Source organism: Berghia stephanieae, chromosome 1 (genome assembly GCF_034508935.2).
Source record: "Berghia stephanieae isolate SIO BIC M18660-M18661 chromosome 1, UCSD_Bste_1.3, whole genome shotgun sequence".
Lineage (NCBI taxonomy): Eukaryota > Metazoa > Mollusca > Gastropoda > Nudibranchia > Aeolidiidae > Berghia > Berghia stephanieae.
In genome coordinates, this window is record NC_088360.1 from 69,109,317 (window position 1) to 69,166,816 (window position 57,500).

General features: G+C 34.5%; 2 protein-coding genes across 3 annotated transcripts; both read right to left on the reverse strand.

The window, feature by feature from the left end:
* Positions 1 to 12,956: 12,956 nt before the first annotated feature.
* Positions 12,957 to 29,553, reverse strand: LOC144980378 (protein-cysteine N-palmitoyltransferase HHAT-like). 2 transcript variants are annotated; one of them, XM_078928082.1, is made up of 7 exons: positions 29,388 to 29,553; positions 27,164 to 27,219; positions 25,323 to 25,439; positions 21,866 to 21,953; positions 19,804 to 20,682; positions 17,838 to 17,982; positions 12,957 to 16,021 (listed from the first exon to the last, which is right to left on the reverse strand). In XM_078928082.1, exons 5-7 carry the CDS (start codon positions 20,620 to 20,622, stop codon positions 15,918 to 15,920), a joined length of 1,068 nt encoding a protein of 355 aa, XP_078784208.1. In that variant the 5' UTR covers positions 20,623 to 20,682; positions 21,866 to 21,953; positions 25,323 to 25,439; positions 27,164 to 27,219; positions 29,388 to 29,553; the 3' UTR covers positions 12,957 to 15,917. The 2 variants fall into 2 exon arrangements, with proteins under 2 accessions (XP_078784208.1, XP_078784209.1); XM_078928083.1 differs by lacking the exon at positions 25,323 to 25,439.
* A 1,939-nt stretch (positions 29,554 to 31,492) lies between these two features.
* Positions 31,493 to 41,754, reverse strand: LOC144980402 (protein-cysteine N-palmitoyltransferase HHAT-like). The gene is made up of 3 exons (XM_078928084.1): positions 40,885 to 41,754; positions 35,464 to 35,608; positions 31,493 to 33,653 (listed from the first exon to the last, which is right to left on the reverse strand). The coding sequence occupies exons 1-3, from the start codon at positions 41,701 to 41,703 to the stop codon at positions 33,550 to 33,552; spliced, it is 1,068 nt and encodes a 355-aa protein (XP_078784210.1). The 5' UTR covers positions 41,704 to 41,754; the 3' UTR covers positions 31,493 to 33,549.
* Between the last annotated feature and the right edge of the window lie 15,746 nt (positions 41,755 to 57,500).

Genomic DNA, 57,500 nt, shown 5'->3' on the forward strand with positions numbered 1-57,500 from the left:
ATATTTTCACAACCTGGTATGTGAGAGATACTGAAAGTGTAATTTTGCAAAAATAGACTCCACCTTAGTACTCTACTATTATTCATTTTGTTATTTCTTATGTACGTGAGTGGTTTATGGTCCGTTTCGACCACAAACTCTTTTAGCAGTAGATATCTGCTGAATGTCTTTAAAGCAAAGACGATGGCTAGTCCTTCACGCTCTATTACAGAGTATCTTGATTCTCTGTCCAATAATTTTCTGCTTGCATATAAGCAAGGCATTAGAGTTCCCTCATGCTCCTGTAATAGTACACCTGCGATGCCCTTATCAGACGCGTCAGTTCTTACAACAAATTCTTTTGATATGTCGGGTAATTTAAGAATTGGTTCTGAACAGAGTAATGCCTTTAATTGGTTAAAGCTATTCTGACACACTTCTGTCCAAACAATTTGGTTCGGTGACCCATTCTTTGTCAGATTTGTTAGCGGTGTCGCGATGTGCGCGAAGTTGTAAATGTATTTCCTGTAAAAATTTAGGAGCCCAAGTACTTTGCGTACTTCTTTTTTTGTCTTAGGTGGTTGCAATTGTGCGATTTTTGTTTGTTTTTCTGTCTCGGGTGTCTGTGTCCCATGACCAACGGTATGATTAATCCTGTATTTGAAGCTTCGATATTAGTAAACATAGGTTGCGACACTGTGTCTCTATCAAAATACTTTTTTAGCATATTTGCATGGAATGTCTTTGTTGTGTTGTAAATTTTAATCTCGTAATTAACATTAGATTTTACTGCTGTTATTTTGAATGGTCCTTTCCATGTAGCTAAAAGTTTACTCGAGTCATCGGGTAAGAGTATTAGTACTTTGTCACCAATCTCAAATTTTCTTGATTTGCTTTTGCGATCAGAGTATTCCTTGTATTTCTCTGCTTTTTTAGTGACGGATTCCTGTGCTAGCTTACATGTGTCCTCTATTCTGTCTTTCAGGTTTCTTACATATTCGTAAGCAAACATAATTTCGTTATTGTCCTCCTCATTCCCTTTACAAATGTCGGCTACTATATTGATCGGGCCGCGAGGTGATCGTCCATACATCAACTCAAATGGGGAGTAGCCTGTAGATTCTTGGGGTATTTCTCTATATGCAAATAGGATTGCTGGTAAGTATCTGTCCCAATCATCTGGTTTTTCTGCTGACACTTTTCTTAACATATTCTTTAGAGTGCCATTAAATCTTTCACAAAGACCATTTGCTTGGGGGTGGTAGGGAGTTGTGAATGAGTGTTGGATTCCCATGAGTTTCATGGTTTCATGCATCATATGTGATGTAAATTGGGGTCCATTGTCCGACAGTATCTCATTTGGTATGCCTATTCTGGTAAAAATTGTCATCAATGCTTCAGCTATGTGATCCGATGTAGTTGATTTCAATGCTATCGCTTCTGGCCACCTGGTTGCGTAATCGACTAGTGTTAGTATGTGTGTATGGTTTCTATCTGATTTTGTTAAAGGGCCTATAATGTCAATTGCAACTTTTTGAAAAACTTTTTCAATAACTGGGGTTGTCTCTAATGGCAATCTCGGTATTCTGCCTTTTGCGACTCTTCTTTGGCATGTGTCACACGATTTCACATATTCTCGGACGTCTTTAGTAATTCCAGGCCATGTGAAATTCTCGGATATTCTCTTCAATGTGGAAGAGCTCCCAAGATGTCCAGAAGTTATTGAATCGTGCGCTATTCCAAGGATTTTGTTTCTGTAAATACTCGGCGTGACCAGTTGTTTAGCTATTTTGTTTCTTTTCCTATGTAACCTGAACAGAATATCTTTTTCAATGATGTATTCAACTTTTGATTTCGTCCCTTTGTTTGCGATATTGAAATATGATGTTAAAGTCGGGTCCTTTTTCTGTTCTTCAATGAACGTGTTCCTGTCAAATTGTTGTGGTTCTAGAGAAATAGTCATTGGCTTCTCTGTTGTCTTAGTCATCTTTCTTGTTTCTGCTAGACAAGCTGTTTCTTGGGTTAATGACCATTCTTTTACATCTGTTGGGTTGTCTTTAAGACCTTTTATATTGCCAACAATAACATCAGCGACGGGGTTGGGAAGTATACAGCATTCCACTATTCCTGTATAGTATGGGGTTTCTATGTACACGTTAGCTGTTTCAAAGGTTTCGACTGTGCCACTGAATGTGATGCATTGTACCGTTTTTCCAGTTTTGTCTTCGTCATTGATCAAAGATGCTTTTATTCCTACTGTACTGCATCCTGTGTCTCTCAATATTTTGCAATCAGTTCCATTAGCTTTGCCTTCACAAAAAAATAGCGATCCTGATTTGTGAGTTTGTGTTAAAAGTGACATACCTTTCACGCAATACACATTTATATTTTCTCCTGACATTATTCGTGTCTGATTATTTACACTGGTTTGGAGTGATGCATTTGCAGTTTCTTTCGGATATCCCACGATTTTGTAACATTTGTCTGCTGTGTGGCCTTTCATTCCACAATATTGACATTTAATTATAGGTTTGTTGGTTTTCTTATACTCAGTATTATTGTCAGTGCTATTTCTTGTTTTGTTTTGATAGGGTCGGCTATGGTCTCTATTGAACTGTTTGTTCCATGGTTTGTTACTATGATCATCTTGTTTCACTTGCGTGTTCCGAGTGATTGATCGGCTCGTTCTATTTGAGTACTGAACTTTAGGTGGACTCTGAGCAGCGGCAGCGTAGTATGGTTCCTTCAATGTTCTGCTAAGGGGTGTCAATGGATGTGCGCTGTTAAAGTTTTCTGCGTAGATTTTTAATTTGTCCAAGTTTTCTGGCTTTCTCTCTTTAAAGAATGCGACTAAATCTGGGTTGCAAGCTTGATAGATTCGATTCTTTAGCGTGAGATAGTAAAGGCCTGCAAAGTCGTCTTGTTTTACGTTTGCCAACTCAAGCCACCGATTTAGAAATTGAGTAATTCGGTTCACGAATGTATTAAAGTCTTCTCCACTTTCCGGTTTTGCAGTGTGAAACCTTTCCTGGTAACCATCTTCCGTTAATCTAAATCTTTTTAGTAGAGCGTCTTTAATTTTACCATAGTCATCTGCATCTTCAGTTGTTAAGGTATAGAAAACTTTTAGCGGTTCTCCGGATAAGCAGTTAATCAAGGCTGTGGCCCATTTGCTTTCTGGCCAACGATAACCTTTAGCCTGAACTTCGAATCGGTATAAGAAGGATTCTAGACAGTCTGAGCGTTCATCGTATGTTGGCATGCGTGGAAGTTTCACGAAAAATTCATCACTATTATTATGTTTTCTTTCATGACCGGTTTTTGTTTTTTCAATTTCCAGCATCATTTGGGTCCTTTTGGTTTCTTCTTCTGCTAAAGCTATTTGTCTTTTTAGTTCCCTTTCTTGGACTCTTTCTTCTCGTTCTTCTCTACGTATTCTTTCTTCGTGTTCTTTTTCTTCTCTACGAATTCTTTCTTCGTGTTCTTTTTCTTCTCTACGAATTCTTTCTTCGTGTTCTTTTTCTTCTTTACGAATTCTTTCTTCATTTTCTTCTCTACGAATTCTTTCTTCATGTTCTTTTTCTTCTTTACGAATTCTTTCTTCATTTTCTTTTTCTTCTTTTACTTTCTCTTCGCACCATGAAAATATTCTTTCCTGGGGTATTTCTAAGTCCTTTGCGAGACTTAAGTATCTTTTATATGCTTCCATGTTGCAATAAATTAGTTACGATGTTTTATATATATTATATTGACAGGATACTGTTACTGACTGTTTTATTTATTTACACTTACTGGAATGAACTGTTCTATTTTTAGAAATCTCTCTCTCTTATTTCAACTTATTATGTATGTTGAATTTGATGCCTTTTATCGTTATATCTTATAAAGCAATGTGTCAATACAATGCGTAGTTATGACTTGAGTCCATAACAATGTGTCAATCGCGTGTACTCTAAACTATGTTACTACGAAAAATGTATCACCAATGTGTGTGACTCGTCGTTAGTTTGTGTACAATTATTCGCAATGACGCTAATATACTAGAGTGTGATAACAATAATAGGATGCCAAAATAATCCCAAGTTATCTATCACTAAATATAACACGACGGCTAGTAGACTCCTTTTATTATTATTTAGTTTTTAAAGACTCACTTTTCAGAACATAATATATAAGTGTTTTTCGGTAACAGTAATATGCCAAAAATGCATTTAAAACAAATCACTATGCAAAACAAATCACGATGTCTATAGTTACTATGTGATGCCCAACTCATGTAAAAGAGAATAATGAAGGATATATTTACCAACTCAGTTCGTGGCTGGGACCTCTCTCTTGTTCAATGGTTGTTCAACAATTGTAATTAGGCATTGAAGAGTGTTTAACAGTGATGTCTGAAATACAAAACAATAAAATATCGTAAGATTTACAATAGTTCCAAAATGTGTTCACAACACTGAGTGAATGGATGATAGGTGAATGAATCGTTATGGAATGTAAACATATTGAAAACAATTCATGAATGAGGCAAACAACAAAATGAAATGAGTGATATAATAACAAAGTGGACAAGGAATGAATGAATGAATGAAAAACTGAGTGAATAAATGAATGAATGAATGGATAATGTATGAATGAAAGAATGAAGGTAGGAATAAATGTATGAATGATTGGATAAATGAGTGAATAAACGAATGAATGGATGAAGGAATGAATGAATAAATAAATGAATGAACAATGATTGAATGAATAAATAAATGAATGAACAATGAATGAATGAATAAATAAATGAATGAACAATGAATGAATGAATAATTTATAAATGAATAAATGAATGAAGGAATGAATCAATAAAATGCTATTCAATTTGAATGAAAGAATGAATGGATAAATTGCTATTCCATTTAAATGAAGAAATGAAAAGGAAAAAAAAATAAACCTGTAAATAGGGAGTTCAATTAAAATATGATCAAGTGGGGCAATTAAGAGTTTTACAATTTAAACTTTAAGGTTAGATGAAATAGATATAAGTAACTAAATAAATTCAATTCTTTATATGTGTCCCCTCCAAAATGTCATGGTCTCAAGTGAGTAAAGAGCTACTCGATTTATGCATAAAGATCTATGTAGAATGAGGCCCCAGAATTTACTAGTTACTATAAATGAAAAACAATTAACGATTTGTTTACAATGAAATAAAAATAATGATGAAATTTAATTAAAAGAGATAAACAGTGATCGTGGCAGTTACAAATAGAGATATGAATATTTTACGTAACTTATGATAATATGTCAGGTTCATAAGTTTACGTTTCCAGGCAGTTGATGGGCTTGGATGATCTATTCCTCTGATAACAGGATTGGACTCGTAAAATTCCGCTTCCAGGCAATTGGAAAGAGGTTATAGTGTAGTACAGCGGGCTTGGGTTTGATCCTTGAAGATTATACAATCAAAGTTAAAAGCTCCGGCGTCTTAATGGTGTAGATATAATATCTACAAAGTCCCAAAAGATAAAAATCTTCCAGTATATATATAGGAATAGAGCGACTGGCCGTCCGGCATAGATTGTGGAGAGAAAGTGAGTGTAGAGTGTTAGACCTATCAGCTTTTATAATAAGTGGCTACGTGACAGAATGTAGAACGAAAAGTATTCACTAATTAGAAATTAATTCGAGGGAAGGCTATAAAAGGAAAGACGATCTAATATTAGAAGGTAAAGTTTATCTAAGCCTACCGAAATATAACTGGAGTGAGATGAATTCAGTTCTTAATAAAATAAAATTTAATAAGATAATTGTGAACAATCTTTACTGTGACAGTAACCTGGATAGAAGGCAATCGCCTGGTCTTACGGTAATATTTCTATGAATCCTAGTCTTGGTTGAATGCGATTAATAGTTTATTTTAGTATTTTAAAAGGGTTTTTTTCATGACTTCGTTCGAACCAATTTCGTTGTATCCGCAATGTATTGTTTATCTATGCATAATGATTATCAAACCATACCTTAATCCCACCAAGGAATTTTAAGCCAGGCTGTAACCTCAACTGATCGATTTTATCTGCGGATTTAATTAAGTGGGACACAACATTAATGCTGCAAAAATAAAATAATTGACAGATACCAAAACAAGTCACAATGATAAGGAAAGCAAGACTTCTCTTAAAGAATACCAACCAGAATTATATGCATCCATAAAGGAACTGTAATGGCAATCAGAGACAGCTTGCCAACAGAGATAAAACTTAACCATCGGCTGAGATTGAGGCAGGAAAGGGCCAATCATTGGCCCAGTCATAGAATGCCGTCCTTATATACGGCAACACCAATTTTACTATATTTTGTTATATCTTTGAAAGTACGGGTTTATGTCAATTTAGGTATGGATTTATATAATTATAATGGTCAAGTTTAGCCGCAATTTTCGGAAATATTGTATTATATGGCGAAGAAGGGAAAGTGCTAGAAACATGTTTTATTCTTTTACCTTTGGATTTCACTAACCCCATCGTAAACAAATGGTGTAGAAAGGTATTCTGACAATAGAGAAATAATATAATTCATTACTAACAGCGTGTTATTTAAGTGAAATTAAAGAGAGGATGTCTATAACCGTACATGGTTGTTTTGCATGTCTCTGCCTGAGATTGAGGCGAAGCTGTCCCAGACTAAAGCAGACCAGATTGATGTTTGTAAATAATCGTGGACTAGGAAATATTAATCCCACTTATAGGCAGTATGCTTAAACACTCGACAACTCTAACAAGTATCTCTCTAAACCTAGAAAGCAACTTCATGGATTCAGGAAGTTAAGCCCTTGTGAAATTGGAGCAAGATATTCAAGTATTATTATTCTTTTCGCGAAATATGCGTTTACTTGTTATTGTGTGAGGCAATTATATTGACTTATATTAAAGTATTTCAGTTTTAACGGGGATTAATATTTGCCTTATGAACCTATCTATCCCTTAATAACCTGTCCCCGCGGGTTTTTTATTCTTTTGGGTTTTCTTTTGTTTGTTTGTTGTTGTTGTTTTTTGCACAGCTTGCGGCCGCAATGTGGCCGATAAATTAGGGAAAGTGTTATGATTTGCATTGCAACCGCAAAATCTGCACGTTTTGCAAATTTGTGAGAAATTCTTTGATTCGTTAAAAAAATTTTGCCATGTGCTACTAAACTTCATGGGATGTCCCAGAAAATGGAATTCGACGTTTCACCAAAGAACTATGAGCAGTTGCCTTTAGGAACAATCCAACATAAGCAATCCAACTTGCAGCTTTTTGGGATTCTTGCCAGGAAACTGTGCCTTCCCTTACAGCTTGTGCACGCCGTTATATGTTTTCAACCATCCGCTCCGTTGATGTTGAATGGAGTTTTTATTTGTACGAGTATAATATGATTTTAAGTAATCGAATGAGAAGTTTGAGCCAGGCAACCCTGAAAGTTTGATTTTTCTTTATTATAACAATTTCATTGATAGCAATTTTTATTGTAATTTTGTTTTTCCAACTTTGTGCCTATTTCCAAATCAGTATCATTTCTGACAAAATTTGCATCATTTTGAGTTTGAAATTGCGTATTTCCGCGGGGATATTTTATTACATGGGTTACGTGTAGTTAGTTGTTAGGTGTTTTACGACATATTTAGAAACCTGCAAAATGTTTGCAACATTTACTCATTTTCTTTGCAAAATTTTGAAATAGTTTTTACAAAAATACCGTGGGGTCATTATAACGTGTCAATAATCTACGACTACTTCTACTACCTATTTTTTAAACTTAAAGAATTCTTTACTATCTGTCGAGTTGTCAGGAGCTTTAACCCGACTATATCAGGGTAAAAGTGGCTCCAGACAACTTATGTCTTTGGGTAAACTGTCTAACTCCTATTTGTCTATTCCTATTTGCCACTTCTCTTGCGACACCCCGATTTGCATAGGTTTTTCTTGTTATAATATCCTTAATATAACTGTTACCTATTAGTAACGTTCATTAATGTAATTGATATCAGCTTACCTTGACATTCCCTGTAAAACGAATAAAAGACAAAAAATATGGAAAAGACACCTCCGACCCAATACATTCGCCTCTCCCATTTTGGTAAAACGTCGATTACCATTGCAGGCTTGAGTATTTCAATGAGATATTATGGTTATCAAACTAGTATTTAGGATAGTGTGATCGCTATCAAATTACCCATTGGTATAATAGATGTCTCATCCAGTCATTATAAAAATAATGAAAAACAAACAAACAAACAAACAAACAAACAAAAAAACTAACTGAAATCAAAACAAAACAAAAATATAACTTAACAAAAACATACAACAAAATTAATTTGTCGTTTTTATTGACTGCCTTGTTGTGCATACCCTTTGAAACGACCTATTATTGCAGTACTCGCTGGATTCTAGATCATTCTCAGAAGCCAAAATGTGTACTAGAATCATAGCGTGCTGAAATTCGATGTTCAGAGGGGGGTAACCAATATATTCAGTCACCTTGCTCTAGCACAGCGTGTCGTATAGATAGTATGCAGATGACGTCACTCAGGCCTTTGTTATTGTTTTTGCCATTCGCGTTTGTGAGTTGTTCTCACTAAACTGTATTAACAAGACTATAAAAGTTCATGGTTACACAGAGTTTGTGTGTTGGTCCGTTATACTTCCGGATGGTAATGTTGTGAACTCCTTGGCCAAGGGCATTCTATCTATTGCAGAGTCGTTCTCGAATTCGGAGTGCTAGAATCTAGCGATGACTATAATAATAATAATAATAATAATAATAATAATAATAATAATAATAATAATAATAATAATAATAATAATAATAATAATAATAAAATAATAATAATAATAATATAATAATAATAATAATAATAATAAGAAAAGAAGAAGAAGAAGAAGAAGAAGAAGAAGAAGAAGAATAATGATAATGATGATGATAATACTGAAAATAATAATAATAATAATAATAATAATAATAATAATAATAATAATAATAATAATAATAGTAATAATAATAATAATAATAATAATAATAATAATAATAATAATAATAATAATAATAATATGATGATGATGATGATAATAATAATAATAATAATGATAATAATAATAATAATAATAATAATAATAATAATAATAATAATAATGATGATGATAATAATATAATAATAATAATAATAATAATAATAATAATAATAATAATAATAATAATAATAATAATAATAATAATGATAATAGTAATAATAATAATGATTATTATAATAATAATGATAATAACGATAATGATGTTGATGATGAAGATGATGATGATGATGACGATGATGATGATGATGATGATGATGATGATGATGATGATAATGCTGATGATGATGATGATGATGATGATGATGATGATGATGATGATAATAATAATAATAATAGAAATAATTACGTTGTCCCTCAAGGATCTGTGATAGTGCCCATACCTCTTCAGTGTACATTGATCCTTTAAGCGATGTGTTGGTGAATCACGGCGTCGACCATCACATCTATCCGACAACACCCAACTTACTGTCCAATGTCTTTGAACAACTGTGAATGTGTTAAAATTACTCTATTATACTTTTTTTAAAATCAGATCTTGGATGTCAGCGAACAAACTCAAGTTCAATGACGACAAGACTGAATTCGTTGTGTTTAGGAAAAAAAGCAAAACTCTCATGACGGAGGAATTTATGTTAAATAACATAAAAATTCTAAGATCTGAAAGCGTCAGAAATTTATGCTTTTATTTAGATGAACTTTTGGATATGCAAACTCACATCTCGAAATAATGTCAAAATATCCACTATTCGCTCAGAAACATTGGACACGTGCGAAATCTTATCGACGACGATGCATGCAAAATGCTAGTTCACTCACTGATTACCTCGAGACTAAACTATTGCAACTCCCTCCTCTACGGGTTGCCAAAGATCTCGATTGCATGACTGCAGCTACTCCAAAATATAGCTGCTCGTATTTTTATCAAATTAAAAAAAGTCTGATCACATAACTCAAATCTTGCAGTCGTTGCATTGTTTTCTCGTGGAGTAACGGATTGCTTACAAACTTGCCTGTTACTGTTTGAAGTGTGTCCATAGCACTGCTCCCAACTACTAGTTATCTCTTCTTTCTTTCTAGAATCCGAATCGCTCTCTCCGCTCTGCTCCCTCTGTGTGACATGCGCTTTCAGCAGACACCAGAAACCATAATTTTCTGTTCTCCTTTAAAGCCTCTTTGAAGACAGATTACTTCCTTTCAGTTTCCTGTGAGTGATTTTAATGAAGGATTTAATATATGTTCGCATGACCAATGCATATAAGTGTTATTTTGAGAAAAGAGTTTTCTTTTTGCAATATTAGATGCAAATCTCTCTTCTATGTCTGTCACTGGTTCAATCTTAGAATTTTAAAGTATGTAATTCAGTGTTGTGTCATTATTCATTGACTTCACGAATGAATGACCAGGGTTGTGAATGTTCAATGAGAAGGTGGACGGTGTCCCGTTAATCATTTGAATTGGAGGAGACATATGGTTTTGTGTAGAAAAGATTTGTGTCCTGGGAAGAGGCATAGGTGTGTTATTCATGTTAAGATCGGTATCAATAGGGTTGTCTGTGTCCAATGAGAAGATGGGCGGCGTTCTGTTAGTCGTTTGATGAGTTGGAGGAGACACATAGTTATGTGTAGAAATGACGTTACGTACATAAATTGCAGAGCAAAATGGGTAATGCTGGCAAAGTGAAATCTGTGATGTACGTAAATCAAAATTTACTGATATCCAAAGTACAGTTCACTCCGCTTAATCGCACATCGGTTAATCGCACACTCTGCTTATACGCTACACATTCCCGAAAAATGGAAAAAATATTTTGCTATATAATCATTCCGCGAATTCACACACCTTCTCCGCTTAAATCGCTACATCTTGATTGGAGAAAAATATTTTTATAAATACACAAAAAAGTAATTAAGTTACAATGAGCAATAATATAGGCATCAGCGGTGAACTGATATATCAGGAGCTACTGAACTACGCTTAGCTACAGAAGAAAAGACAACGCCTGGATAATATAGGCGAGTATGAGTCATCAGAGTGTGACACACGATCCCTAACAAACATTGAAGACTTGACATGCTGGACAAACTACGCCGCTTTATCCAATAAGAATGCTTGATAGATGACCCACCAACATTATCCTGGCCCCGCGGTTTGTTTGGTTTTTCTTGCACAGCTTGCGGCCGCTTTTCTGATTTGCATTGCAACCGCAAAATCTGCACGTTTTGCAAATTTTTGACAAAATTTTTGCTAAATTTGCAAGCCTGAAAGCTTTGATTTTCCTTTATATTAACAATTTCATTGACAGCAATTATTTATTGTCATTATATTTTCCCAACTTTGTGCACATTTCCAAATCAGTATATTTTCTGGCAAAATTTGCCATTTTTGTCCCATAATTTTAAGTTTGAAATTGCGTAATTCCGTGGGGATATTTTATTACATGGGTTACATATAGTTATTTGTTGGGTGCGATACAACATATTAAGAAACCTGCAAAATTTTTGCAAAAGTTACTTATTTTCTTCTGCAAAATTCATCATTTTCTTTGCAAAATGTTCAAATATTTTTTTTTTAAAACCGTGAGTCAGATTAGCGAGATTGGATACAAGGGTTTATAAACAGCTTGTACAAAATAGAAAGCAATCAATGCTTCACGATTTCTATTCGTACAACCAATAATGTCACATTTTGTTGTCAATAAAACATGAAAAAGAAAATTAAAAAAGAAGAAAAGAAAAGAAATAAAAAAAAGATAAACAACAACAACAAAAAACCCAGAAGAAAACAACAACTTCCAATGAGACCATAACATGACGGTCCCAAATACCTACATAAATTAGCTCATGAAATCTGGTGCTTAGATACTTTTTTTAGACTCTCCGCTTAATCGACACACTAACCCGAACTCCCGCGGTTGTGCGACTGTAGTTATGCTAGTGCTAGGTAATAAATTGCAGAGAAAAATGGCTAATAATCGCAAAGTGTAATGTGTTGTTCAGTGAAATCCACATCAAGTCAACACTCTTACCTAAAGTCAACTTCTGCTTCAACTTCAGTAACTGTTGTAAACGCCAAAATTTGTTGATTATGAATTTAAGTCTGCTGTATTATTTTTAGAGTTAAAAGAGGTGATTATTACGCCACGAGAAGTGTTTTGGATAGGTACTTAGATTAATATCATTATGGAACGCTATGAATAACAAAGGCTGACAAAGTTCTTATTTATTTGTCCAATGATGCCATAAGGCATTTTTATTGTCAGAACTCAACCTCAACCAAAATAGAAACAAATAATATGCGTTAGATAAATCTATAACCATGAATACATGGAGTAACAGTGACCCTCAACTAATCAGGATTTCTGAGCAGATTTTATAAATCGCTCTCTCTCTCTCTCTCTCTCTCTCTCTCTCTCTCTCTCTCTCTCTCTCTCTCTCTCTCTCTCTCTCTCTCTCTCTCTCTCTCTCTCTCTTCCTTTCTCTTTCTGCTTCTTTCTTTCTCTCTCTCACACTGTTTCTTTGTTTCTTTCTCTCACTATCTCTTTCTTTCCTTCATTCTCCCTCACCCTCTCTCTCTCTCTCTCTCTCTCTCTCTCTCTCTCTCATATATATATATATATATATATATATATATATATATATATATATATATATATATAATATATATATATATATAATATATATATATATATATATATATATATATATTATATATATATATATCTTTCTGTTTCCTTCTCTCTCTCTCTCTCATCCTCTCTTACTTTCTTTCTTTCTCTCATTCTATCTCTTTCTTTCTTGCATTCTCTTTCTCTCTCTCTCTCTCTCTCTCTCTCTCTCTCTCTCTCTCTCTCTGTCTCACCCTCTGTTTCATTCTCTCTCTCTATCTCTCTCTCTCTCTCTATCTCTTTCTGTTTCTTACTTTCTCTCTCTCTCTCTCTCATCCTCTCGTATTTTCTTTCTTTCTTTCACTCTATTTCTTTCTTTCTTTCTCTCTCTCTCTCTCTCTCTCTCTCTCTCTCTCTCTCTCTCTCTCTCTCTCTCTCTATCGATTTTCTACATACTCCCCACCTGGACAAAACTTTATCCACAATCGTACAAATCAGCAAACAAAATGCTCGCTTAAAATTAAAATAACAACATCAAATTCAGGTGCAACTAATCAAAGTAAAGCACAAGAGGTGTTATCAATAACAATAAGCAAATACTTAAAGGAAATCAAAATGTAAGAAATGTTCGTATGAGAAACCCAATTAGCAAATTAACTCAGTGATAAATAAAGACAAACCCATCAATATACCAAGTCTGCAGATTAGTGATGGGAAAATAGAAAGGACTGGGTATTGTCAACATCAAACAACATCTAATCCTTATTACTATGTATTAGATTCTCCGTCACCAATCATATATTAGGGGCAAATAAAGCATAGGAAAGAAGTCAATTTTATAATCTTTACTAGTGAACAGTCCTTGTTCTTAAAGAAGAGGGAGAGGTGAATACAAATCTAAGTATAACTTAATAAAAATATATAATTTCTTGTCAATTTGTGCATATAAAAAAGAGGCTGGTGATCTCAATTGAAAACATTATATAATACGAACTTAAATTGAGTGAATTCAAGCTAAAGAAAATACAAAGGCTATTTTCAATTTTTAACCAGTTAACTTAAATTTGATTCCTATATGTATGAACCAGTAGGCTTCTCTCACTCCTTATATTATTGAAATGTTTAAAAAATATTATTAACAAATTTTAAGAGCATTGTCAATTAAATCAAACAAAACAAAATGGCAAGAAAATAAGTATGTGAATCATTTGCATTCTTTCAAATATAAAATATCCATTCTTCTTACATGGCGACCATGCCAGTTTGAGCTGAAATAGGAACAATTGGTTCCGTTGAGGTTTGAATCTCTGCCTTGGGACCTGAGTCACCTTTGACTTTGAGATTATCCCTATCACGTTTTTCAACAACAAAATCTAATGTCTGAGAACCAAAGTTGTGATCAAGTTCTAACAACGACTATCTCTGAATGGGTCTATTACCTAGGAGTTCTTTAGCTTCTTTATAATTTGTCTCAGAGCAAGTACTTGTAAGCAGTCCATGGCTTCACCTTTGATGGATGCTTTCAGATATGAGAATGTGTTAGTATCGGACAAGTCTGTTCTAGAATCTATTACAGCAATAAAATTGTCCCAAAAACTTTGCCATTCTACAAACGCATCAGAAAATGTAGGCAAATTAAGCTTGGGAAGTTTGGCGTCAATGTTATTTTTTTTGTTTGCACTTTGTGCTGTTTATTGAAATATTAGAATCCACTTAACAAACTGTAATTTATTTTAACAAAATTCCGCTTTCAATAGAATGTCTACTTTGGTCTGTCTGTATTCAGCTGCGCAATATATTTCTTTTTCTTTCTCCTCTTCATAATCCGATTGGCTTTCGTCGTGTTTCAATAGTTTTTCTTTAAATTCGCTGATGGAATGCACCAACCTGCTAACTTCAAATTCTTATTTCAACAGTTCTGTATTGTCACAAAATGTTTCCAATTCATTCCCACATCTTATGAGATGAATCTTCAACTGTGTTCTCTTTTTTTTATATCACTCATTTTCTATTAGGCTACATAACACAATGTTAGTTCATATTGCGACAAATAGAAGGGCTATTCACAAACAATAACACGATCTCTGCTAACTGTCAGTTTGTTTGATTTCATCATCAGTCAGTGATCCACTGCTTTGTTGAGGTTTTTTTTGTTCGATACGAACTTATCTAAAGTTTAATCATCACATCCCGGGTTTTGTCTTCCTCCGTGCCTTCATATGTATCCGTGGTTTATGCACAAAAACAGAACCAACTCTCTAATTTATTGTTGAGATATCTCTCTTCCCAATGAAATGTTCACTTTATATTGCGAAGGGTTTTTAAAAGTAAACATTAATTAAGAAGGAAAGAACCTAAAGACGTAATTTACTTTAAAACATTTTAATTCTGCATCTCATCTTATTTCTGTAACAGTTGACTCACTCCTGTAACAGTTGACTCACTCCTGTAACAGTTGACTCACTCTTGTAACAGTTGACTCACTCCTGTAACAGTTGACTCACTCCTGTAACAGTTGACTCACTCCTGTAACAGTTGACTCACTCCTGTAACAGTTGACTCACTCCGGTTACACAGATCGCTGTTACAGGAATGAACATCTGAAGATTATATGTTACTTGACACAACAAAAAATTGTAATAAATAATTTATTTTGACTTAGCAAGCACTAAAATTTATTGAATAAAGGATTATTAAAAGGATTTTGAAAATTCTCAAAATTTGAATGAGAAAAAGCAAGTTACAGGAGTGAGGGTCATGGTAAATACTCATCATGTTGATGTAAGTTCAAGCTGGTAGATGAAAAATATGTGGTTGCACATTCCGGTTTGGCTTTCAGCATCTGAGGGGAAGGATGTCTTGCTGTATTTTTGTTGCCAGTTAAATGAATATGATATTTTATGGAAGAAAAACTAGGCGAAATTGATTGCCATTACAGGAGTGAGTCAAATGTCACCAACTGTGGAATATATTAATAACTGTATGAACATGTGTGGAGTATGTATAGATAACTGTAGTTTATTCATTTATGGACCAAATTTCTCAATTTTTGGCTTCTATGCTTTTCTAACTATATTCTTTAATCACATGCTTCATTGCAATAAAAATATGCCAAAGAATCAGAAAGCGAAATATATAATATAATGGGACAGGCGTTTGGCAAAAAAATTGAAAGACGCCCGTATAAAAAAAAGAACAATAATCAAAAACAACTTGTCAACAAATGCATATTGGACAGTAATTAACATTTATGTAGTTTCCCAACAGCCCATTCCCTGGCGTACATTGCATTTTGAATAGAAAAGTAAAAGCCTAGATATTCCAACAAGAATGTCTTCCAATGTGCTGTGGAGAAAAGAAAAGGAAATAAAAAATCTTTTCGTCAAGGCAAATTTTAATTGTCACGATTATCAGAATTTTCATATTAGAAAAGGAAAAAAACCCTAAACCCAGTGTTATTGTTATATTTTATGGTAACAGTTAAGCACTGACGAGCAACTAAAAGGGCAGTGCTCATTTCTTTGATTCTGATTGCTCACCACACATCTCCCTTTACAAGAGATCCTAGACCAACAACAACAACACTTACATGAAGAAAGAGACATGCAGCCTGTAGGGTGCTAACATTTCTTTTCAACAATGCTTAATGAGTGAAGAGCCTTTAAAACAAACTAAACTTTGAATCAAACTGCATAACTCCCAAACTGAAAATTTCAAAATCATTAAACACAAAATTCACCTGTAAGAAATATCATATTTTAATACTATACTAAACCAAATAAAAACTGCTACATGCCATTTATACATAGAATAAACGTTGTAGATGACCATCATTACAAAATAGCAATTGATTTAGCTATAAATAATGAGCATGGAATTGAGCGGTAACCTTTAACTGTCAATTTTGTCTTTTGCCTTAAAACTTAAATTTTCTCTAAAACTGCAACCAAATTGCTGTGAAATCAAAATCTGTAATAATTTTTCCATTTTCGTAAGTCCACAATTGTCATCAAATTTCCGTAATAATTACGGATGAACCATTGAAGTAGGCAGGCTTGCTAGTATCATACCACAAAGCCGTTCACCCTAACACAAAAACAATGATTGGCTATTATTGCTTTACAACTGAATAGGAAGAATATCAATGTTGTGAACTGCAAACATCATGAGATAAGAATATGATTTGTATTCCTCGATGTTCTCTTTCTAGTTCTGAATGGCCGTTCAGCTCACCCAAAATACAGCCGTCGTTGTATAATCTATGCTTAAAAATGAATTTTCTTCGTGTTCTTCATTCCCCTTCATATATCTCCATATTTGAATATCTTGTTGGTGAAGGAACACCGTCATCTTCCTCAGCTCTCTCAGGGACCCATACAGTTTAGTCTGCAGAGGTGTGGTAGCAGAACATAAATCCCCTCTTGCTTTTGCATCCATTCGGCAGGTCTGAACTATCCGGTAAGCGTCAATTCCTTCAACACAATCACACATGCCTGTTTCTCCTATTTTGAAAAATTTGTGCATGTGGTATTTCAGGAGATGGCAGCCCAAATATTGTGACCTGGTCTTTTCTATTCAAAGTTTGATTGGGTCACATATTTATTGAAAAGCTCGGGAGTGTCTTGTACCTGTTGGCTTTTGCTTGGGCCTTGATGATAGACTTGATTTTGCCTACTTTATAAAAGTGTTCATCTTATGTTTCCTCAGAGACTATTTTGGCCAAAGTATCTGATATTTCATTTTCTTTGATGCCGCAGTGACCAAGAATCCATTGAAGTCATAACACTTTTGCTCTTTGATTTAATTTCATATAGCTCTGCATTTACATGATACAGATCTGTTTACGTTGGGTTGTTTAAAGTGTAACACTTGTTTGGCATCTGAAAGGAAGACTATTTTGGCATTGACAGAGGTTTTGATTCCCTGATTGTCTTTATTCCTTCCTCAATTGCCATAAGCTCCTGTTGCCTTGTACTATTCTTGTGTTTCTTGGTTTGGACATTTAATGTAGATTTCAGTTCCTCCAAATTTGATTGCTACAGTGGCCATACCATTAGGTTATATTCTAATCCATTCATTTTTGGGCTAATTTTCTATTCAGGCCCCCTATTTTGTAATGGAAAATTAATCATGATTTTGGAGTATGAATGGCTTCAATTACCTCTAAAATCCAACTTGTCGGCCATGGCAATTCCAGTATCCCCAGAGGAAAAGAAAAACATGACTTGAAGGCCACAAGCAATGTAAAGAGGAGTGGCAATCAAACCCTTGAGGCGGAGAACATTGGGGGCACCAAGAATAGATTTCTGAAAAATAAATGAATTTTATGATAGATCATTTCTGATTTTGCTTGATTCATATTGTTGGATCTGAATAACACGTTAAATAAAAACAAAAGGGAACCTATGAGCTGGAAGAGCAACTGGGTTCTCTACAACCACAATATTACCACTAAAAGCCTTATTCAGCTTTAAAGTCTTAGCCAATTATTACTTCCTGCTTTGATGAGAACTAAAATCTGATTGCTAATGAATCAATGTTCATTCAGTAGAGTTCTTGAAACACACACACACACACACACACACACACACACACACACACACACACAGACACACACAAACGCATGAAAACATACAAACTGACTCAATTTTGATTAATGTTTTTAAAACATTTGTCTGGCCTCCCTGTCCACCAAGCAGTAACTGAGTAGCTGTGTTAGATCTAACGGAAAGAAATACTATGCACCTCAGTTACAATGAAGTTATCATTTTTGACATTGATCTTAAAATTGGTAAAAATTACTGATTCCTCTCCACCCCCCCCCCCCCCCCATCTCACCTTGCAACGTTGCCCCACAAGCATGACAGTGTTGGTCAATGACTCTTCATTGAACATACTTAACCTTTTTTTTACTGGGGTTGATGTGTTTAGTTCAATGGGTCATCTTTCATTCCCCCCCCCCCCCCACCCCACCCCCAGCATTCTATTCACAGGATATCAGGCAATCGCAAACAAACTTATTCAGAAATGTGAATGCAGCACTTTGTTCATAAACAATAGTTTTGCTTCTTTTACTCTTATAAAAAATCTTTTTCATTTAGCATTAATTCTACAGTTTTATTTATTGATTTACCTTAATCTCATTTTTTGTCAAACAAATTTATAAGTATATCGCCAAAATTTGAAGGTGTAATTTATAATAAAGTTGAGAGATTGATTTCACGGTGAGAGTGAGTGTAAGTATTAAGCTTGCCACTGGTCACAAAAAAAGCTGAACATTAAGAAATAAATCAAATTTGCATACCGTTAGTAATATTACAACTTATCGATTTAATCAGCTAATGTTTGCTAATAAATTAATGGTTTGGCAGTTTCTATAAACAAATCTAACCCCCAAGAATCATCAGTAGACAACAAAATGAGAGACAAGTACACGTTTTAAAACAAACATTTCATTCATTTTCCTTCTCATGGCTATTTGGAGAGAGGAGTGAGATGGTTGGGGGAAAGGACATTATAAGGAATTTGCCAATTTTTGCCTATTTGTATTTTATTTTATTTGAAAGCAACACATTTAGGTCATATCGGCGCCAGTAAAAAGGAGGAAAATGGGATGGTCAAAAAATTCTACAATTACAATTAAAGTACCCAAGGAAAAGTAAAAAAAGTGGAATTGGTTCAGATAGGAAACAGGTGTAGATTTCAAGAGCAAGACACCAGAACAGGACCCCATTAAGTGGATTATACTCAAATGTTAACCGGATATCTTCAAAACAAAATTTTAAATATACAAACGATCTGTTCATAACAAAGAGATGCTTTACAATGAAAATAAATATCACCTCCCAAAACTAACACTATACATTTGATATTTTCCTCTCATTCAAAGGCTCTGGCAAGGGCCAGGACAAAACCAAGTAATCAGATTCCAAGACTAAGACAGAAAGCAACTCAGAAAACAGATACAGGGGGATGGAAGATACAGCAAGTGGCCTCTTGCCCACCTTGGAAAGTCAAAAGACCCAACCCAGAATGATACACTTAAACATATTAATTATCCCAATGACTGATTCAACAAATGCTAGTAGAACATTTTGATTTTATGAGTAGTTATTACCAATACATACCAAGTTCGATCCTGACATTGAGTTTTCAAAACGTCTCGCTATTATTTCCACAATGATGACAATCAAAATTTCACAGTACCAGACCAGATCATCAGAACGTGCACCATGCCAGTAACAGATAAAAGCAAAAGCTAAGATTGCTCCAAAAATTTGGTGTAGGAATCCAGCTCTTGAACCTCCCCAAGGAATGTAGATGTATCTCTTGACAAAATTATACAATCTGACATCAAAATATTTCCACAAGTGGAAGGAAGAGTACACCCAGCTGATACAGGCAGGTGGCTGTGGGGGTGTCAGGCCATCTAAAACTGAAAACACAGAGCCTATCCCAAATATGCACAAGTATTTTAGGTGGAAATATTGGCCCTGCCAAACACCTAAACCAATAACTGCTGGTACTGACATATTTCGAACCATCATTGGGTGAGCTTGGATTCCTGATATGAACATAAAATGGGACTGAAACTCAATGAATAATGCAAATACTATGATCTTCACCATTCTCTTGGAAATGTCCCTTAGATTAACATTATGGTCATGTGATTTGTAAAACTTTGTATGTTGGGGTAAAAACTGATCAAAGGTCAAGATTGGACCATGGAAAAATACTGGTAGATAAAAGATATATGTTAAAAAGTCAATTATGGACACTGTGTCGAATGGATTATGTTTGGAATCATAATTCCTGTCAATTCTGGAAGCAGATTTTTCATGAAGGTTGTCCATATTAGTTGTGATTTCTTTGGATGTGTAGGACTTATCAGCAGAATTCTTATATTTGATAATTTCAATAGAGCCACTGATCAGACGAATGTGCATATATGAGATGGCAATAAAGAAAGCAACACTATCTGCTCCATTGTATTCCACAAAATCGAGCTGAAATGAAAAAAAAATAAAAATTATTATTATAAAAAACAGGTTTTTATATTTTAGAGACTGTGAATAAAACTGAAACTTACATTCAATTTCATAATATTTATTTCTTCGAGCTTCGAGCAGCAACATTTACATTGGAGTCAATTGAGAGTTCTTCAGACGTAAATCATATTATAAGTTGAAAAACAGGCACCCATTATTATCAACCTAAATTGACATTCGGACAAATCAGATTAAATTTAATTTTGTTTCTTTTTATAAAAAATTCAAGTCCTCTAAAAAGGGGAATAACTGCAACAAGCCTGAGAATACTCAAAATTTCCAAATCGGTTAAGGCAGTTATCTCTTGAGTAAAAATAATCTCATTTGACAGTATTTACTTTAATTTCTAGCTGGAGTATATAATCTAGCGGCGTTTTTTTTTTAAAGGAATAAAAGAAAATGATAATATTTTTTAAAGTTTAATACTGATAAAAAGCCCACATTTTCACAGGAAAAAGTAAATTTTGACAATACTTGAGGGCAAGAAAAGTAGGGAAAAGTGAGCCCCGTAATGCTTAAACTAAATTTCTAAAACTAAAACGAGCTGAACACCACAGCTTAAGTGAATGACATATAATCAGTGGGCCATAATAACTCTAATGTAATCTTGAAATATATTTATGCAGTATTGATCTATCAAATCTAAATACAAACGGATTAAGTTTTGATCTATCAAATCAGTACTCAAAACATTCTATCAATCAGACTATAAACGTTCAAGGTTACACAAAGTTTTATGTGTTGGTTCGTTATGTCAAATCAATTACTTTCTTTTTGCAGATCACTCTCTGAATCAATTATCTATGGTGGAAAGTTATTATCAGACCAATTCATGTTTACTTTTTAAATACAAGTCTTCCAAATGTTAAATTTGTTCTAATGTAAACTATGACAAATGAAAAAAAATCTTTCTTTTCAAAAAACATTTCACTCTGGAATTTTCAGAAAAAAAAACTATTGATTATACATGTGAGGTTCCCATCTATTTTCAAGAATGCTACTTATTTTGAGTTATGAGCTTTCTAGGACATGACGTCTCTTTACATAAATATTTATCAATGTACATGAGATTGAGAATAATTTTAAAATCTGAACAGTTGTGTGAATAAATTTATTTCTTTTGAGTATCAAGTAATAATACTTTCCACAAGACACAACAAAGTGGCTCGGACACCAAAAAACCAAGCTATAGCCAGGAAATCATATAAGAGCCTCAGTGATCTCTGGACCTGTAAGTGAACAAGATGGAAAATAAATTATTGATATCATGATGAAGATCAATAATTAATAATTGACTGCTGAATTATTATAATATTGAAAGTGCACAATTACATCTTCAAGCTTGGGACCTAAACTAAATGGCCGTCTTAATATATTGTGCCATTTTTTGAAATTTTTCAAAATTTTCATCCAGGCGGCTTAAAGAGGTGTAGTTTGAGTACTTGTGAATGTAAAATGTGGGAACGTAGAGCTCAAGGTACAACAACATGTTATCATGATGAAGATCATTAATTAATCATTGAGTGCTGAATTATCATAATATTGAATAGGCACAATTACACTCTCATGCTTGGGACCTAAACTAAGTTGGAGATAAAAAAAGGCGTTGACATGGCAACAAATTTGCCGTCTTTTGCTAATTGACACACTCCTTTGATTAATTTAAGAAGCTATACCCAAGCTGTCGGAGGTTTGAAATAGTAAATCTTTCTGAAATAAACGTAAATGGATTTTTTAAATTGATAAGAGGAACACAATGAATACGTCCAATTATTGAAGGAATCAAGATACAGGAAACTAACTGGGTAGAGAATGCTAAAGAGGATTGTTTAGGAGAGAATTAGATTAAGAAAAGTTGTTGATGGACATTTCAATGGATTAAGTAACTGCAAACTATTGTGTTGGCAGATGTGGCAGATGGTGGATGGTTTTTGGAAAGATTTTCTTTCAATGCAAAAAGCTGGTAGTAGAGTCAATGGGTGGGGATAATTTTCCAGTTATTACTATGAAAAAATATCCCGATTCAAATATTTATATAGGAGCCTAAATTGCGATCCACTGCCCCAAAATAGAATTAGCTCAGAATGAATTGAAGATTGGTTTTCCAAAACTCCCTAACTCCGCTTTTCCCATTTTGAAATATGGAGGATTATTTCCCTTAACATTTCTCATTTGGTCTATCATTTTATCATATTTAAACTTCAAATTCATGCAAATCTAGGGGAGATTCTTGTGCCAGTTGATGCTTAAAATAAAACTTAACATTTTAATTTATCTCATTGATGGAAAATCTCAAAAAGTAGAAAAATCGGGTTAATGAGTTTTGGAAAACCAGTCTTCAATTGGACCATGAAAAGTGAATTAATAAATAAATGATAAGAAATATGAACTTTGGATCATGTATTATTCTCCGCCATAAAGAATACAAAATAACCCCAAGTTACATATAAATTCAATTTCCTACATCAAAATACATCGTCACGAGAAGGTGGGTCATACTATGTATAAATATTACCCAACGTGATCAAGAATGTTGTGTATTATATTAAATCAAGATCAGTTTAAGGGGGCATGCGCCAGCAATATTTTTATTTTTAATTTTTATAATAGATGACATAACCATGTAACCCAATTCACTTAATAGCTAGAGATTCAAGAAGTAAAAAGAACATACAGGTCATGCAAAGAATATTTGTCTGTTGCCGTGGGAATTGAAATTGTTAGATTAGTTCCATTTTCAATAAAAACACAGGCTCAAAAACTAATTGACTATTGACAATAAATTATGAGTATGAAGATTATTATTATGATGCTTTGCATAGGTTGATAAACTGTCCACACCTTGAGAATGTTTCAACCATCTTCAAACCTTTGTCAGATAGTTGACATTTCCAGTCCTGGCATTCAAAACTGATATACAGAAGCAGAGATACAGTATGCTGGTCTCTATTAATAGGTTTGAAGTTGAGCATTCATCCCACGCTCTCATTATCCCCGAGTCAGGTCGAAATGAAATAAACCAAGAAAGCATTATAAAACGTGCTTCTCTTCACCTATTGGGCTACTACTACTATAATTAATTATTTTGGATTCGTCTTTAAAATAATATGTTGGGTTGTTGTTTTTTTTGCTTTGTTTTGTTCTTTCTTTTTACTCTCTCTTTTTTTCGGGGGGGGGGGGGGCGGAAGGGATTAGACTGATGAATGTAATTCAAAGTTTATCAAAGCTGAAGGCCTTGGTAAACAGTGCTTACTGTGCTTCTATTGACTGCACAGGCTTGATCAAAAGCATTATTTACTCCAGCTGAAAAATAAAACTTTACTTAGTCACTAATATTGAGCTTTCTCTTCCTAACAACTACAGTGCACACGAAAATCTAAAAAAAAGTCAAGACCTGGCCTATTTTTTGGTTCTTTCTTTCTTGCCTTTTTTCTTTTTTTTTTTTTTTTTTTTTTTTTGAGATTTCTGTGTTTTCAAGTTTTCTGTGTAATTTTACAGAGAATATGAAGAAGGATGTGAGGAAGGTAAAAGTGGATGGTTTTGGTAAAGGTATACCATTTAGTGCATCTTGGTTCATTCAGTTACAGAGGTGGAATAATTTTTTCCTTTGCGTATTCTATAATAAGAAGATAAAGCCAGCAGAAAGTGTCATTACCTATAAATCAGGTAATAAATTATTACTATCATTCCTCAGTTATCTCCCTCGCACCTCACCTCTCATCCTATCTTCTCAACCCCGAATCGCTTGTTTGATTTTAATACAGAACATTAAAAGCATCAGGCCATCTCTGTCCCATTAGTCCCCCACTAGTATTGGTACACTTTAGAACTGGACAGAATGAAGCATTGAATGCATAAGAGATTGGTCAAACATGCTTCAAGCTTCGTCTACATACACACACACACACACACACACACACACACACACACACATATATATATATATATATATATATATATATATATATATATATATATATATATAATATATATATATATATATATAAATTACACAACATACATCCACTCATAGAAATAACCTCTTTTTTTCTCCGTTCAATATAAATATTTGGAAAAAGAATTTTATCAACTACAATGCAAGTGAATGTCCAGTTCCTTTGAACTTTCCGTGTTGGCCTCCAATAACCATTGGAAATTTGCTATTGAAAAAGAGGGATTTAAAGGGGGAATTGAGACGTGCTCAAGATTTGCATCATTTCAAGATTTGCATGTTCGAGATTTCTGTGCTGCACTGTACTTTAATTTTGAAATCTCAAAAGTCTCAGATGATTTAATTTAACTCTTAAATAACATTATCGCCCAATATTGCCAGAACATATGTTGCAGACCAGCCATGTGTACTATCCAAAAAATATTTTAAAGATATGTTTCATTTTGTAGTACATTTCCATCAATAAATTAGAAAGATGCCTCCTACATCAGCCATCCAAGGTAGTAAAATTCAGCAGGGCTACTGTTTTGATTTTAAGGGATTAAAGAAACCAATATTCGTGTTAAAGCAAAACACATTCAAACCATAAATATATGATATGTTAACTTTATAATTGAGCATGCTTTTAATGTTTAGAAAATCTCACCCAATCTTTAATCTGTAAACGATTGAGGAAATGACCAATAAAAACATGACCAGCAAGCAGTGGCAACAAGTAAGTCATCTGCCGTGGAAAAGTGCTCCATTCTAGATCAGGAGAGTCCTTGAAAAGAGAGAGAGAGAGAGAGAGAGAGACAGAGAGAGAGAGAGAGAGAGAGAGAGAGAGAGAGAGAGAGAGAGAGAGAGAGAGAGAGAGAAAAGGATTACATTATCCAGCAGGTTTAAAGTTTGACCTAGAAGATATTGGTACCAAGCTAATTTTATTCAGATGAAACGAGACCATGTTCTAAGCCTCCCATGAAAAATCCACCAAAATTTGTGCATGAGGAAAAATAATTACCGCCATGTTAAATTAAACATCTGTTTGAAAATATTTTCCACGTTGTCTTTGTTAAAGGGAAATAATTATTCTTTTCCTTTAACACAGACGAAGAGGGGGGTAAAATGGCATTGAGTAGCCCTTAACTTAATTTCTCACTTAACTAACAAATTATATATAAAATGTATGCTTTTTGATGTTTTGGCAGTTTAAAACACAGTTTTTGATCATTATATTAGGCGGCTGAAATTCCCCTAAAGGTGGGAGGATGTTGGACCCTGCTGACAGACAATGTCTTCATCTGTCTACGGCCTAGCTATTCAATCCCCCTAAATCGTTTCTCCCTTCTATGTGAATATCCTTTTCCTTTTATTTTGAAATGCTGCCATTTGGTCTCGCCTAGGGTCTTTTACAGAGAGGGAAACAGATGCACTTATATTTTAATGAAAGGCGATAATTTCTTTCTTTGTAAATCATCTTTCCATTATTGATCATGTAATTGTTAGGTTTTTGTACAATGCTTCTTTTGTAACCTTTTTAGTGTTTCCCATCTGTATTCTCACTGTCAGTGTGGGATTTCTTGGTGGTTTCAGACTAGCTACAAGGATATAGATGTAAATACTGCTCTTTGATCTTCTTCTGATTTCTGATGGACTAGTCCCTTTTGTCTTATGTTTTTCTTTGGCACATGGCTAGCTAGATATAAACTTTTTGATTATCTTATTTTACCCTTTTAACTGGCACTCAAATGACTTCAAAGTTTTCGAAAGTCCCGAAAAACTTCTTCAAACATCGTTATCAGAAAACCAAGGCGAATGAATTAGAGATAGCAATTATTTTGGCTTAATTGATGAAAATCAATGTTAAATAATGTTAATGATTTACAACAACATATTTTATTTAACCATAACCAATAGTGAAAAATAAACATCACTATATATATATATATATATATATATATATATATATATATATATATATATATATATATATATATATATATATATATATATGTATTATATCCACGGCTTCACCCTGCTTCATTTATTTCTCCAGCAGGCCACTTGAGCAAAGTTTCATTTCATGCAATGGAATAGCCAAATATTTTGCGAAAGCTTCCTTACAGGATTGTCAGTGACAATAACCATTCATATATCTTTATCAAGAGTCGAATGAATGCAAAAAGCCTTATTCGACAGGTTGTGGGATGCGAATTTGCTGATCATCACATTCAACATTACAAATTGTGAGACTACTAGAATTTCAAATTTTGCTTGATTTCCGCATTTTAAGGGGCAGAGATGGCTTCAGAGACCCTTGCATAAAAATTATAGGTTCTAGATGTACAAATTTGTCATAATAATAAATGGCATTTATATAGCGCTTCACTCCGTTGTCACATGCTCTAAGTACTTTACAGTGATATAAAACAAAACATATCACAGTTTAACATTCTAAGCTGAAGTAAAAAGTTCACATTATGCGTGCAGTAAAGGGCAAACCATCACCTTTAACCCTCCAAGCCATTTGATCCCTGGCTCTAATTTCAGCGAATTAACTTTATCTGGAATTTTAAAGAAAATGTATTAAACACATGACAAAGGTACAATGAATTTCATTTTGATCATTCTCAACCTAAATGGCTACAAAATATAGTATAGCATTTCATGATAAAAAACTCCTCTAAAATGCAAATGAATGCCCCTGATAGCAGAGAGGATCAAATGATTTAGTACACAAAAATGAATGATTCACTGAATGTATTTGGTCAACAAACTATATATATATATTTACTTTTTTTCTGCAAAATTCATCATTTTTCTTTCAAAATTTTGAAATATTTTTACAAATAAAACGGGGTCATTATAACGGGACAATAATCTACCACTATTTCTAGTACCTATTTCTTTAAACTTAAATAAATTCTTACTATCCGTTGAGTTGGGAGAATTAACCCTGACTATATCAGGGTAAAAGTGGCTCCAGACACCTTATGTCTTTGGGTAAACTGTCTAACTCCTATTTGTCTATTCCTGTTTGCCACATCTCCTACATAGACGCGACACCCCGTTTTGCATAGGTTATTCTTGTTATAATATCCTTAATATAACTGTTATCTATTAGTAACGTTCATTAATGTAATTGATATCAGCTTACCTTGACATTCCCTGTAAAACGAATAAAAGACAAAAAATATCGAAACGAAACCTCCGACCCAATACATTCGCCTCTCCCATTTTGGTAAAACGTCGATTACCATTGCAGGCTTGAATCTCTTTCAGAGTTTGAGTACTTCCATGAGATATTATGGTTATCAAACTAACTAGCATTTAGGATAGTATGATCGCTATCAAATTAGCCTTTGGTATAACAGATGTTTCATCCAGTCATTAAAAATAATGAAAAACGAACAAACAAACAAAAAAACTAACTGAAATCAAAACAAAGCAAAAATAAAAATAAAACAACAACAAAAACATACAACAAAATTAATTTGTCGTTTTTATTGACTGCCTTGCTGTGCATACCCTTTGAAACGACCTATTATTGCAGTACTCGCTGGATTCTAGCTCATTCTCAGGAGAAGCCAAAAAGTGTGCTAGAATCATAGCGTGCCGAAATCCGATGTTCAGAGGGGGGTAACCAATATATTATTCGGTCACCTTGCTCTAGCACAGCGTGTCGTATTGCAGAGTCGTTCTGGAATTCGAAGTGCTAGAATCTAGCGATGACTATAATAATAGTAATAATAATAATAATAATAATAATAATAATAATTAATAATAATAAATAATAATAATATAATAATAATAATAAAATAATAATAATAATAATAAAATAATAATAATAATAATATAATAATAATATATAATAATAATAATATAATAATAATAATATATAATAATAATAATAATAATAATAATAATAATAATAATAATAATAATAATAATAATAATATAATAATAATAATAATAATAATAATGATAATAATTGATAATAATATATAATATAATAATATAATAATAATAATAATAATATAATAATAATAATAATAATAATAATAATAAAATAATAATAAAATTAATAATAATAATGATTATGATAATAATAATGATAATAACGATGATGATGATGATGATGATGATGATGATGATGATGATGATGATGATGATGATGATGATAATAATAATAATAATAATAATAATAATAATAATAATAATAATAATAATAATAATAATAATAGAAATAATTACGTTGTCCCTCAAGGATCTGTGATAGTGCCATTACCTCTTCAGGGTACATTGATCCTTTAAGCGATGTGTTGGTGAATCACGGCTTCGACCATCACATCTATCCGACAACACCCAACTTACTGTCCAATGTCTTTGAACAACTGTGAATGTGTTAAAATTACTCTATCATACTTTTTTTTTAATCAGATCTTGGATGTCAGCGAACAAACTCAAGTTCAATGACGACAAGACTGAATTCTTTGTGTTTAGGAAAAAAAGAAAAAACTGTCATGATGGAGGACATTATGTTAAATAACATAAAAATTCAAAGATCTGAAAGCGTCAGAAATTTATGCTTTTATTTAGATGAACTTTTGAACATGCAAACTCACATCTCGAAATAATGTCAAAATATCCACTATTCGCTCAGAAACATTGGACATGTGCGAAATCTTATCGACGAAGATGCATGCAAAATGCTAGTTCACTCACTGATTACCTCTAGACTAAATTATTGCAACTCCCTCCTCTACGGGTTGCCAAAGATCTCGATTGCATGACTGCAGCTACTCCAAAATATAGCTGCTCGTATTTTTATCAAATTAAAAAAAAGTCTGATCACATAACTCAAATCTTGCAGTCGTTGCATTGTTTTCTCGTGGAGTAACGGATTGCTTACAAACTTGCCTGTTACTGTTTGAAGTGTGTCCATAGCACTGCTCCCAACTACTAGTTATCTCTTCTTTCTTTCTAGAATCCGAATCGCTCTCTCCGCTCTGCTCCCTCTGTGTGGCATGCGCTTTCAGCAGACACCAGACACCATAATTTTCTGTCCTCCTTTAAAGCCTCTTTGAAGACAGAGTACCTCCTTTCAGTTTCCTGTGAGTGATTTTAATGAATGATCTAATATAAGTTCGCATGACCAATGCATATAAGTGTTATTTTGTGAAAAGAGTGTTCTTTTTGCAATATTATTAGATGCAAATCTCTCTTTTAGGTCTGTCACTGGTTCAATCTTAGAATTTTAAAGCATGTAATTCAGTGTCGTTTTATTATTCATTGACTTCACGAATGAATGACCAGGGTTGTGAATGTTCAATGAGAAGGTGGACGGTGTCCCGTTAGTCATTTGAATTGGAGGAGACATATGGTTTTGTGTAGAAAAGATTTCTGTCCTGGGAAGAGGCATAGGTGTGTTATTCATGTTAAGATCGGTATTAATATGGTTGTCTGTGTCCAATGAGAAGATGGGAGGCGTTCTGTTAGTCGTTTGATGAGTTGGAGGAGACACATAGTTATGTGTAGAAATGACGTTACGTACATAAATTGCAGAGCAAAATGGGTAATGCTGGCAAAGTGAAATCTGTGATGTACGTAAATCAATATTTAATGATATCCAAAGTACAGTTCACTCCGCTTAATCGCACATCGGTTAATCGCACACTCTGCTTATACGCTACACATTCCCGAAAAATGCTAAAAGTATTTTGCTTTATAATCATTCCGCGTAATCACACACCTTCTCCGCTTAAATCGCTACATCTTGATTGGAGAAAAATATTTTTATAAATACACAAAAAAGTAATTAAGTTACAATGAGCAATAATATAGGCATCAGCGGTGAACTGATAAATCAGGAGCTACTGAACTACGCTTAGCTACAGAAGAAAAGACAACGCCTGGATAATATAGGCGAGTATGAGTCATCAGAGTGTGACACACGATCCCTAACAAACATTGAAGACTTGACATGCTGGACAAACTACGCCGCTTTATCCAATAAGAATGCTGACAGATGACCCACCAACATTATCCTGGCCCCGCGGTTTGTTTGTTTTTTTTGCACAGCTTGCGGCCGCTTTTCTGATTTGCATTGCAATCGCAAAATCTGCACGTTTTGCACATTTTTGACAAAATCTTTTGTATATAATTTTTTTTGCTAAATTTGCAAGCCTGAAAGCTTTGATTTTCCTTTATTTAAACAATTTCATTGACAGCAATTATTTATTGTAATTTTGTTTTCCCTACATTGTGCTTATTTCCAAATTTGCCATTTTTGCCCCATAATTTTAAGTTTGAAATTGCGTAATTCCGTGGGGATATTTTATTACATGGGTTGCATATAGTTATTTGTTGGGTGCGATACAACATATTTAGAAACCTGCAAAATTTTTGCAAAATTTACTTATTTTCTTCTGCAAAATTCATCATTTTCTTTGCAAAATGTTCAAATATTTTTTTAAACCGGGGGTCAGATTAGTGAGATTGGATACAAGGGTTTATAAACAGCTTGCACAAAATAGAAAGCAATCAATGCTTCACGATTTCTATTCGTACAAACAATCATGTCACATTTTGTTGTCGATAAAACGTGAAAAAGAAAAGAAAAAAGAAGAAAAGAAAAAGAAAATAAATAACAAAACAAAAAAAAAACACAAAAAAATAACAACTTCCAATGAGACCATAACATGACGGCCCCTAGTCCCTACATAAATTGGCACATGTAATCTTTTTTTCTGTTTTGTCTTTTATTTGTGCTTAGATACTTTTCTTAGCTTCTCCGCTTGATCGACACACTAACCCGAACTCCCGAGGGTGGGCGACTGTAGTTATGCTAGTGCTAGGTAATAAATTGCAGAGAAAAATGGCTACTGTTCGCAAAGTGAAATGTGTTGTTCAGTGAAATCCACATCAAGTCAACACTCTTACCTAAAGTCAACTTCTGCTTCAACTTCAGTAACTGTTGTAAACGCCAAAATTCTCCAATTTGTTGCTTATGAATTTAAGTCTGCTGTATTTTTTTTTAGAGTTAAAAGAGGTGATTATTACGCCACGAGACGTGTTTTGATAGGCACTTAGATTAATATCATTATGGAACGCTATGAATAACAAAGGGTGACAAATTTCTTATTTATTTGTAGAATGATGCCATAACGCTTTTTTATTGTCAGAACTCAACCTCAACCAGAATAGAAACAAATAATATGCGTTAGATAAATCTATAACCACGAATACATGGAGTAACAGTGACCCCAAACGAATCAGGATTTCTGACCAGATTTTATAAATCTCTCTCTCTCTCTCTCTCTCTCTCTCTCTCTCTCTCTCTCTCTCTCTGTGTGTGTGTGTGTGTGTGTGTGTGTGTGTCTCACCCTCTGTTTCATTCTCTCTATCTCTCTCAATCTCTTTCTGATTCTCTCTCTCTCTCTCTCTCTCTCTCTCTCTCTCTCTCTCTCTCTCTCTCTCTCTCTCTCTCTTTTCTATCATCCTCTCTTACTTTCTTTCTTTCCCTCACTCTATCTCTTTCTTTCTTGCACTCTCTCTCTCTCTCTCTCTCTCTCTCTCTCTCTCTCTCTCTCTCTCTCTCTCTCTCTCTCTCTCGATTTTCTACATACTCCCCACTTGGACAAAACTTTGTCCACAATCGCACAAATAAGCAAACAAAATGCTCGCTTAAAATTAAAGTAACAACATCAAATTCAGGTGCAACTAATCAAGGCAAAGAACAAGAGGTGTTATCAATAACTATCAGCAAATACTTAAAGGAAATCAAAATGTAGGAAATGTTCATATGAGAAACCTAATTAGCAAATTAACTCAGTGATAAATAAAGACAAACCCATCAATATACCAAGTCTGGAGATTAGTGATGGGAAAATAGAAAGGACTGGGTATTGTCAACACCAAAAAACATCTAGACGTCTAATCCTTATTACTATGTAATAGATTCTCCGTCACCAATCATATATAAGGGGCAAATAAAGCATAGGAAAGAAGTCGTGCGGCTATGTGGTCTAGTGGTATTTCACTCGCTTTCGGATCGGAAGGTCCTGGGTTCGAGCCTCGTGCTCGGCGCATAGTTGAGTCCTTGGAAAAGGCTCTTTACTCACATTCTCTCACCGTACTCAGGTGTAAAATGAGTACCTGGCCGTTAACAGCGTTGTCTCTGTCCGAAAAATTGTAATATCGCTTAACAGGCGTCATGTCCCGTCCTACATGTTAAATGTTGCTGGTGACCAGGGACCCCTTGTAAAGCGCTTTGAGCACATTTCGTGGATATTGCGCTATATAAAAGCTCAATAAAAAAATTAAATTTTTTTTTTAAAAATTAAAAAAAATTTTTTAAATAACAAAAAAGTCAATTTTATAATCTTTACTAGTGAACAGTCCTTGTTCTTAAAGAAGAGGGAGAGGTGAATACTAATCTAAGTATAACTTAATAAAAATATATAATTTCTTGTCAATTTATGCATTAAAAAGAGGCTGGTTAGGAGGAAAACAAATATTGCTGTTTGGTTCAACAAAATTTTTTAAAATATATTTTTGTCAACCGACAGACCATTTTGAAGATGTGTGGAGTTTATAAATAACTGTATGAATATGTGTGGAGTATAATAATAACTTATGAACATGTGTGGAGTATATATAAATAACTGTAGTTTATTCATTTATGGACCAAATTTCTCAATTTTTAGATTCTATGCTATTCTAACTATATTCTTTAATCACATGCTTCATTGCAATAAAAATATACCAAAGAATCAGAAAGCGAAATATATAATATAATGGGACAGGCACTTGGCAAAAAAATTGAAAGACGCCCCTATAAAAAATAACAATAATCAAAAACAACTTGTCAACAAATGCATATTGGACAGTAATTAACATTTATGTAGTTTCCCAACAGCCCATTCCCTGGCATACATTGCATTTTGAATAGAAAAGTAAAAGCCTAGATATTCCAACAAGAATGTCTTCCAAGGTGCTGTGGAGAAAAGAAAAGAAAATAAAAATCTTTTTGTGAAGGCAAATTTTAATTGTCACGATTATCAGAATTTTCATATTAGAAAAGGAAAAAACCCTAAACCCAGTGTTATTGTTATATTTTATGGTAACATTTAAGCACTGACGAGCAACTAAAAGGGCAGTGCTCATTTCTTTGATTCTGATTGCTCACCACACATCTCCCTTTACAAGAGATCCTAGGCCAACAACAACAACACTTAACATGAAGAAAGAGACATGCAGCCTGTAAGGTGCTAACATTTCTTTTCAACAATGCTTAATGAGTGAAGAGCCTTTAATACAAACTAAATTTTGCATCAAACTGCATAACTCCCTACCTAAAAATTTAAAAATCATTAAACACAAAATTCACCTGTAAGAAATATCATATTTTAATACTATACTAAACCAAATAAAAACTGCTACATGCCATTTATACATAAAATAAATGTTGTAGATGACCATCATTACAAAATAGCAATTGATTTAGCTATAAATAATGAGCATGGAATTGAGCGGTAACCTTTAACTGTCAGGGAATTTTGTCTTTTTCCTTAAAACTGAAATTTTCTCTAAAACTGCAACCAAATTGCTGTGAAATCAAAATCTGTAATACTTTTTCCATTTGCGTAAATCCATAATTGTCATCAAATTTCCGTAACAATTACGGATGAACCATTGAAGTAGGCAGGCATGCTAGTAACATACCACAAAGCCGTTCACCCACACACAGAAACAATGATTGGCTATTATTGCTTTACAACTGGATAGGAAGAATATCAATGTTGTGAACTGCAAACATCATGAGATAAGAATATGATTTGTATTCCTTGATGTTCTCTTTCTAGTTCTGAATGGCCGTTCAGATCACCCAAAATACAGCCATCGTTGTATAATCTATGCTTAAAATTGAATCTTCTTCTTCTTTTTCATTCCCCTTCATATATCTCCATATTTGAATTTCTAGTTGGTGAAGGAACGCCGTCATCTTCCTCGGCTCTCTCAGGGACCATACAATTTAGTCTGCAGAGGTGTGGTAGCAGGACTCTTGCTTTTGCATCCATTGGGCAGGTCTGGATTATCCGGTTATCGTCAATTCCTTCAAAACAATCACATATGCCTGTTTCTCCTATTTTGAAAACCTTGTGCATGTGGTATTTCAGGAGATGGCAGCCCAAAGATTGTGACCTGGTCTTTTCTATTCAAAAGTTTGATTGGGTCACATATTTATTGAAAAGCTCGGGGGTGTCTTGTATATGTTGGCTTTTGCTTGGGTCTTGATGATAGACTTGATTTTGCCAACTTTATTACAGTTTTCATCTTATGTTTCCTCAGAGACTATTTTGGCCAAAGTATCTGATATTTCATTTTCTTTGATGCCGCAGTGACCAAGAATCCATTGAAGTCATACTTCTTTTGCTCTTTGATTTAATTTCATTTAGCTCTGCATTTACATGATACAGATCTGTTTACGTTGGGTTGTTTAAAGTGTAACACTTGTTTGGCATCTGAAAGGAAGACTATTTTGGCATTGACAGAGGTTTTGATTCCCTGATCATCTTTATTCCTTCCTCAATTGCCATAAGCTCCTGTTGCCTTGTACTATTCTTGTATTTCTCGGTTTGGACATTTAATGTAGATTTCAGTTCCTCCAAATTTGATTGCTGTAGTGGCCATATCATTAGGTTATATTCTAATCCATTCATTTTTGGGGTAATTTTCCATTCAGGGCCCCTATTTTGTAATGGAAAGCTTGTTCATGATTTTGGAGTATGAATGGATTCAATTACCTCTAAAAACCATCTTGTCGGCCATGGCAATTCCAGTATCCCCAGAGAAAAAGAAAAACATGGCTGGAAGGCCACAAGCAATGTAAAGAGGAATGGCAATCAAACCCTTGAGGCGGAGAACATTGGGGGCACCAAGAATAGATTTCTGAAAAATAAATGATTTTTATGATAAATCATTTCTGATTTTACTTGATTCATATTGTTGGATGACTGAATAACACATTATAATAAAAACAAGAGGGAACCTATGAGCTGGAAGAGCAACTGGGTTCTCTACAATCACAATATTACACTAAAAGCCTTATTCAGCTTTAAAGTCTTAGCCAATTATTACTTCCTGCTTTGATGAGAACTAAAATCTGATTGCTAATGAATCACTGTTCATTCAGTAAAGTTCTTGAAACACACACACACACACACACACACACACACAAACACAAACACAGACACACACAAACGCATGAAAACACACAAACTGACTCAATTTTGATAAATGTTTTTAAAACATTTGTCTGGCCACCCTGTCCACCAAGCAGTAACTGAGTAGCTGTATTAGATCTAACGGAAAGATATACTATGCACCTCAGTTGCAATGAAGTTATCATTTTTTACATTGATCTGCAAGAGTCTTACCTTGTAAATTCTTAAAATTGGTAAAAATTACTGATTCCTCCCCACCCCCCTCCCCCCTCCCCCTCCCTCTCTTACCTCGCCCCACAAGCACGACAGTGTTGGTCAATGACTCTTTATTCAACATACTTAACCTTTTTTTTACTAGGTCGATGTCAAGTTTAATGCGTCATCTTTCAGCCCCCCCCCCCCCCCCCCCCCCCCCCCCCCCCTACGTCTCGCATCAGGTCAGAAATGTAATTTTCTCATTCCCACAAGTCCCATTTTTCTTCACATTTTACTGCTCAATCTAACTGTTATGGTCTAGAGAGATAAGTACTATATTATCTCCTCTACTGACGTCTTTAGTTATCTCAAACCTTTGGTCACGATCCTAATGTACGCACCTAGATTTAGTTAAATTGGGATTAGTTACTTCATGTCTAGTGTTGTAAGAGTGTGGACGTGTTTGTTACTCGAGATGGGGGTGACCTGTACGTTTTAGATTGTATTAAAATGTCTAAGTATTGTGTTTGTAGTCATATTGCCCATGTAGTGTAAGTATCATTTGTAATAAGTGATTAATTGTTTTAACACCATTGTGTTATTCCTTTTGTTTTATTAATTATCATGTCAATCCTCCGAATCTACTCCTACAATTCTCGGTTGGCTCACTTACGGAAGTTGAGCTCACGTTCTCTTTTTTTTTTATCTTGGCTCACTGTGTTTTGTATTGTGAGCCTTGAGCAGTCCTATATCAAGTCCTTTTTATGTTACCAGCCCTAGGACTTCATATACAGGACTGATCGCCACCCTTTTACTAAACCCTACGGGGCCGTTCGTTTTTTTCCTATATAACAGTACCCCTGTCGTCAGGCTTTAATGGTATGCAGATGTCGGTGACAATCAAAGGCATTCCTTTCTCGTCTTTCCCCTAACCGTTTCCCCATCGGGTGGGGAAGTGATGTCACTTTTACGTCATCAAAGAAATTCCGTAACTGACCGGCTCACCAGTAAGACGACTCTTCTTCCGACAATGCTGTCTTTAAAGTATGGATACAGTTAAGATACTGCTATTTACTACGAAGGTAGTATTTTCCACACAAAAAACGGTCAAATTTCACACAGATCTACAAGTTTCAGCATGAAACGGAAAGGCAACTAGTAGAATACTGCTATTTTACTAGGAAGAAGTATCAAGACGTGAAGTCAGATTTATTGTGTGAGTAATGCTGCCAGATGGCCCAGTGTATGATCAAAATTGACACACGGAGAATCGCGTATATATTATAAATTAAAATTTTCTTTTTTTTTAAATAAAAACAAGTCTTTTCCTAGGTTAGTCCATAAAAAAATCAAAATCGATGTCTTTTAAGGAGGTCAGAGTGTTTGAAATGTTTGGCCACGTGAGGTTCTATTTGGTCACTTTTGCAGTCTAAATTGGCTTCGAAGAACTCTGGCCATCTGGCATCCCTGTTTGTGAGAACAGAAGTATAAAACAATCTGCATTTAATTGTTTGCCTCTTTAGTTTGTAAACTTCCAAAGCAAGCGGTTGTGTATCATTCGTTTTTAAATGGAATTATTATAATTGATAAAATTTCAGTGGATTACATGATGTGCAACTGTGCTTATGGTAGTCATTATCACATCAATATGCTTTGACTTTGATTCCTAACATGTTACATGTTCTTGAAGTGAGTTAAAATTACAGGATCAAATAAAAATATAAAGAAATACATGTCGCAAAACCAAAGCATAATAATACTATTACTATAACTTCTCTGAGTCAGAACTAATCATAGTCATGGTGAGGGTCATAGAAAATAGAATGATTAAATTGAAATTAATTCATTATTAATTTGTGATGGATCACGGATTACACCAACTACAGAAATGGTGAGTCTTGACCAAATAAAATCCGAAACTTTTGTGTACATGAACATTGTAACACACACTTTTGAACACAAAACACCCCCTTCCCCATACACCCCCCCCCCTCCCCACACACACACACATATCACCCCAACCCCCCCCCCCTCCCACCTCCCACCCCAACATACATTCTCAATACGAATTGAACTAGTGAGGGGGAGTCTACATTCATTGTGATTTGTTTGGGTAATTAAAAAATTAATCTCCTTCCACTGCTACCCTCCCCCCCCCCCCCCTCTCGCTCTCTCTCTCTCTCTCTCTCTCTCTCTCTCTCTCTCTCTCTCTCTCTCTCTCTCTCTATCTCTATTTCTCTCTCTCTCACACACACACACACAATCTCACACACACACACACATACATACACACACACACTCACATTCACTAATTGACACAATGACAATCATAAATTAGGCAATGACGGATCAAAATGCAGCGTGCACTATTTATTGGATTTGTCTATCTTGCCCTCCTTTTCTCCCAAACCTCTTACCTCCTCTTGTCTTGAATATACGGATGACTGGGTTTTTATTGACTTATCATGTGTAATTAATGGTCAATATACTAAATAGCTGGTGTCTGTAAAATGAACGTCAATAATGGCATTTTTCAGAACTTAGTTTTTGTTCTCTACCTAACTCTGTGTCCGCAGTCTATGTTGGTCAATATGATATCTATGTATTCACTCTCTCTCTCTCTCTCTCTCTCTCTCTCTCTCTCTCTCTCTCTCTCTCTCTCTCTCTCTCTCTCTCTCTCTCTTCCTCTCGCTCCCGCTCCCTCTCTCTCTCTCTCTCTCTCTCTCTCTCTCTCTCTCTCTCTCTCTCTGTGTGTGTGTGTGTGTGTGTGTTTATGTGTGTGTTTGTCTCTCCCATTTTATTGTGAGAAAAATAGAAGTGGAAAGGCATGGGTGGAGGTCGAGAGTGAGTGAGAGAGAGAGAGAGAGACAGAGAGACAGAGAGAGAGATAGAGAGAGAGAGAGGATTATTTGATTTTATACGACGGAGAATACACGTACGAAATACTATCAAAGAGAGAGAGAGAGAAATAGAGGGGGAGAGAGAGAGAGAGAGAGAGAGAGAGAGAGAGAGAGAGAGAGAGAGAGAGAGAGTTATGAATAAGCTGTTGTGGATGAGAACATTAAAGAGAGGAGTGAGAAAACAAATAAATTGTATGGATGAACATAATATAAACATAGATATGAAGGTAGATCGATTGTCGATTGATTTTGTCGGTATGTAGATGGATGGATGTATCTATGAAGGAAAAGATGGATAAAATGAAGAAAAGGTGGAAAAGAAAGAGAAATATAGATTCATAGACAGATAGATAGATAAATAGGAAGGCGGATGATGGTGAGAGAGAGAGAGAGAGAGAGAGAGAGAGAGAGATGTAGCACCATATACCTGTCCCAACAACGATCAGGCCCTGTGACTAAAACCACCCCACTCTCTCTCTCTCTCTCTCTCTCTCTCTCTCTCTCTCTCTCTCTCTCTCTCTCTCTCTCTCTATCTATCTATCTCTCTCTCTCTCCCTCTCTCTCTCTCTCTCTCTCTGTGTGTGTGTGTGTGTGTGTGTGTCTGTCTGTCTCTCTGTCTGTGGTTACTTTATTTCTCTCTCCTTTTCTCTCTCTCTCTCTCTCTCTCTCTCTCTCTCTCTGTGTCTGTCTCTCTGTGTGTGGTTACCTTATTTCTCTCTCCTTTTCTCTCTCTCTCTCTCTCTCTCTCTCTCTCTCTCTCTCTCTCTCTCTCTCTCATTTATCAATTCCGGGAATCTATAACATCTAAAGATGGACGAAAAGAAGAAGTCACTGTACCAGCCGCATTTGTCTTTCTGCCAATGCGGTTATTTTGAACCCTCTAAAACCAACCTGCAACACACACACAACCTACTACGCAAACACAACCACACAAAGAGAAGCAAAAAATATCCCATTGCAATGTGACTGTGAGTATCGCTGGAAGCCTCTGACTCACACCACTGCTTGCATTCACTCGAACACAGTGATACTCCCATCCATACCTTAACACCCTGATTGTGAAAATGGAAAAGCTTCAGATGAGAACAGTAAAGCGCTGTTCTCATCTGAAGTCTTTCCTTTTTCACCTTTTTGTTAGTAATTTTTACTATCCCAGGCTTCAGACAGCCCCCATTGTTATATAGCTCTTTACTGCATATACAACAGTCTCTAAGGGTTTCACATAAATTGGTTTACAATGTAGAAGACTGGTAAACTATATATAAAAGACAGATAACATCCCAGACACAATGACAATTACAGAGGGATAGGTGATATATCATTCCAGCTTTGACTGCATCAATGAATTTTGAACATTTCAGGTGGAGTGAAAGGGAATTCCAGAAATGGGGTGTCGAAGATTCAAATGATGGCTCACCAAGTAATGTTAGATAGAAGATCAGCATGCTATTCACAGGATATCAGGCAATTGCAAACAAACTTATTCAGAAATGTGAAAACAGCACTTTATTCATAAACAATAGTTTTGCTTCATTTGCTCTTATATAAATCTTGTTCATTTAGCATTAATTCTACAGTTTTATTTATTGATTTACCTTAATCTCATTTTTGTCAAACAAATTGATAATTTATAAGTATATCGCCAAAATTTGAAGGTGTAATTTATAATAAAGTTGAGAGATTGATTTCACGGTGAGAGTGAGTGTAAGTATTAAGCTTGCCACTGGTCACAAACAATAAAGCTGAACATAAAGAAATAAATCAAATTTGCATACCGTTAATAATATTTCAACTTATTGATTTAAAAGACTCAACCCGGAATGAACATATTAATTATCCCAATGACTGATTCAACAAATGCTAGTAGAACATTTTGATTTTATGAGTAGTTATTGCAAATACATACCAAGTTCGATCCTGACATTGAGTTTTCAAAACGTCTAGCTGTTATTTCCACAATGATGACAATCAAATTTGCACAGCACCAGACCAGAGCATCAGACTGTGCACCATGCCAGTAACAGATAAAAGCAAAAGCTAGGATTGCTCCAAAAATTTGGTGTAGGAATCCAGCTCTTGAACCTCCCCAAGGAATGTAGATGTATCTCTTGACAAAATTATACAACCCGACATCGAAATATTTCCACATGTCAGAGAAAGAGTACATCCAGCTGATACAGGCAGGTGGCGGTGGGGGTGTCAGGCCATCTAATACTGAAAACACAGAGCCTATCCCAATTAGGCAGAAGAAATTTAGGTGTAAATATTGGCTCATCCAAACACCTAAACCAATAACTGCTGGTACTGACATATTTCGAACCATCATTGGGTGAGCTTGGATTCCTGATATGAACATAAAATGGGACTGAAACTCAATGAATAATGCAAATACTATGATCTTCATCATTCTCTTGGAAATGTCCTTTAAATTAAAATTGTGGTCACGTGATTTGTAAAACGTTGCATGTTGGGGTAAAAACTGATCAAACGTCAAGATTGGACCTTGGAAAAATACTGGTAGATAAAAGATATATGTTAAAAAGTCAATTATGGACACTGTGTCGAATGGATTATGTTTGGAATCATAATTCCTGTCAATACTGGAAGCAGATTTTTCATGAAGATTGTCCATTTTAGTTGTGATTTCTTTGGATGTGTAGGACTTATCAGCAGAATTCTTATATTTGATAATTTCAATAGAGCCACTGATCAGACGAATGTGCATATATGAGATGGCAATAAAGAAAGCAACACTATCTGGTCCATTGTATTTCACATAATAGAGCTGAAATTAAAAAAAAATAAAAACAAAATTATTATTTTTAAAAAGAGGTTTTTATATTTATTAGAATGTGAATAAAACTGAAACTTACATTCAAGTTCATAATATTTATTTCTTCGAGCTTCGAGCAGCAACATTTACATTGGAGTCAATTGAGAGTTCTTCAGACGTAAATCATCTTATAAGTTGAAAAACAGACACCCATTATTATCAACCTAAAGTGACATTCGGACAAATCAGATTAAATTTAATTTTGTTTCTTTTTATAAAAAATTTAAGTCCTCTAAAAAGGGGAATAACTGCAACAAGCCTGAGAATACTCAAAAATGTTCCAAATCGGTTAAGGCAGAGTTATCTCTTGAGTAAAAATAATCTCATTTGACAGTATTTACTTTAATTTCTAGTTGGAGTATAATCTAGCGGCGTTTTTTTTTAAGGAATAAAAGAAAATGATAATATTTTTTAAAGATTAATCATGATAAAAAGTCCACATTTTCACAGGAAAGAGTAAATTTTGACAATACTTGAGGGCAAGAAAAGTAGAGAAAAGTGAGCCCCGTAAAGCTTAAACTAAATTTCTAAAACTAAAATGAGCTGATCACCACAGCTTAAGTGAGTGACATATAATCAGTGGGTCATAATAACTCTAATGTAATCTTGAAATATATTTATGCAGTATAGATCATTCAAATCTAAATACAAACGGATCAAGTATTGATTTAGATGCAGTACATTTACATAGAACTATCGAATTCAATACAATGTCAAATCATTGTTTAGCAAACAAAACTGGAAGAAAAGAATGTCTGTTGACAAGCTTATACTTCCTGTTGGATAATTATAATAAAATGGGTCCATTCACCCATATTGATTTATTCCATAAATATGGAAATCCGTGAGAAAAGTTTAAGAAACCTGAAATTATGCCTTTTAAGCTAAACAAATACACTATACATGCTACTTTTGTAGGTAAAAGCCAATCTGCCAACTCATCTAAACTGGTGCTATTCATCAAATGACTGATCATTATGCTCTTGCAGATTATCTGAATAATCATTTGAGTCAAGGGGTGAAAAAAATACACGTAATTTAGAAAAGGGTAGCAAGTTACTCCTATACCAATCAGTTGAGAATAGTTTTATAATTTGTTAAAATCTGCCATGCCAGTAAGTCTGTGTTTGTGGGCAATAATGTAATAATGGCTGTACGAAACAATTTTTGCCCCCCCCCCCCCTCTTTTTTTTTAGATTATAAAGATATTGCACAAGAAAATCAGATGATATCCATTTGGATTTTCTTGTAACCGTATTATTGAGTTATGAGCCTTCTAGGACATGGCTTCTCTTTACATAAATATTTATCAATGTACATGAGATTGAGAAAAATTTTTGAATCTTAACAGTTGTGTGAATAAATTTATTTCTTTTGTAATGATACATAACACCATTTAAATCTAGAAGGTAAAATTTAACCTTTGAAAGATGCCTTAATTTTGGACATGGACAAATTTTCACTTTTGACAGTCCACACAGGAAAGTTAATTCTTTCAAATGTCTATCCTTGAAAATAACACCATTATTCATTCTGATATACCAACCTGCTTATTCACAAACCACTCGATATTAAGAGTGGTAGTGAAGAAGAGTGCTATAACCCACACTATGGAGGTATGTCTTTGTCGAGTAACAAGGTACATAATAATACTTTCCACGAGACACAACAAAGTGGCTCGGACACCAAAAAAACAAGTAATAGCCAGGAAATCATATAAGAGCCTCAGTGATCTCTGAACCTGTAAGGGAACAAGATGGAAAATAAATTATTGATATCATGATGAAGATCAATAATTATTCATTGAGTGCTGAATTATCATAATATTGAATAGGCACAATTACACTCTCATGCTTGGGACCTAAACTAAATTGGAGATAAAAAAAAAGACGTTGAGATTACAACAAATTTGCCTTCCTTTGCTAATTGACACACTTCATTGATTAATTTAAGACGCTATATCCAAGCTGTCGGAGGTTTGAAAAAGTAAATCTTTCTGAAATATACGTAAAGGATTTTTTAAATTGATAAGAGGAACACAATGAATACGTACAATTATTGCAGGAATCAAAATACAGGAAATTAACTGGGTAGAGAGAGCTAAAGAGGATTGTTTAGGTGGGAATTAGATTAAGAAAAGTTTTTGATGGACATTTCAATGGATTAAGTAACTGCAAACTATTATGTTGGCAGATGTGGCAGATGGTGGATGGTTTTTGGAAAGATTTTCTTTCAATGCAAAAAGCTGGTAGTATAGTCAAGGGGTGGGGATAATTTGCCAATTATTACTAGGAAAAAATATACTGATTTAAATATTTATATAGGAGCCTAAATTGCGATCCACTGCCCCAAAATAGAATTAGCTCAGAATGAATTGAAGAGTGGTTTTCCAAACTCCCTAACTCCGCTTTTCCCCTTTTGAAATATGGAGGATAATTTCCCCTAACATTTCTCATTTGGTCTATCATTTTATCATATTTAAACTTCAAATTCATGCAAATCTAGGGGAAATTCTTGTGCCAGTTGATGCTTAAAATAAAACTTAACATGTCAATTTATCTCATTGATGGAAAATCTCAAAAAGTAGAAAAATCGGGTTAATGAGTTTAGGAAAACCAGTCTTCAATTGGACCATGAAAAGTGAATTAATAAATAAATCATAAGAAATATGAACTTTGGATCATGTATTGTTCCGCCATAAAGAATACAAAATAAGCCCAAGTTACATATAATGCATCTTGGTTTCAAAAATCCAAAGCACACATACAGAATGAGAGACGATAACGGAGTGTACCAGCAGCTAGGGGAAACAGAAGTAGAAAAGGATTTAGGAGTGCATGTAGACAACAGACTATCCTTCCACCATCATGTCAACTGTGCAATAAATAGAGCAAACAGAACTCTCGGAATTATTAAAAGGACATTCACCAGCAGAAATAATGATATTATTAGGCGGCTCTACACTGCTCTGGTACGACCATCACTTGAATATGGTAATGCACCGAGGATATCACAGCATGTCGGTGACATGGATAAAATTGAAAGGGTACAAAGGAGAGCAACGAAGCTTTGTTCAGATTTGAAGCATCTACCATATGAAGATAGACTGAGGCATCTCAAACTACCATCATTGTACTACAGAAGACAAAGAGGAGACATGATACAAGTATATAAGATAATAAACGAGAAAGATAGAGTAGATAGAGAGCAAATACTACCAGAGAGCACATTTAATAGAACGAGAGGACATAGCGACAAATTAAAAAAAAAGACAGGCCAGATTAAATGTAAGAAAATGCTCCTTTGGACTCAGAGTGACAGATAACTGGAACAGCCTTCCAGAAGATGTAATTAAAGCGAGGACAGTGAATGAGTTCAAAGACAAGTTAGACAAACACTGGCATTACAAGCATTACCAGCTCCGCCCCAACCATGCAGGTGCGCGTAGATATATCAGAGATAGTGCAGAACGGGTATTACAGGCATAGCCTTCAACCCGAAGAAGAGGTATCAAGGTATCAAGGTATAAATTCAATTTCCTACATCAAAATACATCGTCACGAGAAGGTGGGTCATACTATGTATAAAAATTACCCAACGTGATCAAGGATGTTGTGTATTATATTAAAACAAGATCAGTTTAAGGGGACATGCGCCAGCTACAATTTTAATTTTTAATTTTTATAATAGATGACATAAACATGTAACCCAATTCACTTAATAGCTAGAGATTCAAGAAGTAAAAAGAGCATACAGGTCATGCAAAGAATATTCGTCTGATTCGTTAGATTAGTTCCATTTTCAATAAAAACACAGGCTCAAAAACTAATTGACTATTAGCAATAAATTATGAGTATGAAGATAGATTATTATATTATCTAAAAATACACTTTTCTCTTAAATGCTGGAGATTGTTTTGGATCTATTCATGTGAAATTCCAAGAGGGTGAAAAAAAAAGTATAAAATTTGACAAATTTCACAAAAACAAATATTTGAAATAGACTTTTTTAAATATCAAAAAAGGTTTGCTTATATTTTTTAGATAATGCCCGATTATTGCCATCACAAATATTCTAATTTTTTGGGGGGTCAAAACAGTTTGATCCAACTATACAAAACATCATTCGATGGATGCAGTGTATGACTAACTCTTGACAGGCACCATACCTACATCTATACAACACAGCCAAACACAAAGCACACAAACATCACACAAATGCATAAAATTAATTATACTTAGTCATAATTATTATGTTTTGTATAGGTTGATAAACTGTCCACACCTTGGGAATGTTTCAACCATCTTCAAACCTTTGTCACATGGTTGACATTTCCAGTCCTGGCATTCAAAACTGGTATACAGAAGCAGAGATACAGTATGCTGGTCTCTATTAATAGGTTTGAAGTTGAGCATTCACCCCACGCTCTCTCTATCCCCGAGTCGGGGGGGGGGGGGGGAGGAAGGGGTTAGACTGATGAATATATTTTAAAGTTTATCAAAGCTGAAGGCCAAGTTAAACAGTGCTTACTGTGATTCTATTTACTGCACATGCTTGTTCAAAAGCATTATTTACTCCAGCTGAAAATAAAACTTTACTTATTTACTAATATTAAGCTTTATTTTCCTAACTGCTACTGTGCACACGAAAATCTAAAAAAAAGTCAAGACCTGGCCTATTTTTTTTTTATCTTTCTTGTTTGTTGTTGTTTTTTTTTTCTGTGTTTTCAATGTTGTGTGTAATTTTACAGAGAATATGAAGAAGAATGTGAGGAAAGTAAAAGTGGATGTTTTTGATAAAAGTATTCCATTTAGTGCATCTTGTTTCATTCAATTACAGGGGTGGAATAAGGTTTTTCCTTTGCGTATTCTATAATAAGAAGATAAAGCCAGCAGTGATGTCATTACCTTTGAATCAGGTTATTAATTATTACTATCATTCCTCAGTTACCTCCCTTGCACCTCACCTCTCATCCCATATTCTCAACCCCTAATCGCTTGTTTGATTTTAATACAGAACATTAAAAGCATCAGGCCATCATTGTCCCATTAGTCCCCCTCTAGTATTGGTACACTTTAGAACTGGACAGAATGAGGCATTGGATGCCTAAGAGATTGGTCAAACATGCTTCAAGCTTCGTCTACACACACACACACCCACACACACACACACACACACATACACACACAAACATATATATATATATATATATATATATATATATATATATATATATATATATATATATATATATATATATATATATATATATATATATATATATATATATAGTGAATCGTGTTTGATACAAATATGGTACGAAAAGTGCTCGACATGTAGTAATGGAGCGAATTATTATTTTTTAAAATATTTACCACAATGTTTGAGACAGTCTACATTAATGTTTCAGGCTTAATTTGCCATCGTCAGGACTGAGTTGTAAAATGTTTCAGGCTTAATTTGCCATCGTCAGGACTGAGTTGTAAAACAACTCAGTCCTGACGATGGCAAATTAAGCCTGAAACATTAATGTAGACTGTCTCAAACATTGTGGTAAATATTTTTAAAAATAATATAATATATATATATATATATATATATATATATATATATATATATATATATATATATATATATATATATATATAAATTAGACAACACACATGCACTCATAGAAATAGCCTCATTTGTCTCCGATCAATATAAATATTTGGAAAAAGAGTTATATCAACTACAATGCAAGTGAATGTCCAGTTCCTTTGAAATTTCTGTGTTGGCCTCCAATAACCATTGGAAATTTTCTATTGAAAAATCGGGATTTAAAGGGGGAATTGAGACGTGCTCAAGATTTGCATCATTTCAAGATTTGCATGTTCGAGATTTCTGTGCTGCACTGTACTTTAATTTTGAAATCTCAAAAGTCTCAGATGATTTAATTTAACTCTTAAATAACATTATCGCCCAATATTGCCAGAACATATGTTGCAGACCAGCCATTTGTACTATGCAAAAAATCTTTTAAGATATGTTTCATTTTGTGGTACATTTCCATCAATAAATTAGAAAGATTCCCCTACATCAGCAATCCAAGGTAGGAATACTCAGCAGGGCTACTGTTATAAATTCAAGTGATTAAAGAAACCAATATTCATGTTAAAGCAAATCACAGGCCAACCATAAATATATGAGATGCTAACTTTATAATTGAGCATGCTTTTAATGTTTAGAAAATCTCACCCAATCTTTAATCTGTATAAGTTTGAAGAAGTGACCAATAAAAACATGACCAGCAAGCAGGGGCAACAAGTAAGTCATCTGCCAGGAAAAATTGCTCCATTCTCGATCAGGAGAGTCCTTAAAAAATGAGAGAGAGAGAGAGAGAGAGAGAGAGAGAGAGAGAGAGAGAGAGAGAGAGAGAGAGAGAGAGAGAGAGAGAGAGAGAGAGAGAGAGAAAGATAACATTATACATACACCTTTTAATCCAGCAGGTTTAAAGTTTGACCTGGAAGATTTTGGTACCAAGCTAATTTTTATTCAGATGAAACGATACCATGTTCTAAGCCTCCCATGAAAAATCCACCAAAATCCGTCCATGAGGAAAAATAATTACAGCCATGTTAATTTTAACATCTGTTTGAAAATATTTTCCTCTTTGTCTTTGTTAAACGGAAATAATTATTCTTTTCTTTTAACACAGACCCGCCCAATGTAATGATCAAAAACAGTGTTTTAAACTGCCAAAACATCAAAAAGCATACATTTTATATATAATATATTAATTAAATGAGAAATTTATATATATATATATATATATATATATATATATATATATATATATATATATATATATAATATATATATATATATATATATATATATATATATATATATAAAATATATATATATAAATATATATATATATATATATATGTGTATATATATATATTTATAGTATATCCACGGCTTCAGCCTGCTTCGGTTATTTCTCCAGCAGGCCACTTGAGCATAGATTTAAATTCATGCAATGGAAGTGAGCTAAATAGCTCTATATTTTGTGAAAGCTTACTTACAGGATTTTCAGTGACAATAACCATTCATATATCTTTATCGAGAGGCGAATGAATGCAAAATGCCTTATTCGAAGGGTTGTGGGGTCCGAATTTGCTGATCATCACATTCAACATTACAAATTGTGAGACTACTAAAATTTCAAATTTTGCTTGATTTCCGCATTTTAAGGGGTAGGGGTGGCTTCAGAGACCCTTGCATAAAAATTAAAGGTTCTAGATGTACAAATTTTAATAATAATAAATGGCCACTCCGTTGTCACATGCTCTAAGTACTTAACAGTGATATGAAACAAAACATATCACTGTTTAACAGTCTAAGCTGAAGTAAAAAGTTCACATTATGCAAGCAGCAAAAGGTAAACCCTCACCTTTAACCCTCCAAGCCATTTGATCCCTGGCTCTAATTTCAGCGAATTAACTCTATCTGGAGATTTTAAAGAAAATGTATTAAACAGAGGACCAAGGTACAATGAATTTCACTTTGAACATTCTCACCTTAAATGGCTACAAAATATAGTATAGCATTTTATGATAAAACACTCCTCTAAAATGCAAATGAATGACCCTGCTAGCAGAGAGGATCAAATGATTTAGTACACAGAAATGAATGATTCACTGAAAGTATTTGGTCAACAAACTACAATAAACCTGATCTGAACGGGTTGACATGTAATAAAACTTAAATTTATCCATCAAAAATCAATAAAATATAAAATAACCCATATATTTTAACCAATATCAAAGCTTCGTCAAATCCAAAAATGAGAGACCAAAATTTGTAGGATGCTCATTTATATATATATTAACCCGACTATATCAGGGTAAAAGTGGCTCCAGACACCTTATGTCTTTGGGTAAACTGTCTAACTCCTATATGTCTATTCCTGTTTGCCACTTCTCCTACATAGACGCGACACCCCGATTTGCATAGGTTTTTCTTGTTATAATATCCTTAATATAACTGTTACCTATTAGTAACGTTCATTAATGTAATTGATATCAGCTTACCTTGACATTCCCTGTAAAACGAATAAAAGACAAAAAATATGGAAAAGACACCTCCGACCCAATACATTCGCCTCTCCCATTTTGGTAAAACGTCGATTACCATTGCAGGCTCGAATCTCTTTCAGAGCTTGAGTACTTCAATGAAATATTATGGTTATCAAACTAACTAGCATTTAGGATAGTGTGATCGCTATCAAATTAGCCTTTGGTATAACAGATGTCTCATCCAGTCATTATAAAAATAATGAAAAACAAACAAACAAACAAAAAACAAACTGAAATCAAAACAAATCAAAAATAAAACTAAAACAACAGCAAAAACATACAACAAAATTAATTGGTCGTTTTTATTGACTGCCTTGTTGTGCATACCCTTTGAAACGACCTATTATTGCAGTACTCGCTGGATTCTAGCTCATTCTCAGGAGAAGCCAAAAAGTGTGCGAGAATCATAGCGTGCCGAAATCCGATGTTCATAGGGGGGTAACCAATATATTATTCGGTCACCTTGCTCTAGCACAGCGTGTCGTATTGCAGGGTTGTTCTGGAATTCGGAGTGCTAAAATCTAGCGATGACTATAGTAATAATAATAATAATAATAATAATAATAATAATAATAATAATAATAATAATAATAATAATATAATAATAATAATAATATATAATAATAATAATAATAATAATAATAATAATAATAATAATAATAATAATAATAATAATAATAATAATAATAATAATAATAATAATAATAATAATAATAATAATAATAATATAATAATAATAATAATAAATAATAATAATAATAATAATAATAATAATAATAATAATAATAATAATAATAAATAATAATAATAATAATAATAATAATAAATATAATAATAATAATAATAATAATAATAATATAATAATAATAATAATAATAATAATAATAATAATAATAATAATAATAATAATAATAATAAAATAATAATAATAAATAATAACAATAATAATAATTATAATAATAATAATGATGATGATGATAATAAATAAATAATAATAATAATAATAATAATAATAATAATGATGATGATGATGATGATGATGATGATGATGATGATGATGATGATGATAATGATGGTAATAATTACGTTGTCCCTCAAGGTTCTGTGATAGTGCCCATACCTCTTCAGTGTACATTGATCCTTTATCTTAAGCGATGTGTTGGTGAATCACGGCGTCGACCATCACATCTATCCGACAACACCCAACTTACTGTCGAATGTCTTTGAACAACTGTGATTGTGTTAAAATTACTCTATCATACTTTTTTCTTAAAATCAGGTTTTGGATGTCAGCGAACAAACTCAAGTTCAATGACGACAAGACTGAATTCGTTGTGTTTAGGAAAAAAAGCAAAACTGCCATAATGGAGGATATTATGATAAATAACATAAAAATTCAAAGATCTATACATGAGTACATTTAAGTTGAAATACTATCTTTACCGCGTGTATCATTATTGTAATCTTTAATCAATAGATTTATGGCATTATTATTAATATTACGGGCATTGAAGGGATTCTATCCTATTTTGCCCTATACCACATGTTATGTTATGTTATGTTATGTTAAAGTCTCAGAAATTTAGGCTTTTATTTAGATGAATTTTTGAACATGTAAATTCAAATCTCGAAATTATGTCAAAATATCCACTATTCGCTCAGAAACATTGGGTACGTGCGAAATTTTATCGACGAAGATGCATTCATTGGAGGAGACACGTGGTTTTGTGCAAAAAAGTTTTCTGTCCTGGGAAGAGTTCACTCACTGATTACCTTATTGCAACTCCCTCCTCTACGGGTTGCCAAGGATCTCGATTGCATGACTGCAGCTACTCCAAAAACTCGTAATGTTATCAAATTTTTAAAAATGTCTGATCACATAACTCCAATCTTGCAGTCGTTGCATTGGTTTCCCGTGGAGAAGAGGATTGCTTACAAACTTGCCAGTTACTGTTTGAAGTGTGTCCATAGCACTGCTCCCAACTACTAGTTATCTCTTCTTTCTTTCTAGAATCCGAATCGCTCTCTCCGCTCTGCTCCCTCTGTGTGGCATGCGCTTTCAGCAGACATAATTTTCTATCCTCCTTTAAAGCCTCTTTGAAGACAGATTACTTCCTTTCAGTTTCCTGTGAGTGATTTTAATGAATGATCTAATATATGTTCGCTTGACCAATGCATATAAGTGCCATTTTGTGAGAAGATTTTTCTTTTTGCAATATTAGATGCAAATCTCTCTTCTAGGTTTGTCACTGGTTCAATCTTAGAATTTTAAAGCATGTAATTCAGTGTCGTTTTATTATTCATTGACTTCACGAATGAATGGCCAGGGTTGTGAATGTTCAAGGAGAAGGTGGACGGTGTCCCGTTAGTCATTTGAATTTGAGGAGACATATGGTTTTGTGTAGAAACGATTTCTGTCCTGGGAAGAGGCATAGGTGTGTTATCCATGATAAGATCGGTATTAATATGGTTGTCTGTGTCCAATGAGAAGATGGGCGGTGTTCTGTTAGTCGTTTGATGAGTTGGAGGAGACTCATAGACTCATAGATATGTGTAGAAATGACGTTACGTACATAAATTGCAGAGTAAAATGGGTAATGCTGGCAAAGTGAAATTTGTGTTGAACGTAAATCTAAATTTAATTATATCCAAAGTAGGGACCCTTTTTCCATTCTGGCCACATGACCCAGCCAACGCCATCTTCTTCTTTTTATTTGGCTTTCAATGCTAGTTCAGTCAGCTTTCTTTAATAGATCCACTGTTTTTATTTTTCTAGGCCAAAATAAATTAAAAATTCTTTTTAAACACTGGTTCTGAAAGGCTTCTAGTTTCTGTATTAAGGAGGATGTCATTTTCCAGCTTTCACTTCCATAAAGCAGTACACTTAAAACATTGCTCTTGTATATTTTCAGCTTTGTCTTTCTCATTATTTGCTTTGATTTCCAAAAGTTTTTCAGCATGCCGAAAGCCTGGTTTGCCTTTTGAATTCTGTGCTTGAAATCGTGTTCTGCATTTCCGTCGTCTATTATTTTGTATCCGAGGTAGGAGAACTCTGTTATCTCTTCAATTATATGTTCACCTATCCTAATTTTACTGTCATGTTTTGGATTCACCCTAATGTACACAGTCTTATCGAAATGTATTTTCAGTCCAATTTTCGAGGCGTTCTTGTGTAGTACGTTTAGTTTCTCTGGGGCGTCTCTGTGTGTACTGGAAACTAACGCGATATCATCTGCGTAGTCTATATCTTCCAGAAAGGATGTCAGTGTCCAGCGAATGCCTCTCTTCTTACCATCAATTGTACTTTTCATGAGCCAGTCTAGAGCCATGATAAACAGAAGCGGGGAGAGTATGCAGCGTTGTTTTCCACCAGTTGTTACATTAAAGCTGTCTGTTAAATTGTTACCACAGATCACTTGGCATTGGTAGTTGCTGTACATTGCTTTTATTAAGTTGACTATCTTCATCGGTATACCATAATGGCGGAGTAATTTCCACAGGGACTCTCTGTGTAAGCTGTCAAAGGCTTTTTCAAAATCGACAAAAATAGTGTAGATGGGGCTGTTCCATTCAATGCTTTGCTCCACGATTTGTCTCAGGGTAAATATGTGGTCACTACATGAACTTCCCTTTTCTGAACCCTGCTTGCAGAGTAAAATGGGTAGTGCTGGCAAAGTGAAATTTGTTTTGTAGTTAAATCAAAATTTAATTATATCCAAAGTACAGTTCACTCAGGTTAATCGCACATCGGTTAATCGCACACTCTGCTTAATCGCTACACATTCCGGAAAAATTGAATTTTTGCTATATAATCATTCTGCGTAATCACATACCTTCTCCGCTTAAATCGCTACATCTTGAATGGAGAAAAATATTTTTATAAATACACAAAAAAGTAATTAAGTTACAATGACCAATAATATAGGCATCAGCGGTGAACTGATATATCAGGAGCTACTGAACTCCGCTTAGCTACAGAAGAAAAGACAACGCCTGGATAATATAGGCGAGTATGAGTCATCAGAGTGTGACACACGATCCCTAACAAACATTGAAGACTTGACATGCTGGACAAACTCCGCCGCTTTATCCAATAAGAATGCTTGATAGATGACCCACCAACATTATCCTGGCCCCGCGGTTTGTTTGGTTTTTCTTGCACAGATTGCGGCCGCATTTCTTATTTGCATTGCAATCGCAAAATCTGCACGTTTTGCAATTTTTGACAAATTTTTTGATTTAAAAATATTATTTTTGCGAAATTTGCAAGCCTGAAAGTTTTGATTTTCCTTTATCATAACAATTTCATTGACAGCAATTATTTATTGTAATTTTGTTTTCCCAACTTTTTGTCTATTTCCAAATCAGTATATTTTCTGGCAAAATTTGCCATTTTTGTCCCATAATTTTAAGTTTGAAATTGCGTAATTCCGTGGGGATATTTTATTACATGGTTTCCTATAGGTATTTGTTTGGTGTGATACAACATATTTAGAAACTTGCAAAATTTTTGCATAATTTACTTATTTTCTTCTGCAAAGTTGATCATTTTCTTTGCAAAATTTTCAGATATTTTTTTCCAAAAAAACCTGCGGGGTCAGATTAGTGAGATTGAATACAAGGGTTTATAAACAGCTTGCACAAAATAGAAAGCAATCAATGCTTCACGATTTCTATTTGAACAAACAATAATGTTCACATTTTGTTGTCCATAAAACATGAAAAAGAAAAGAAAAGATAAGAGAAGAAAAGAAAAGAAAGATAAAAAAGAAACGAAAAAAAAGAAACAAAAAAAAAAATAATAACAACTTGCAATGAGACCATAACATGACGGTCCCAAATCCCTACATAAATTAGCTCATGAAATCTGGTGCTTAGATACTTTTTTGGCTAGCACTATTCAGTATCTGATACTGAATAGTGGTTTTGCACTATTCAGTATCTGATACTGAATAGCGGTTTTGCACTATTCAGTATCTGATACTGAATAGCGGTTTTGCACTATTCAGTATCTGATACTGAATAGTGGTTTTGTACTATTCAGTATCTGACACTGAATAGTGGTTTTGCACTATAATACGGTGTTTTTTTTTCCGAAACCTGACAAATTTATGGGAAGAGGGCAGCTGTGGGAGTGAATATGGGACTCAGAGAAGTGTACACCAGTGGGGAGTGAACCTGGGACTGGGTTTCGGCGGGTTTCCAAATAAAAAGCAATTACTTTTTTACGAAACACGACGACACCTGGCAATATCCGACAAAGTTATGAGAGGTCGGCAGCAGCGTGTGTGTGTGTGTGTGTGTGTGTGTGTGTGTGTGTGTGTGTGTGTGTAGGGGGGGGGAGGAGAGGATGAACCTGAGATTCAGGGAAGTGTACACCAGTGGGGAGTGAACCTGGGACTCTGGGTTTTGTAAAAAAAAATAACAATATGGGGGGGGGGGGGGGGGAATTACATTTTTACGAAACCCGACAATATGCGGCAAAGTTGTGGAAAGTAGGCAAAGCGTGGGGAGTGAACCTGGGACTCAATGAAGTGTACACCAGTGGGGAGTGAACCTGAGACTATGGTTTTCGGCGGGCTTCAGCTAGTTTCATATAACAGCAATTAATTTTTTACGAAACCCGACGAAACCTGGCAATATCCGAGAAAGTTATGGGTAGTAGGCAACAGTGTTGGGGAGTGAACCCGAGATTCGGGGAAGTGTACACTAGTGGGGAGTGAACCTGGGACTGGGTTTCGGCGGGTTTTGAAAAAAAAAGCAATTACTTTTTGTTTACAAAATGCACCAAATCCCAACAAAATGGGGCAAAGTTATGGAAAGTAGGCAAATAATGGGGAGTGAACCTGAGACTAAGGGAAGTGTACACCAGTAGGGAGTGAACCTGAGACTATGGTTTTCGGCGAGTTTCAGCGAGTTTCACATAAAAGCATTCACTTTTTTACGAAACCCGGCAATATCCGACAAAGTTATGGGAAGTAGGCAACAGTGGGGAGTGAACCTGAGACTCAGGGAAGTGTACACCAGTGGGGAGTAAACCTGAGACTTTGGTTTTCGGTGGGTTTCAAGGAGTTTCACATAAAAGCAATTACTTTTTTTACGAAACCAGGCAATATCCGACACAGTTGTGGGAAGTAGGCAACAGTGGGGAGTGAACCTGAGACTCAGGGAAGTGTACACCAGTGGGGAGTGAACCTGAGACTATGGTTTTTGGTTGTTTTCAGCGAGTTTCATATAAAAGCAATTACTTTTTTACGAAATCCAACGAAACCTGGCAATATCCGACAAAGTTATTGAAGTAGACAACAGTGGGGGGTGATCTTGCGATTCAGGGAAGTACACTTGTGGGGACTGAACCTGGGACTCTGGATTTTGTAAAAAAGCAATACCAACGGGGAGGGGAATTACTTTTTACGAAACACGCCACAACCCGACAAAGTTATGGGAAGTAGGCAGCAGTGGGGATTGAATCTGAGATTTGGACACCGATGAAGATTGAACCTGGGACTGCGAGAGGCTGATACCAGTGGACAGTGAGCTCAGAATGTACTTTTATTTCGAAACCTACTGAAATTGTCAAAAGTTATGGGAAGGGGGCACTATTGGGCAATGAACCGGGATTCAGGGAAGTGCACACCGGTTGGGAGTGAACCTGGGACTGTGAGAAGAGGATATCAGTGGAAATGAACCTGGGACTATGGAAGATAGATACTAGTGGGAAATGAAGCCGGACTATGGGAGTTGGATACCAGACGAGAATGAAGCAATTACTTTTTTACAAAACCCACCGAAAAACCATAGACTTAGGTTTTTAATTCAGAAAAGTGAGTGGAGCAGGCACTTATGTTGGTAACAACAAGATATGAAGTGAGTAGAAAAGTGCCAGAAGACAATAGAGAATAAAAATTATTCGCGGCGGTGGTGGGGTTCGAACCTGCGACCTTATTGGTACGACAACTCCGCCTGGCAGGTGAGAGCGTGGCTCTACCGTGTGAGCTATCCACGAACACAAAAATATTCGTTTCAAACCCAAGTCATTACTAGATCCCTCTCTCACCCACTACTTGAGATCGCCGATTCGTTCGCACACCACCATCGCGAAGTAATTTTTGACCAGCAGTTAAGCTTAATAGCCAATATTCTCAACACAAACATATAACATAGAAACGATTGAGACATTGAGTATGCTCCGGTGTATGGGGTGAATTTTTAATTCAGAAAAGTGAGTGGAGCAGGCACTTATGTTGGTAACAACAAGATATGAAGTGAGTAGAAAAGTGTCTTCTGGCACTTTTCTACTCACTTCATATCTTGTTGTTACCAACATAAGTGCCTGCTCCACTCACTTTTCTGAATTAAAAATTCACCCCATACACCGGAGCATACTCAATGTCTCAATCGTTTCTATGTTATATGTTTGTGTTGAGAATATTGGCTATTAAGCTTAACTGCTGGTCAAAAATTACTTCGCGATGGTGGTGTGCGAACGAATCGGCGATCTCAAGTAGTGGGTGAGAGAGGGATCTAGTAATGACTTGGGTTTGAAACGAATATTTTTGTGTTCGT

Bases quoted from the DNA above. Each gene is read 5' to 3' on its own strand.
- LOC144980378 (XM_078928083.1), bottom strand. From the start codon at position 20,622: ATGCACATTCGTCTGATCAGTGGCTCTATTGAAATTATCAAATATAAG. The intron at 17,983-19,803 runs GTATGTATTGGT...TTTATTTTTCAG, and splicing joins CAATGTCAGGATCGAACTTG to AAATCTATTCTTGGTGCCCC. The intron at 16,022-17,837 runs GTAATTGAAGCC...TTTTCTCCACAG, and splicing joins CGACAAGTTGGATTTTAGAG to CACATTGGAAGACATTCTTG.
- LOC144980402 (XM_078928084.1), bottom strand. From the start codon at position 41,703: ATGCACATTCGTCTGATCAGTGGCTCTATTGAAATTATCAAATATAAG. The intron at 35,609-40,884 runs GTATGTATTTGC...TTTATTTTTCAG, and splicing joins CAATGTCAGGATCGAACTTG to AAATCTATTCTTGGTGCCCC. The intron at 33,654-35,463 runs GTAATTGAATCC...TTTTCTCCACAG, and splicing joins CGACAAGATGGTTTTTAGAG to CACCTTGGAAGACATTCTTG.